Below are 72,089 nucleotides of genomic sequence, written 5' to 3'. Positions count from 1 at the left end.
ATTTTATGCATGCTCTCTCAAATAATTATGCCGTACCTATATGTATCATGACATGAAACATTCCTTTCAAAGAAACGCATATGCATTGGCACGAAATGAAGATGATGAAAATGTTACTTTTTCTAAAGAAAGGAAAGGAAAAGGAATGAAAGCATGGATGTATGAATGTACGTAATGGCCACATGTATGAAAACGGTACCAAATGAATGGGCAGATTGCAATGCCGGGTAAGTAGTACTGGAAGTGCACCCAGTGCTGCCCCTTCATGAAAGGGAGTCCCAACCTGCGGTCGCGGGCGGGAATCCAGGTCCAAAAGACCGCTAACCCCAACACACAGGGCGTAATAGTGTGTACTGGTCCAAGAAAGTGAAACGTAAAGTAAAGTCATTTCTAAGTAATGTTATGCATGAAAGCAAGTAATGTTTATGCATGAAAAGAATAGTTAAGCATGAAAGTACTGTTATGCATGAAAGTTAAGCATGAAAGTACAGTTAAGCATGAAAAGTACAGTTACTCTTAAATTATTACGCATGAAAGCATTGTCAAGAATTAGCAAATGTTTATGTATGCATGTTTTCAAAAGAAAAGATTATGTGATTAATAAGTTAACAGCATGGTGTACTGCTTACTGAGTATTAGACTCACTTTGTGTTTATGTTTTAAACGTCCAGGTATGAATGATGAGGCTGTGGAGCTAGGCACTGCTGAGGAGGGAAGGGCTGATGCTTAGTATTCCCTGTCGGTTCGGTTTAACGATGATGGTTATATTTTATGTTTTATGATGGGTCCCATGTTGGGACGTTTTGTTGGTCGACTTTAAGACAATATGTCTTTGGCATGATGTAGATATTGTGGTAGTATGATGGTAATAGTGTAACTTCTATAGTGGGGTGATGGTAACCCCACATAAGAAGGTTAAACGTATTTTGGATTATGTTGTAGGGACGGAGTCCCCTTTTTATTGGAACTAGTGATGTTTTAAATGAATGAATGGTGGACTCTAAGAGTCCTTTGGGAAATATGTTGAACGGATTGTCTATCAGGTGCTTACTTTTAAATTAGAAACGTAGTGTACATGCAGGACATGTTCACGCCCATCCCTTTACCCTCGTAGAAAATAAAATAAAAAAAAAATACATACTAATATTAATAAGAAGAAAGAACAGGTCACGTGTCTCGACCACGTCCCAGTCATAGGACTTGGGGCGAGGTTGTGACACTATCATTCTCTGTCTTCTTCGGGTTTCTACAGTTATTCTTTATGTGACATGCCTTGCCACAATTCTATTAAGTTGCATACTGCCCAGACCTTGACTTGTTGTTGCCCCTATTCTTGGATTTTGATCTGCCTTTGTTTGAGTTATTGTCTTGTGGTCTCTCCCAAGAATCAACATTCAGTGTTGAACTCGAACCCAAGGTCTCGCTTGAATCCTTCTTGCTCACCTCCTCAGCCAAAATCAAATCAATGATAGTCATTCTCATGGCTTCTCAACTATTTGGTAATGAGGCCAATAGTATCAATGCATGTATTTCATCATCAAACTCAATTTCAACAGATGACAAATAATTTGTGATAGTATTGAAATCATTTAGACATTGTGCAACTAATGTACCTTCTGTCATATTCAAATTAAATAACTTTTTCATCAAATGTACATTGTTATTCGCTGACAACTTTTTATATATACTTGACAAAACCGCTATGAGATCCGTAGTCATCTTCTCATTGATGACATTGTGTGCAACAGATCTCGACAGGGTTAGCCGAATAACCCTCAGAACCTGTTGATCTAACAGGTTCCAATTAACAACTGTCATGCTATCCGACTTCTTCCCCAACAATGGAAGATGACGCCTTTTCTCATAGATGTAGTCCTCTTTCTGCTTCCTCCAGTAGCCATAATTTGTGCTATCAAACTTCTCGTTCCCAGATACCTACAATTCTTCTCCAACCATCATTTTTCCTCAGACCCAAACCTTGACTCTTAATACCAATTGTTGTGAAAAACATTGACAATAATTAAAGTAAACGTGAAAAGAACAATCAAACAATCACACGACACAAGATTTACGTGGTTCAGCAACTTGCCTACGTCCACGGGAGCTGCAGATGATTTTTATTATTTGAGGAATCACAATACAATAGTGGGCGGCTACTGTGCATACACTGCACGACCATAGTGATAGAAAAGAAACATTTAAATAGGGTACATGACAGAAACCTTAAAATCTCAATAAAAGCAATGTTCGCTCGAGAGACGTGTCGAGTGCGCATCAAGTGAACCTATTTCCCGTCAATTGCTCGAGCCATGTGTCGAGCAGCTCACGAGTGAACTCTCTGACTTGAACTTCGCTCAAGCTGTATGTCGAGAGAGTCTCGAGCAAACTCTCATTGACGCCTACGCTCAAGAGGCTGAAGACTCCGCTGGAGCGTTGTGGACCAGACTCCACAGTACTCAACAAGAGGCACTCGGCATGGACGGCACTACACCCAAATGGTGTGCCCATGCTGCAGTGCTTGATGCACTCTCTACTGGCAGCAGCACAACGAAACTCGTGGTGCTCTTTTGTGAGCAGTAGAGCCTCCATCGCCACCACCCAACTGGTTTCCATCGCACCTGAATGGGTTGCGGCATTTCGAAGGTGAGCACATCACCACTGGAGTGCACTATGCACCTACGGGTGAGCACCGCGTCTTGGCAGCGTAACACCTTAATGGCACAGCTTAGCTGCACCCCGACGATACTCCTTGTTCCACCTAGATCGCACTGATGTTGCTGTCTTGAACACCATCGTGCAACACCACGTATGATGCTTCTCATCACGCAACACCCAGTGCGGTGTTTTGTGCAACTGGTGTTCTTATCGACATGGGCATGGGTGCGCGTTGAACCACATAGCAGGTGGGTTGATCCCACGGTGCACCGTGGTGTTGCAGAACTGCTCTCATCAGTCAACGCTGCTCCTTGTGGTAGCGTGAAGCTTTTCCCCATCAACTCCTCAGTGTTGGTCAAGGTTGCTCATTGCGCCATGCCGATGGCGTCTCTGCCTTAAGGCAACTTTTTCCTGCACTACACCATTGTAACACTCTACTATATGAATATTGAATACTTTATGTAATGGATGATGATTATGGAAGAAGATAATTATGGAATTATCACCTCCACAAGATTTGGAATACCAGCTGGTACTCCACAATTAGCCCAAAGCCCATCTGGCTTATATGAAGCCTACTTGCAACATACTTTCCCATTTGCATCATGCCCCTTCTTAGAATGCTTCGAATACGTCATATCTTCTAGGTCTTTCCTTTCTCTGCCGACATCTCTTTCTTCCCCTTTTTTGTTAAAAGATTGTAAGTTAAAACTTTAGACGCTATGTATTTTTTGCTTGATATGTTTATATGAGTGTCTTTATATTATTTTAATGATATAGTTTTATTGGCATATGATATACATTTTGTGATACATAAGTTGTATTAAACGTATTTTATTTTTATCTTAAATTTTACTCACATATTTTTCGAAAAGACAAAAAAAATTCCTTTTATATTTTTTTTGCTTACGTTTGCCTCTAGCTCTATTAATTTTAGATTGTTTTAAATATGTTTGGGTGTTGATTCATTTTCACTTGACAGTGTTGTGATGCAATCTATAGATGTCAAAAAGTTTGATAAGCACTATTGATTATATGTCAAGTTTTGTCTAAAATTAATTGAGATTGATATTTTAGAAAACTTGCATGTTTTCATTGTGAAAACCTCATCAATCATTCTTTTGCAATTTTTTCTATATTGAATATTGTACTAGATTTTTTTTTGTCATAAATAGTGTAGACATGAGTTATTTTTACGTGATCATGTGTTTCTACTGCAAAACTACGAAATAGATTTATGTATTTATTGTTCAGTCATAAAATACTTTCTTAATATTGCATTGTTACTGTTATTATAATGCATTTTGAAGACCGTTAATGCATGAGATTATTGATACTATTTCTACTATGATTATTATTACTATTATTAGCCTTGTCACGAGCATAAGTTGTGACAAGTGATTAATGGAATTAGTGTTATTGTTGTTTGTCTTGTCATGGGCATAAAATTGTGGCAATCAAGAACTGATTAATGGTATTGATGTATTACTGGCCCCGCCTCTTGTGTAAAAGTATTGTAGTTACCATTATTGATATTGTTATTACTTACAATATTAGGATAAATTTTACAGAGCTACATTGATGTTAATTTTTTTGTTTATCGTTGCATTGTTTATAAGCTACTGGCTCATGGTATACCCATTAGTATCAGTTCACGACTTACTAAGTCAATAGACTTATCCATTTATTTTCTATATTTTTCAAATGTCATTGATGATCTTACTGATATTAGGAATAGACGTCAATAGCGCAGAATTGGATTAGAGTAGTACGGAAAATGGCAGATGACATAAATAAATTCGTTAGATTGAAGAGTTATTTGTTAGTTTAGTTTATCTTCTTCGTGAATAATTCTTGAGACAATTGATATTGGAGGATTTTGTATTTAAGTTGTTATTTTTATTAATTTTGATTAAAAGGGTTTAACCCAAGTATAAGATATGACAATTAACATATGAATAGAAAGTTAGAAACATAAAGGTCCCAAGGCATAGGTTTCTCAAGTCGGAGAACTAGGGTTCAATCCCCCATTCCTGAAATAAAAAAAAATGCCATTATACTCCATAAAGTACGAAAGAAGACTTATTCACAAACAAAAGAAAATTCTTCCAACCTGTAACATCTCATTACCTTTCAAATTAATTTAAATTTACCGTTATTTAATCGAATGAATGATGCGGTTCAACTCAAAGCAAGAAACATTTATAAATGAAATTAGGCAAATTATTTTTTACCTTTAAAATATTTAAATTTATGGTTGATTGTTTTGAAAAGTAAAATTTGAAGGATCTTTAAGGAATAGGAAGGTAAAGGGTCTTTCATGTATTGAAGGGTATATTAAATAAAAAATAAATTAAAAAAATCTTTGTGAGCAATTAAAATTCTCTTAATAATTATAATTCAAAGTTGAAAAAATAGTAGACATAAACAAAATAAATGTTTTCAAAATCATATTTTCTATAAATATAAAGATAGAAATTGAGTGGTAAATAAAAAGTTTCAAAAATTAAAAAAATAATAGTAAAAAGTCATGTATTGCTAGCAATAATTAAAAAAAAAACATTTAAAATAATATTAAATGATAGAATAAAATGGAGAAATGATTATGCGATTGATTTTTACTATTCACCATCTTACACACAACACGCTACACTTATTTTTATTTTTTATTTTATGTTTTCTAATTTTTATTTTATTTTATTCCTTATAAACTAATTGAGTTATGTTTTCTAATCATTTATACCTACTCATTAAAACTTTTCCAAACTTACAAATAAAACAAAAATAATAATTCAATTTTTTTAATTTATAAAACAAAAGTTATATTAAAAAATTATATTTTAATAATATTTTTGTTCAACTTTTTCTCTATCATTTCTGAAAATCCCATAAACATTTTAACTCAAACTATTTTTCTGCTATAAACTCAATACTTGATGATTTTGTTTTTTTAAAAGAGCGTAAATTACAATTTTAGAAGCTTTGTATTTTTTTGCTTGATATGTTTATATGAGTGTCTTTATGTTATTTCAATAATATATTATTATTGACACATTATATAATTTTTGTGAAACACAAGTTGTATTAAACGTATTTTATTTTTATTTTAGACTTTATTATTATATTTTTCTAAATAACAAAAAATTCTTGTTATATTTTTAGCTCTATTAATTTTAGATTGTTTTAAATACATTTGAATGTCGATTAATTTTTTCTTGACACTGCTGTGATAAAAAAAAGTCTCAAGACCTAAAGGTACCAAGGTATAGGTTTCTTAAATCGGAGAACTAGAGTTCAATCCCCCTCCTCCCTATGATAAAAAAAAGGTCAATGTAGTTCAGAAATTACGAAAGATGACTTATGTTATAAACAAAACAACTAGATGGAACGTTACAGACAAAAGAAAAGTGCCTCCAACTTGTAAAATTTCATTACCTTCCAAATTAATTTAAATTTACAGTTATTAAACCCAAAAATGAATGATGGGTTCAACTCAAATTAAGAAATTTTTATAAATGAAATTAGACAAATTGTTTTTGACCTTTAAAATATTTAAATTTATGGTTGATTGTTTTGAAAAATAAAATTTGAAGGATCTTTAAGGAATAAGAACCTTAAGGGTTTTTTTTTATGAATTGAAGGATAATTTAAATAAAAAATACTTGTGAGGAATTAAAATTCTCTTAATAATTATGATACAAATAATTGAAAAAATAGTTGACATGAGCTAAATAAATGCTTTGAAAATGTTATTAATTATAAATAAAAAGACAGAAACCGAGTGGTAGATGAAAGGCTTCAAAAATGAAAAAAGAATATTAGTAAGAAGTCATGAATTGCTAACATTAATGAAAAAACCCTTTAAAATAGTATTAAATGATAAAATGAAGTGGAAAATTGATTATGTGATTAAATTTTGTTATTCACCATTCTACATATTATACACTATACTTATTTATTTTTTTTTTTTTATTTCTCTTAAATTAATTGAATTATTCTATTCATAATTTATATATCATAAATTTGATAAGAAAAAAAAACATGCATAGTATTTGATACGGAGATAATGACTAAAATTTTTCTTATACCATTTAATTTAATAGATAGATTGATGGTGAGATTTGATTTAAATAATTAATTTTTTTAATTTAAAAAAAATATAAGAATAATTCTACATACAATTATAATATTCTCAATTTTTACAAAATTTGAAAGAGATTATATTCAAGAAAAATATTATGAGGATTTAAAAAAAATACAGATTAATATACCTTTCTTTACATTGTTTGAGATATATAAATCCAATCAATTATCTACTATAAACAGGACTACTAACTAATGGATTAAAGGAGAAAATAACCAAACTATTTATGAGGAATACCCCCTTTTGAAGTTATCAAGTTCTAATGTATACCTGAGATGCTTTATCAGGATGGCTAACAGTATATACTGGTGTATCAATAATATTTCCAGGAATAATTTTTTTAATCTGTGTGTCAAGATTCTGGGATCTAGTATCAAAATTTTGAAATTTATTTCGAGAGATTGATGTAAATGCAAATCTGGATGTCTTGGTAATACCGTCTGCTCTATCTGTTATCATGCATATGGCCGGTTATACTGCCTATTATCATTTCTATTAATATTATCTATTTATCTATTTCATATCTGGGATATACGCCTTTGGTATCAGAGTCATTGGTGATTATATTGTTGTATTTTATTATCTTTTACCTTTTATATTGCTGTTTAATTTTGAATACTTTATGATGGATTATTATTATACTCATAATACTGGCTTTCGTGATTTGTATGAGTTAAAATGTACAGAATATAATTTAAGACTTGATTTAGAAATCTTAATGGATAACATAAAAGATCTTAAAAGACAACAGCAATTGATGAGACAAAATTATACATTAATGATGACTAAATATCATATATATTAAAGTAGACAAGCAGCAACAGAATATCTAGAAGCTGACTGCACCTTTTTAAGAAACGAAATTAAAAGTATAAGAAATCATTTAAGGATTCTTGCTTATAAAAAAAAAAAAAGTAAGAAATCACTGATACAGATTTTTATAAAGATAACTCATAACTAAAGAAGAAGTATATTGAGAAGTTTGTGTTGATAAGCCATGAAAAACCGATGGTCAGCCCATTTATGCAGAAAGTTTTAAGGGTGGTCCCGGTGGTGTTTCATTAAGTTCTTAATCTACTTATTCCCTTTGGATATAGGAAATCTTTGCTTAAAAACTTGTTTCAATGAATTCTTTATTCAAACCTAAGGAACCCACTAATATTATTCTCACATAACCTAATAACATCAACCAAGAAGATTACAGTATAATAGATATAAAAAGAAACTTACAAGATTGAACAATTTCTAATGTTCCAAATCATCAAATATACAAACAATCTACTTTTTCTAAAATATCATTTCTTACAAGCTACACAATTAAAATAGTAGAAAAAATTATTACTTTAAATAATGATTATGAATCGATACACCTATTAACTAAGGAAGTAATTACTCGTCACAAAGAACAGAAATACTCCTTCATACATATTGGATTAGTACAAGTGGCTATAAAACCGCTTACTAGAAGTAGATTAAACACCTTAGTTTTACTCTGTTTAAGAGATGAAAGGTACTATAATTTTCATGATTCTTTACTTGGAATGGTAGAATCAAGTCTGTTTGAAAGACCTTTATTTTAATTGTTATCCCAATTATTTCCTTTCATTATTTGGTACCAATATCTTACATTCTTTAATATTAAATATTAAAACAAATGGTTATCATATGATGAAAGGATCACATCCTTTAACAGTAGTTTATAGGATCCACTATAAATTAATGAAAACAACATTAGAACTACAAGCTCTTATTACCAGTCCAAAATGTTATACATTACTATTACAATCTAGTACACAAAACTCTAGTATACAAATTCCTAAACAAATCAATTGGAACCAAATTACACTTCCAAATAAATGACAATTAGATAATATTATCTCATTACCTAAGATAGAAAATAATTTTAAAGATGATCTTGAATATGTAGATCAAAAAGCAGACGGAACACTTCAAATAGCTTTTCAACCATTTAGAAGATCATTTTCACATTATTCTTCTCCAACATCCTCTAGTTATCAGACACTGATTTACTGGCCAATTAAAAGGCTGGTGGGATCACTATCTTTCATACGAACAAATGTCATAAATATTAAATGCTTATAAATATGATGAAAACATGCAAATGATTAAAACTAAAAATGATTTACCCATAGAAGATGTTGTAAACACATTAATATATGCATTAACTAAACACTTTGTTGGTGATTCTGTTCAATTCAAAGAAAGAACTAGTGATTTATTGATTAATTTAAAAAGCCTCCAATTATCTTATTTCCGTTGGTATAAATATGTATTTCTAACTAAAGTTATGATAAAAAATAATTGCCAACAGCCATACTGGAAGGAAAAGTTCATAGCCGGACTTCCATATTACTTCGCCCAAAAGGTACGAGAATCATTATTAAGATCAGATGGTACTATTGATTTTCATAATCTCACATATGGTAATATAATAAGTAAAATTAATAGGATTGCATTAACTATTTGCAATGATTTAAGGTTAAAAAGGTAAATAGAGAAAGAAAAGAAATTTGCTATAAAAAAAAATTAGGTATTTTTTGTGAACAATTTGGCTATACTCAATTATTAGCCACTTCAAGAAGACATAAAAAATAAAAAAAAGTTTACAAAAATTATTCTAATAAAAGACGAAAATAAAAAAAACCCTATAAAAAGATAAAAGAGAAACAAACATATAATAAGTCACTAAAAAGTCCTAAAACGACTAATAAAAAAAAACAGATTGTTTGTTATAAATGCGGAAAAGTTGGACATTATAAATCAAATTGTAAAGTCAAACAACATATTAATGAATTAGATATATCTGAAGCATTAAAAGACAGATTATTAGATATTTTTATAATACATTCAAGTGAAGAGGAAGATAGTTCTTCAGAAGAAGAAGAAATCTATCAATTAAAATAATCAAGTTTTTCAAAACAATCTTCTGATAATGAATTAGAAGATGATGAAGTACAGATTTGTAATTGTCTAAATAAAAATAATTGTATCTATAATAAGACTATTAATGTACTTTCAAGGCAATAAGACATTATATTAGAATTAATAGACAAAATTGTAACCCTCAAGAAAGAAAAGATGACTTAGAAAAGTTAAAAGATAATTTTAGTAATCAAAATTCTTTAGTAACGACATCCTCAACACCTTATAATTTTTCAGAAATAATAGGAAGATTTAAAACCGACAAACAGAAAATTACGATACAAGATATACAACAAAAAATCAATGAGATAAAACAGGAGATGAAAAATTTAAAAATATCAAATCCTAAATTAGAAGTTTCAAATGAACAATTATTATAAGAAATTATACTATTAAAAATAGAGAAGAAAGGAAATAATTTTCATAATAAAGAACATGATAAAAAATAAGGAGAATGTTTAACTTTGGTTATAAAGGATGAAACATATAGTTTCATTAATATCATTGAAAAGATAAATTTTCAAAAATAGTATGCTGAAGTAACAATTTCAATTAACCAAGAATTTTCTTTTACGACAATTGCCCTCCTAGATATATGGGCAGATTTAAATTATATACAAGAAGGAATAATACCCTCTAAATATTTTGAAGAGACAAAAAAAACATTATCCCAAGCTAATGGAACAAAATTAAATATAAATTATAAATTATCCAATGCACACATCTGGAATAATGAAATTTGTTTTAAAACAACATTTATTTTAGTAAAAAATATTAATACTAAAGTAATATTAGGAAATCCTTTTCTTGCTTTACTTTATTCTTTATCTGTAACAGAAGAATGAATTTTTACTAAAATACTTGGACAAGAAATCCAATTTAAATTCTTATTTCCTCTAATATCAAAAGAAATTAACTCTTTAAAAGAAATCTCATTAACCAAAGAAATTAATTTTTTAACAAAAAATAGAATTAGAACAAAAGAAAATCAGATAAAATTTTTAAAACGAGAATTAAAATATAAAAGAATCCAAGAAAAACTAAAAGACCTGTTATTAACACAAAAAATTGAAAATTTTAAAACTATAATTGAAAATGAAGTATACTCTAACATACCTAATGGTTTCTGGAACAAAAAACAACATATAGTTGAATTACCCCATGAAAAAGATTTTTCTAAGAAAAATATTTCAACTAAGGCTAGACCTATCTAAATGAATAATGAATTATTAGAATACTGTAAAAAAGAAATTGAAGATTTAAGATCAAAATGATTAATAAGAAAAAGTAAATCACCATGGAGTTGTGCTACTTTTTATGTCAAAAAAAGGCAGAATTAGAAATAGGAGTTCCTCGCCTAGTCATCAATTATAAATATCTAAATAAAGTATTATAATGGATTAGATATCCAATTCCTAATATAAAAGATTTATTATCTCGACTTTATAATGCTACAGTATTTTCAAAATTTGATATGAAAAGTGGATTTTTACAAATTCAAATTGCTGATAAAGATCGATATAAAACAACATTTACAGTTCCTGTTGGACATTTTGAATGGAACGTTATGCCATTTGGATTAAAAAATAACCCTAGTGAATTCTAAAATATTATGAAGGAGATATTTATCCATTTTACTCACTTTTTGATAGTTTATATAGATGATGTATTAATATTTTCTTCATTCATTAAACAACATTGGAAACATTTAAATACTTTCGTTCAAATCATCAAACAAAATGGATTAGTAGTTTCATCACCTAAAATAAAATTATTTCAAGATAAAATTAGATTCATTGGATATGAGATTTATCAATGAACTATTACACCAAATAGCAGAGCTATAGAATTTGCTGATAAAATTTTCAGATGAAATAAAATATAAGAACCAATTACAGAGATTTTTAGGAAATCTCAATTATGTTGCAGATTTCTATCAATCTCTCAGGCCATTATGTAAGCCATTATTTAAAAGATTAAAAAAGAACCAACCTCCTTGGACAAATAAATATACTAATATTATAAAACAAATTAAGGTTCATGTTAAGAAAGTACCATGCTTAGGAATTTCATCTCCACATACCTTTAAAATCGTTGAAACAGATGCCTCTGATCTTAGATATGGAGGAATTATGAAACGAAAATTATCAACTGATTTAAAACAAATTGTTCGATTCCATTCAGGATGTTGGAATCCTACCCAAAAGAATTATAGTACTATTAAAAAAGAAATTCTAGCTATTGTATTATGTATTTCTAAATTTTAAGATGATTTGTTGAATCAAAAGCTTTTACTTGGAATAGATTGTAAATCAGCCAATGAAGTTTTGATTAAAAATGTTAAAAACCTGGTTGCTAAGCAAATATTTACCAGATGGCGAGCTATATTAAGTATTTTTTATTTTGATATTGAACATATTAAGGGAGAATCTAATTATCTTCCTGATTTTCTATCCCGATAGTTCTTATAGGGAAAATCATGTCATCTTCAAAGTCCACAGTAAAGTTCAAATCCTCATACGCACGGCCACCCTCTCCTCCTTATCCTTCACCTTGTCCCTCTGCAACTCCAAGACCATATACGGTATTGGCGTCATTACCGCAAAACATTAAACCCTCTTATAATTCATTTTCACCATTAGTTTCTCCAAAATTACCTATATATTCCAAAGTTGTTTCTCCATATTCCTCTTCTCCTTTCCAAATTATTAATCCCCATTATTATCTCAACCTTCTTCATCTCATATTATCATCAAATCTCACTAGCACCCAGTCTTTCCTATTGAATCTGAAATTTAACACCTATCTGACCCTCAGAAATTACTTGATGCCTTCCTTTTACCAGACTGGCATTATGTTCCACAAATTATTAAGAAAACTCAGCATTTTTATGAATTCATATTAATAGATACCGACTCAATTATTATCTCTGAAATTTCTTGCTCTCTACAAACTCAACCTTCTCCACCTGCATCTCCAATTATTACTATTCATAAAGTCACCATTAAACATGTTCTCACTTTGGAGCAATGAGGAAAAAATCTCTATTTAACAAGAAAGTTCTCTCATCCTTATGATCCTCCTTATTATTATTACTATGATTACCAACAAGTATGGACAAAAATGTTTCCAAAATAAAATAAAAATCTGTGTAATTCATGGTTCATTCATTTTGACAAATTATAAGAAATCATCACACTCCCGAAATGTTTCTCACTATGATGGGAATATTACGGACCTGAACCTCTTCTCTTTCCTCTTCCCCTTCAAGAAGGTATCCGAAATTTCATTTCACAAAATGACAATCCACCAGCATTAAACCATTGTTCACCACTTCTGCTATTCTTTCTCAAAACAAAATTAAATTGGATTATGAAATGAGAATATGTTATCAAGCCTCATCCCTGTGATTAAGACGTATATCTCAGGTATGAAATAGATAAATAGATAATATTAATAGAAATGATAATATGCTGTATAACCGGCCATATGCATGATAACAAATGAAGCAGGCGGTATTACCGACCATATGCATAAGGAAGTAAATAATATAAGAAAGATATATGAAATAAACTTCTTCATTAAAAATATAATACTTACAAAGAGACTAATTCTCAAACGAGTTGAAGGTTGAAAATATTAGGAAAAGAAGATTGGGAGATGAAGTGAGAAGGACAGACTGGACGGACTAGAATAGAGGGGTTTGAGCGAGAGAGGAAGAGATTTCAGATTAGGAATTCTGAATGCCTTTCTTTCCTCATGAACTCCTTTATATAGACACTTAAACAATAAGTCTAATAATACATGAACAGTACCAGCCGACACTAAAAACAAGAACAGTATCAGTCGGCGTTAAAAATAAACATAGTACAGGACACGTAAACTTGTATGTACAAAAACATTTGTTGTTTTGCTGGACAATAATTGTGGCGCCCCCGACCCCCATGTAAGGAAAATACGGGAATCGAGACGCCGGGATGATGACAAACGGTCACACATCCCAACGAAGTGCCAGTGTGTGTACATGCAACGGTGTACAAAAACAACGCAGCGGATTAGTCAACTAAGTACCAGAATTTAAATACAAGTAAACATCAGTAAAGTTTTAAAAACAATTATACAGTTATCCAAAATAAAGTTAACACATGTCCCAAAATATACAAAAAAGAGTAAAATAAATAACAAGCTAGTGATCCCAGATCACCCCTCGGGCGGAGCCGTCTCCTCAGGCTCACCCTCCTCCTCCTCATCTGCATCAAAATCTGCGTTACCACAGAATGGTACCGCAGGTAAATATAACCCAAAATAATCCTCAAGAAATAAAAATGCATTAATGCCACCAACATGCATGCATATGAAGAAATATGCATTTTCCCCGAAAATGATTAATTTTCCAACACACGCCAAAAATCCCATTTGGCCCAAAAATAATCCGTAAAACATTTTCCCAGAAAATGAATTACACAAAATCCAACACACGCTATTTTCCCAGAAAATAGCCAATTAATCCGTCAATACCCTATGCACCATGGCCTCCCCTAGGGACCATCCGCACGTCCTGGCTTCGTAGCGATGCCCAGTTCCGCGCCCAGCGCGTACATGGCCGAGCACCACTACGCAACGAGCGATGCCCAGTTCCGCGCCCAGCGCGTACATGGCCAGACATCCTCTAGTCCCCGCCAGCAGAAGGACCACGGAGTCGGCACGAATCTCTCGTCCGATCCCATTGTCGCCCAGCGACAATCCAGGGGACGTTACTCAGTTTATTCCGCTCCCGAGTAACCAGAGGAGCTCCACCGAGATAATGCCCCATCTCGGCTTGGGGTCGTGATACGCACGCACCCAAATTCCATTCTCACATGAAAACCCAGTTTTCATAAACACATGAACATGAATGCAATACACGAAAACCCAGTTTTCCTTTACAAACATGAACATGCATGAAATGCACACGAACCAACCAATCCAAAATCCATCAATAACCAATAACCAATAACCAATCCAATCCAATCCAATCAAACCAACAACTCCAATCACAAATCCATCCGACCCCCGTACTCCTCGGACTCAGTCCGGCATGCCAAAAAAATACAGTGAAATGCGTTAGTGCAAAAATACATAAAATTCATGAGAATACTTTGGAGAAATACTTACAGCGCTATATGATAATTTCCGGAGGATCACGAAGCTGAAAAAGGCGACGTCTGAGCAACACCACAGTGTAAAATACACTGTGGCCGTGGGTCACAAATACCCACTTTTCAACGGAGACAAACGAAGACCCCAAAATGATAGGGTAGGGCCTAGAGAGGTCGGTGAAGCCAATGGTGGTGGTGGTTTGCCGTGGATGACGGCGCAAAGGGTGGTTTAAGGCCAAAAATGTACAAATCGGAGATGGACTTGGTGGGGCTTCACCGGAGACGGATCGGAGCCGGGGTTGGGTCCAAAGGGTTGCCAAGAGGTCGGGGATGAAGTGGTAGGAAGATGGTGGCCGGAGGTGGAGCGACGGCGGCGCTGGAGCGAAAGTGGTGCCGCGGCTTGTGGGCTTCGTGGGGGCTAACGGTGGCACGAACGGCGGTGATATTGGTGGGGTAGGACGGCCGGCAGCTGAGGAATGCAAGGGACCGGGCGGTGTCGACCACCACCGACGGACGGCGGCGGGCTGGGGTGGAGGCCGAAGTCGCACGGGGAGAGAGAGAGAGTCCGTGCGCGGGAGAAGAAATAAGCCGAAGGAAAATAAGGGAAAAAGAGAAAAAGGAAAAGAAAATGAGAGGAAAGAAAAAGAGGAAAAAGAAATGAGGTCCAATCCTCATAACTTGGGTCACGAAAATGATCCAACGGAAATGATTTTAAAACCACAAATTAAATAAAATAATTTAAACGTAATGGTAAAGTCAAATTGAAATAATTAAATCTCACAGTAATTAATTTAAATATTAAAAGCAATTTAAATACATAACAATAAATAAATATTAAGAAAGCACATAAAAATAATTTTCACCAAATTAAAAATCATAAAAATAACCCAATTAAAATCCAGTAATTTTAAAATAAGAGAATAATTTTTTGAATAACATAAAAATAATCCTTCAATAAAAATACACTAAAATACGGGGTGTTACAATAATAATCTTCTGGAGAGATAATATTCCTGACAACTTCCGTCTGTCATGCTGACTAATCAAAAAGTAATAATTTTTTAGAGTCACATATTCTGAGGATCATAATTTGCTAATTGAAGTTTAAACGGGTCTTGAGAATCCATCAGATGTACTGGATGATAAGATGAGTAATCTTGAGAGGGAGAGGCGACTTGGTTACTTTGGGAGGCCTATTGAGAAGGAGAGGCCTGATGAGCTGGTGATAATGCAGGTTGCTGTAGTGGAGATAATCTGGCTTGGTGTTGTGCTTCTTCTTCATCGTCACTGTCTAATATTTGTGACATTGCTTCAGCTAATTTTTTCAAATCTTTCTTGTTGGTAATGGATGCTAATTGTGTTTGAAATCTGCTTCATTGGATTAGGACTTCTGGAGTTTTGGTAACTTTTGAAAAATTTTTAATACATGATTATAATTATATTTTTCTCACCATTTGACAGAAACTTGGCGGGCTAGAAACATGATGGTTTTGAGAGAGGGATGATGTTTGATAACATATTCTCATTTCATAATCCAATTTAATTTTATTTTAAGAAATAAGAGTAGAAGTGGTGAACAATGGTTTAATGCTGGTGGATTGTCATTTTGTGAAATGAAATTTTGGAGACTTTCTTGAAGGGGAAGAGGAAGGAGAAGAGGTTCAGGTCCGTAATATTCCCACCATAGTGAGAACCATTTTGGGAGTATGGTGATTTCTTGTAATTTGTCAAAATGAAGGAACCATGAATGACGCTGATTTTTATTTTGTTTTAGAAACATTTTTGTCCATGCTTGCTGATAATCATAGTAATCATAATAAGGAGAATCATAAGGATGAAAGAACTTTCTTGTTAAATAGGGATTTTTTCTCCATTGCTCCAAAGTGAGAACCTGTTTAATGGTGACTTTATGAAAAACAATAATTGGGGATGCAGGTGGAGAATGTTAAGTTTGTAGATAACAAGAAATTTCAGAAATAATAATTGAGTCAGTATCTATTAATATGAATTCATAAAAATGCTGAGTTTTCTTAATATTTTATGGAACATAATGCCAGTTTGGTAAAAGGAAGGCATCAAGTAATTTCTGAGGGTCAGACAGGTGTTGAATTTCAGATTCAATAGAAAAGACTGGGTGCCAGTGAGATTTGATGATAATAGGAAATGAAGAAGGTTGAGATAATAATGGGAGATTAATAATTTGGGAAGGAGAAAAGGAAGAGAGAGAAACAACTTTGGAATATGTCGGTAATTTTGAAGAAGCTAATGGTGAAAATAAATTATAAGAGGGTCTAATATTTTGCGGTAATGACCCCAATACCGTATATGGTCTTGGAGTTGCAGAGGGACAAGGTGAAGGATAAGGAGAAGAGGGTGGCCGTGCGTATGAGGATTTGAACTTTACTGTAGACTTTGAAGATGACATGATTTTTCTTATAAGAATTATCGGGATAGAAAATCAGGAAGATAATTAGATTATCCCTTAATATGTTTAATATCAAAATAAAAAATACTTAATATAGCTTGTCATCTGACAAATATTTGCTTAGCAGCCACATTTTTAACATCTTTAATCAAAATTTCTTTGACTGATTTACAATCTATTCTAAGTAAAAACTTTTGATTCAACAAATCATCTTGAAATTTAGAAATACATAATACAATAGCTAGAATTTTTTTTAATAGTACTATAATTCTTTTGGGCAGGATTCCAACATCCTGAATGGAATCGAACAATTTATTCCAAATCAATTGATAATTTTTGTTTCATAATTCCTCCATATCCAATATCAGAGGCATCTGTTTCAACGATTTTAAAGGTATGTGAAGATGAAATTCCTAAGCATGGTAATTTCTTAACATGAACCTTAATTTGTTTTATAATATTAGTATGCTTATTTGTCCAAGGATGTGTGTTCTTTTTTAATCTTTTAAATAATGGTTTACATAATGGCCTGAAAGATTGATAGAAGTCTGCAATATAATTGATTCTTATCTTTTATTTCGTCTGAAAATTTTATCAGCAAATTCTATAGCTCTGCTAATTGGTGTAATAGTTATTTGATAAATCTCATGTCCAAGAAATCTAATTTTATCTTGAAATAATTTTATTTTAGGTGATGAAACTACTAATCCATTTTGTTTGATGATTTGAACGAAAGTATTTAAATGTTTCCAATGTTGTTCAATGGATGAAGAAAATATTAATACATCATCTATATAAACTATCGAAAAGTGAGTAAAATGGGTAAATATATCGTTCATAATATTTTGAAATTCACTAGGGGCATTTTTTAATTCAAATGTCATAACGTTCCATTCAAAATGTCCAAAAGGGACTGTAAATGCTGTTTTATATTGGTCTTTTTCAATAATTTGAATTAGCCAAAATCCATTTTTCATATCAAATTTTGAAAATACTGTAGCATTATAAAGTCGAGATAATAAATCTTTTATATTGGGAATTGGATATCTAATCCATTGTAATACTTTATTTAGATGTTTATAATTGATGACTAGGCGAGAAATTCCGATTTCTAATTCTGCATGTTTTTTAACATAAAAAACAGCATAACTCCATGGTGATTTACTTTTTTTTATTAATCATTTTGATCTTAAATCCTCAATTTCTTTTTTACAGTATTCTAATAATTCATTATTCATTTAGATAGGTCTAGTATTGGTTGGAATATTTTTCTCAAAAAAATCTTTTTCATATGATAATTCAATTTTGGTTATAAAGGATGAAACAAATAGTTTCAAAAAGATAAATTTTTAAAAATGGTATGCTGAGGTAACAATTTCAATTAACCAAGAATTTTCTTTTACGACAATTGCCCTTTTAGATATAGGAGCAGATTTAGATTGTATACAAGAAGGAATAATATGCTCTAAATATTTGAAAAGACAAAACAAACATTATCCCAAGCTAATGGAACAAAATTAAATATAAATTATAAATTATCCAATGCACACATCTGTAATAATGAAATTTGTTTTAAAACAAAATTTATTTTAGTAAAAAATATTAATACTAAAGTAATATTAGGAAATCCTTTTCTTGCTTTACTTTATCCTTTCTTTATAACAGAAGATTGAATTTTTACTAAAATATTTGGATAAAAAATCCAATTTAAATTCTTATTTCCTCCAATATCAAAAGAAATTAACTCTTTATAAGAAATCTCATTAACCAACGAAATTAATTTTTTAACAAAAAATAGAATTAGAACAAAAGAAAATTAGATAAATTTTTTAAAACAAGAATTAAAAAATAAAAGAATCCAAGAACAACTAAAAGACCCGTTATTAACTCAAAAAATTAAAAATTTTAAAACTATAATTGAAAATGAAGTATGCTCTAACCTACCTAATGCTTTCTGGAACAGAAATATATAATTATTTTGAAAAAGAGTAAAATTTATTATGAAAAATTAATTTTTTTATATAAATCTTATATTTTATTTATTTTTTTATAAATAATTATACGATAATTATAGAGTTAACGGTTATAAATATATTTTTTCAAAACATAAAGAATGGTTTATCAAACGCTGGACGAATAGAATATTTGATAAAGATTACGTAACGAGTAAATGAGGAGAATCTTTGTAAAGACAATTTGGAATCTTGGCTCGTGCTAAACCCTCGTCCGCAGGACCCAGTCACTCTCGTCCCTCTCTCTCCTCCTCATAATTTCCATTTTCCTTCGGATTCAGCCTTAGAAAAACGCTAGCCTCCACAGGGCCACTCTCGTCTCTCTCTGTCTCTCTGTCTCCCTGACCCAGACCCAGACCCAGTAACCACCCCCGCAGGCCGCAGTCGACACGGTAAGCCTCTCTCTCTTCTCCCTTTGTCTTCTCTCTCTTTGTGTAAAATGTGAATCTGTGTAATGTTGTGATGATATGGTTGTGTAAAATCTGTGTAATGTTGTGATGATATGGTTGTGTAAAATCTGTGTAATTTTGTGGTGATGACTTTGTGTAAAATCTGTGTAATTTTGTGATGATGAGTTTGTATAAAATATGTGTAACTAAAATAGGATGGATGTTGCAGACTTGCAGTTGATGAGTTTGAGTTAATATTGGGGCTGTTTTTGTTGGGATGTTTTGAAGGAATAAACTATGATTATACTTGTTTGGATGGATGTTGCAGTTGATGAGTTTGTGTAAACTCTGTGTAACTAAAATAGAATGAGTTTGGGGCTGTTTTTTTGTTGTTGCAAGGAATGATTGGATAAAACTGTGATTATACTGGGGCTGTTTTAATTTGAGTTAATATTGTGGCTGTTTTTGTTGGGATGTTTTGAATGAATAAACTGTGATTATACTTGTTTTTGGAGCTGTTTTTGTTTGTTTGTTGTGGTTTGGGGCTGTTTATATATTAATATGATGCTAAAGGTTTTTTGATAAGTTAATATGATGCTAAAGTTGGGACCATTTTAGTGAACATATGGGCTGTTTTATTTTCTTTCTGTAATTGATGGTGTGTTTGGGCAGTTAATCTGTGTACCACAAAGTTGAACATTTTTATAAGTACAAAGTTGAAGTTTTATCACCTTTAGGAATTCAGGCTTGACTAAATGACCTCTTTTTGATAAACTAATTTAGTGCATATACGACATAAGTTGTCATGTTATTCCCTGAAAGTCCTATTGATGTCTGTTTTGTGGCTTGCAATCTTGAAAATCATGAAAAGAAAGATTGGATAACTTATATCACGTTCCTTGGTTGAATTAAGAGGACCATCAACAATGCTTCATTGGATTTTTGGAGTTTGTAAGATCATTGAATTGTTAGTGGTTGGAGTTTGTTAGTCTCTTTGAACTGTTATACTGTTCTTGGAGTTCGGGAACTCCTAAATTTCATGGTATTAATGTTATTTTCTGTGAAATTCATGGAGGATAGTGGATATTTACTGCATAGCAAAATTCATAGTTAGCTCTGTTGTCATTATCATTTTCTGGTTGGCATAGAAAAATATTTTCTAACTAAAATCTTTTCATATTTTTTTTAAGCACAACTTAGAAGTTGGAATGGCAGTGTGGCACTTGGAACATTTAATTTGTTGTAATATGTTTGTTGTTGGGAACATTTAATTTGGTTGGCACTTAGAAAATGTTGGGTTTCTCCCTTTTTTTTTTCCAAATTAGAACTTAAAAAATGTTTGTTGTAATTGTTGTAAGAACTTATTATTATGATTGATGTGGATGATGGGTGTCGATGATTTTGGATGTGGTGGATGGATGATGGGTGTGGATGTTTATTGTAGACTTGAAGTGATTAGTTGGATGTGGATGATGGATGATGCATTGATGGGAGTGGATGTTTATTGCAGTGATTAGTCATTTTTAATTTTTTGAAGCATGTTAGTAACTTAGTATGTTACTTGTTTTTATTTAGTTTTATTTTTTGTTATGTTTTTAGTAAAAAGTAAATTATTTACTTTAGATTGTGATTTTTGATAATTTAAAAGCTCACACAAAAAATTATTTTTTAAAAGGTGTGCCAAATATGAAGTTGAAAACAATAAAAAAAAAAGTAAAAAAAAAAAAGCCCAAATCCTACTTCGCTCTGACAAGTTGGAGTCAGAGCCGGAGCCGGAGTGGAGGATGAACATGTCGGAGTCGGAGTTGGAGGTCGTTTCGACCTCCGTCAAAGTCGGAGTCAGAGGATGGCCATATCGACTCCGACTTGGTTGGTGCTCAGCCTTATGGGGAACCACTAGGGAATTGGCTGATCAACCGATATATTATTAACAAAAAAAGTAAACGGACGAATGAAACAAGAAGTATAGAATCCTTTCATTCCATTTAAATACCTCTCTCTCTCTCTCTTTCTCTCTCTGTGTGGCTTCAGAGTCCTCTGCCTTCTCATTCTCTCAAGTAAGTAGTTACATTTTTTTTAATTGGTATAATAAAAATTCTGATTCTGATGCTGTTGATAAAGGAAGGAAGAAGAAAAAGTCAAAAGTCTTGAATCTCATATTTGTAGGACATTCGATTGTGATTTTCCTCTGTTTTCTTGGCAACCAAACAAACTGTTATGGACTGTTGCGTGTTCTGTAGGTTGATCTGTTGTCAATTCTTATTTTTTAGGTATATTTGTTGCTCTTTTTGAGTTCAATTTGGGTTTGATAATTTCATTTCTCAGCCGTCAAGGTTTTTCTGCCATATCTTCCTGGTGTGACCTTCTGAAATTGCCTAATATCTCATTTATTTATTTGCTATTTGATGTTAGTTCATCTATGTTAGTTACGTCGGCTACTCCTAACATGTCCGATGCCGAATCCGTGGAATGGCCGGCTAACCGTGTCAGGGACACTTTTATCAAGTTCTTCGTAGAGAAGAACCACGTAAACTGGCAGTCCAGCCCCGTTGTGCCGGTCAACGATCCAACTCTACTATTTGCTAATGCTGGTATGGTTCTCGTTTACCTTCTGCCTCGGTTTTGGTTCTCTAGAAAGCTTGGAATTGGTTTCGTTTTAGATATACTGTTGAGGAAGCCAATAAAGACATAAGTGATGGATGCAAATTTCTTTTACACACCCACTTTGTTTAGATAAGCACTCATCGGGAATGAGAGTTTTGTTTTGGGATTTTATCTTCATTTCTTTATGGACTCTGGCTTTCATAGTTATGTGATTGAGTATTGAGACTCAGACAAATTTTGATACAAAAAACAGGTATGAATCAGTTCAAGCCCATCTTTTTGGGTACGGCTGACCCTAACACTTCCTTAAGCAAACTGACTCGTGCTTGCAACACCCAAAAGTGCATTCGAGCCGGTGGAAAGCACAATGATCTTGATGATGTAGGGAAAGACACGTACCATCACACCTTCTTTGAGATGCTTGGTAACTGGTCATTTGGAGACTATTTTAAGAAAGAAGCCATTGAATGGGCTTGGGAACTTCTTACAGAGGCAAGTTATTTTTAAAGATTCATATTAGATGTTTGATTGTTGGGTTGAATGAAAATGCTTTGTAATCATACTCATTGTAATTTCATATTAAAGACTAGGTCAACTTGTTTGTATCAATAGATTAGCGAATGGGAAATTTTGTTGATGCACCCATTGCATTGCTCCCACATTCTTGTATAAATTTTTTTTTGCATTTGGCTTTTCGATGGAGATTGCTAATGAAATTTTCCTGTATGCCCTGATTTAGAGTGAAATTGTCTTTCATATGATATTCTTGCATTTTATATCTAAAATGTGTCACATCTAATAATCTTTCCTTGTTACAGGTTTATAAACTACCTAAAGATCGTTTCTATGCCACATATTTTGGTGGTGATGAGAAACTGGGTCTTGCTCCTGACAATGAAGCTAGAGACGTATGGCTTAGATTCTTACCACCAGCACGTGTGCTGCCTTTTGGATGCAAAGTATGACTTTCCACGATATTTCTCTTTCATGTTTTAGGGACAAGGGTCTACACAGCCCTATGAGTTGGCTCAAGTGGTAAAGGCCTTGGGCTTGGGGGTATGCTTCCCAAGTCTAAGGTTCAAATCCCCTTGAGTGCAAACAAGCCAAGAGTGTTCCCTGAACTTTTGTTTCTCTCTCCTAAAATTTTTTCTCTCCGTACACATGCGAAAAAACACGATGGTGCTTCGTCGTCATTGGAGTAGCGCTATTGGTGTCTAAGCTTTTTGGTTTCCTAGTTAGTGATTAGTGTTACTCTGCTTTAACGTTTGGTTTGGTTGTGATGGAGTCGTGTCGTAACGTTATTATTGATTATAAGACCTTCGAGTTTAAGAAGGAAGATGATAGATGGTGGAGAATAATGGAGAGTTGCTGTCGGATCGTCAAATATATCTCCATCGACCAAGATACTTTGGCATGGCTGGCTGCTAAGGTAAAGTAATGTATTGCTTCTGGGGGTCCCTTTGAGTTTCTTAGAACTCGCAGGAGGGGAAGTCAGGTACTAGTTTTGCAGAGAAGACATAACACTCATGGCAGGTTCTTTTCCTTGTCGGAGTTTGGGCTTGGAGGAGGCGCGGTCTGATAGTAGTTCCGATAGGGAGGACGGGGGACAAATGGAGGAACTTTGGAGAGACCTTGAAGGAGCTGTTAGCTCCAACCTCTGTTTCGGGTGAGAAAAACAGAGGCAGTGGAAGCTCGCACCCACCATCGGTGACGGTGCTTAAGCTTTTCGCACGGTCGTACCGAGAGGCGCTCGAGGTGCCTCGAGCAGCAAAAACAACAGAGAGGGCATGCTCGACAGGTACAAGAGGGTCTTTCTCTTTAGTGAGGGCTCAAAGGTGTAAGGAGAATGGCAGGGCAACGGTCGGGCTGAAACGGTGTTGAGATGGAATTGCTTCTCCAGACGTTGGCTGAGATGGAACTTCAAGTGGGTGTTCTGTCTGAAAATATCAGTTGGTTGAAACGGTGCGTTAAAGGTAAGGCTGTTGGGGACGTGGGCTCGGGCTTGGGCCAATTTCCTACGGGGCCTCTCATATCGGGCTTTCTACTAGATTTGGGCTGTACAAGGGCTCAAGCCTAGCACGGTTATGGAAGAAGAAATATCGGGTCTTGCCTGATAAACCGGTGCAGTGGAGTTGCCCCCTCATCATGTCCCCGATAAGTGATCGGCCGGACCCAGCTCCACCACAGAGAGGGTTGCCGGCTCCCGGCGACCACCTTGGTGGGTTCGCAACGTTAGTTTCTCGGAGGGAGTGTGAGAATTTTGAGGAAGGAGAAATTAGAGAGGACGGTAATGGAAAGGGAGGTTCCGAAGGGGAGTCCAGCATACCCATCTCGGCGGTTTTGGGTGGGGAGACCAGTTTACCTATCCCAAGGATGGGGGAAATGCCTTTGAGGGGGACACAACCCTGTTTTGGTGACGCAGGCGAGAGTAGCAGTGTTGAGTTGTCTTCGGATGAGCTGCGGGGAGGGGTTTTTCTGGGCTTACGGCGGCAGGGGAAGTGGGGCCTATTCCTAATGAGTTGATTGTGGTCAGTGGGCCAACAGAGGTGGGGTCCGTAATAGAGGTGTCAAATGAATTTTCAGGGGGCGTACAGATGGTAGTCAGTAAAGATAGGGGTGATCCGAATGAGTTGGGTAGTCCTACCCCGCTCTGTATAGTTCACTCTAAACCAGTCCCTATCCCTGCGGATTGGTTGCTGAAAAAGGTGGAGGAGCTTTAGGGATTCCTGGGGATTTCTTGTGCGGGATGCGAAGAGCAGTTCAGGGCTCTTCTGGTGGCCATTGAATCTGGTTGTTCAACGGCAGAAAAGTTGGCCGCCAAACAAGATAGAGAGTTGAGAAGATTAATATGCACTATCAATTTTGATAATACAGAGGGGAGTGTGGGTAGGGAAAGACAGAAGGGGAGGGGGAGCAGTTTTTCTTATGAAGCCTAAAATCATATCGTGGAATGTTAGGGGGATTAACGATGCAAATAAGCGTCTTTGCATTCGTTCTCTTCTTCGCAGTTGGAAAGTTGATATTGTTTGTATCCAAGAGACTAAGGTGAGCCATGTTGATAGGAATATTATCCGGAGTCTATGGGGTTGCTTGTTTGTGGGATGGAGTTTCTTAGCCTCTTTGGGTGCATCCGGAGGGGTTTTGTTAATGTGAGATAAGAGAGTGGTGAATCTAGTAGAGGATTGCATTGGGAACCATTCAATGACCATCTCTTTTAAGAATGTTGTGGATGGTTGGAGGTGGGCTCTTGTGGGGGTGTATGGACCTAATATGGATATTTGGGAATTACCTTGGGTTGTGTGCGGGGATTTTAACGTGGTACGCTTTCCTTGTGAGAGGGCGGGGATTTCTTCTTTGACACGGGCTATGGAAGACTTTTCAAAGCTGATTTTCAATCTCAATTCGATTGATCTTCCTCTAGTGGGGGGGGGGGGTTCTTACACCTGGTCTAACATTAGAGGGGGGTTAAGATTAGACAGATTTATGGTCTCTTCTTCATGGGAGTCACATTTTCCGGATCTAATTCAGAAGCGTTCGCCAAGGGTATGTTCTGACCATTTCTCCATTTTGCTAGATTGTGGTGGTTTCTATGGGGGAGGGAGATATTTCAAATTTGAAAATATGTGGCTCCAAACGGTTGGTTTTGGGGAGAAGGTAAGTAATTGGTGGGCCTCATACTCTTTTCATGGTACTCCCAGCTTTATTGTGGCTTCTAAACTTAAAGCCCTCAAGTTGGATCTGAAGAAGTGGAATATTGAGATTTTTAGACACACTGATGAACAAAAGAGTATTCTGTGGAATGAGTTGAGCTCTTTAGAAGAGGGGGAGGTAAACGAGGAGTCTTTGTTGAGAAAAATTGAGGTGGTGTGCGAAATAGAAAGGGTTTTGTTGTTAGAAGAAATCTCTTGCGGCAAAAATCTAGGATGACGTGGTTGAAGAAGGGCGACAAATGTACTAAGTTCTTTCATAAAATGGCAAATTCTCACAGGCGCAATAATGTGATTGAGGTGATTCATTCTGGTACCATAGTGCATCAATCTCTAGCAGACATTTAGGCCCATATAGAGAATTATTATGAAGAGCTTTTTAAAGTGACGGAGGTGTGGCACCCTAAATTGGATGGATTACATTTTGAACAGTTGGATGGTAGTACAGCGAGTTTGTTAGAGAGACCGTTTGAGGTGTCAGAAGTGCTGTAGGTAGTGAGAGGGATGTGCAAAGATAAAGCTCCGGGTCTGGATGGTTTCTCTATGTCTTTCTTTCAAGAAAGTTGGGACATAGTGAAAGAGGATGTGATGAGGGTCTTACATGAATTTCATTCTTGCCAAAAGTTTGAAAAGTCCCTTAATGCTACTTTTATTGCACTCATTCTGAAGCTAGCAGGTGCTATTAAATTGAAAGATTTCCTCCCCATCAGTCTGGTAGGTGGGATTTATAAAATTATTTCAAAGGTGTTAGCTAATCGAATGAGTTTGGTGATGGATAAAATCATTTCCAAGCCCAAAATGCCTTTGTACGTGGCTGGCAAATTTTAGACTCAGTTTTGGTAGGGAATGAGTGTCTGGATATCCGGCTGGGGGCAAATATTCCAGGAGTCCTTTGCAAGTTGAATATGGAAAAGGCTTACAATCATGTGTGCTGGGATTTTTTGATATATATGTTGAGGAGGTGTGGTTGGGTGAAACATTGTGTATCATCCGCTCGGTTTTCTATTTTAGTTAATGGGCAACCTTGTGGTTTCTTCTCGAGCTCGAGGGGATTGAGACAAGGGGACCCGTTATCTCCCTTTCTCTTTGTTGTAGTGATGGAGGCCTTGAGTCGTATGGTGGAGGCGGCGGTAAAGGGAGGTTTTATTGCTGGTTTTTCATTGGGCAACTCTACCTCCGTTGCTTTTTCCATTTCTCATTTGTTTTATGCAAATGACACTTTAATCCTCTGTGATGCTGATAGTGGACATTTGCAAGCTTTAAGGGCTGTTCTTTTGTGTTTTGAAGTTGTCTCGGGCCTTAAGGTGAATTTGGAAAAGTCGGAATTGGTCCCGGTGGCGGTGGTGGACAATATCAATCATCTAGCAAGTTTGTTGGGGTGCAAAGTGGCCTCTCTTCCTATGAAATACCTTGGCCTGCCTTTGGGGGCCTCTTTCAAAGCAAAATACATATGGGATGGCATTGTAGAGAAGGTAGAAAAAAGATTGGCGGGTTGGAAACGGCTCTACTTATCAAAAGGGGGGGGACTTACCCTCATCAAAAGTACCCTCTCCAATCTTCCTACTTATTTTCTATCCTTGTTCCTTTTACCGGTGGGTGTGTGGCCAATTGGATTGAGAAATTGTTTAGGGCTTTCTTGTGGGGTGGTATTGGGGAAGAACATAAATTTCATCTTGTGAGTTGGCAGAAGACGTGTTGCTCGAAGGAGTCAGGAGGCTTGGGGGGTGCGTAGCCTGTCCTTTTTTAACAAAGTCCTCTTGGGGAAGTGGTTGTGGAGATTTCAACTGGAAGAGGATTCACTGAGGAGATTTGTTATTGTTCGAAAGTATGGTTGTGATTGGGGGGGTTGGTGTTCTAAGGAGGGTAGGGGTACCTTTGGTGTAAGCCTTTGGAAATTTATCAGAAAGGGGTGGGAGGAGTTCGTAAAACACACTAGTTTTGAGATGGGTGTGGGGACTAGAATCAGTTTTTGGTTTGATGTATGGTGTGGCGAGAGTGCTCTATTTACTATTTTTCCAAGTGTTTTCAGATTGGCTGAAAATCAGCAGGCCGTTGTCTCAGATGTAATGTGCCATGCCAATGGGAGTGTTCTGTGGAATTTGATCTTATCCAAAAACGCGCAAGACTGGGAAGTGGATGAAATAGCAGGTTTTTACATTCTTTTATATTCCAAGAAGTTAGGAGGAAACGGGAGGGATAGAATGTTGTGGAAACATTCAGGGCACAAAAAATTTTCTGTTAAGTCCTTCTATAAAGAGTTGGCAGCTCATTAGCCCATTCGGTTCCCTTGGAAAGGTATTTGGAGAGTTCTCGTACCCCCAAAAGTCTCTTTTTTCACTTGGACTGCTGCTTGGGGAAAGATTTTGACGGCTGGCAATTTAAGGAAACGTGGAATGATTGTGATGGAGTGGTTTTACATGTGTAAAAGTAATGGTGAATCAATTGAGCACCTTTTCTTGCATTGTGAGGTGGCGAGGGAGCTATGGGCGGGTATTTTCAGTCGAGCCGGGCTGTCTTGGGTCATGCCTAAGAGTGTGATGGAACTTTTAGCATGTTGGAATAGGCATCATCATTGCTTCCAACTCGCAGCGACATGGAGGATGGTTCCTTTGTGTCTATTGTGGTGTATATGGACGGAACGAAACTAGAGATGCTTCAACAACAAGGAGCGAAATGTGGGGGAATTATGGAATTTTTTTGTGTTTTCTTTAGTTCAATGGTTGGCTGCTATTGTACTAAAGGGAGGGAACGTTCACGAGTTCTTGTTTTCTTTTCAGCTTTCTAGAATGTGATTAGGAGTCTCTTTTGTATACTTCCTGTGTATATGGGCGTTGCCTAGTTTCATTCAATCAATAAAATTTCTTACTTGTTAAAAAAAAAAAATCTCTAGGGGCCATTGGACTGAGAGATTTTTCTCTTGAATTACCCGAGATGCACTTGTGAGAAACTCCTTGCCGAGGGCCATGCATCCCCGAGGTTAGTTGGGACACTGTTCCGGAACACCCGGTGCCAATAAAAAAAAGGGTTTACACTTTTCTGATAGGTAATCAAGAAATTTTATTCATAGAAGTAGGCAAAGCATAAGTACACAATGAGTATACATGAGAATCACCTAATTAGAGAAGGGCTTACACTTTTACATTCTGTCACAAATATTCTTGGAATTTGATCTCTTATGTAATAGTTTAGAACATATTCCATTGCTTCTGAATTTACATGTTTTAAACGCCGAAAGGTGAAAAAATATAGAAATACATTTGAGGGGCTACTTATGCGTTTAACCATGAAATTGTCTCTATGTTATTACATGCATTCGTAACTTTGTAACCACATATGTGCTTGTTTTTCAAACAACTTACGAGTGCGCTAACTCTTGCAATTAAGATCTTATTTTTCTGTTTACATTAAAAAAAAATTAATTTAGTTTAAACATCCAACAATATGCCATATACATTCCTTTCTCACTTAGGTGCAAAGGTTCCATCTAGTTGATAATTTTTCTTGTGCATTTGTTTTCTTTTTCATTATATTTTTCTAATTAGGTTTAGTGTTTTTGTGTCTCTAAATAGGACAATTTTTGGGAGATGGGTGATACTGGTCCTTGTGGACCTTGCACTGAAATTCACTATGATAGGATCGGTAATCGGGACGCTGCATCATTAGTTAACAATGACGATCCTACGTGCATTGAGATTTGGAACCTTGTCTTTATCCAGGTATGTAACACTGCCTTTGTAACAAAGCTAGGAATGTTACTTCACTACTCAATAACATCAAGAAAAAAGAGTTTTGTAAATATTTTAAACCTCAAACAGTGTCAATTACTTTTAAGGTCCGTTTGGATAGTGAGTTGAGATGAATGTAAAAAGTTGAATAAAATATTATTAGAATATTATTTTTTAATATTATTATTGTTTTGGGATTTAAAAAAGTTGAATTGTTTATTATATTTTGTATGAGAATTTGAGAAAGTTGTAATGAAGTGAGATGAGTTGAGATCGTTTCTCAATCCAAACGGGGCCTAAATCTCAATGTAATTATGGATAAACCATAATGTTGTAAAACAAACATAAATAAAGTCCTTTTAACATATGTGATAAACAATGATTTCAATCTTTAATATGTCAAAGGGCTCCTTAATTGACTTTGGCTTGTAGACTTGTCCCTATCATAACTGAAGATATTTTAAAATATGAAAAATGAATCAAATATTCATTAAGTAGCACGTGGACAATAAAAAGGTAATTGGACTTCTTTGAAAACATTGTTATAATATATCTAGTCTTTTTTATTAACATGGACACAAACAAAAAAAATCCTAGTTTCATATTTTTTCCTTCTCATTCAACTCTCCCACATTCCATGACACCATCTTCAGGTTCATTAAGATTTGTTTGAACCCTCCCCTTACCTTTTCCTCTGGTTGATTATCTTTCCTTTGCATCATAAATAACTAAATATATTGGCCTCTTCAACTCACGATCTCCTCTTTTAATTTTCTTTAAACTGAAATCTGGAGCAGTAGCTAATCTTTTTGAAGTTTGGGCCTAGATGTGGCTTGGGTGGGTGTAACTCTTATACTTTCAATTGACCAATTTGAAGATAATGGTTGGGGCATATCTTGAGCTTCAAAGCCTTCAATCAACCCTATACGTTGTCTACCGGCTTTGATTGCTAGAAAAATCTATAATTTGATCCTCAAAACCATCACTTGACAAACTGTTAGGGACCTCGGTCAAGTCCCTAAACACTATGTTCTCCACGCCAATATGGTTGTTGTGATGACCGATCCTCCGTTCCTCTCTTGCTTGATTCTCGAACAATGGTGGTCAAGATGACCACTTGGATGGGATATGGTCAAGTGTTTAGGCTAGAATGGATGAATGTGATGGTGGAAAAGGTTGGTAAAGTTTATGGTAGCAATGAGAAAAGTGGTGCACGGCAATGGGGTAGAATGAGGGTTGGCGCCACTTTGGGATTAGGTTTAGGGTTTGAGAATATGGAGGTGGCGGCTAGGGTTTGTGTTTAGGGTTTAGGAATTAGGGCAAGGCTTGGGCGGCTAGGGTTGGCCGAACAAGCTTGGGGAATGATTGGTGGGATGTTCCTAAATTCAAGGAACTCAAATGGATTGATTTGGCCAAATGGGGTAAGTGTTTGGGTCAACTAGGGATTCCTAAATTATAGGAATCCTAGTTTGGAAAGTGGAGTGGGCGGCTAGGGTTTTTCCCAATTAGGGAAGTGGTGGTCGAATGGTATTTGCTCACTATGGACAAGAGGGTTCGGCCACTAGGGTTGGAAGAGTCCAACAATTTATGGAAAGTAGACTAACACTAGGTTAGTCGACTTTTATGAGTGAAATGGATTGAAGAGCCGAAAATATGGATGAACACCAAGAACAATATGAAGATCACTCAAGAACACAAGTAAGAACACTTATGCCTTGAATAATAAAAAGAACTAATAAGATAATTCAACACTTGATTCACGAGTTGCACAAGAATTGAATAAACCTCATATATTGATAAACACAACTTGGATTCATGAATTGAACCAAGTTGCAAGAACAAGATAAATGAACTACACTTATTCAAAGAATTGTAAAGTGTAATCCTCTCATTGGGATCAACGAATATCACCCAAAAAGCCCAAGTGCTATGGCACCGATTTGTGATCTCTCAAACAAAAGTCTCTCCTCTTAGGAATTTGCCAAAAGATGTGAATGAAATGACTAAGGGTTCTATTTATAAGTTACAACTTGGAAACCCCCAATAGGTCCCTTGAAAGTAAATAATTAATAATTAATTAAAATAAAAATAATAAGATAAAGTCATGGACTAAACCATAGTGTGACATGCATGGGCCCATGGTGGACTAAGTGGTTGCATGTTGGTTGGTCCATGGCTAAGTGGTTCGGCATGGCCCAAGCTGGTGGCTTGGGCGTTGGCTGCATGGCATGGGCTGGAGCCGTGCGCTGGATGGCATGCCTGGTGGGCATGCCACTGACCTGCTCCGCAAGGCACGGGCTGGAGCCGTGCGCTGGATGGCATGCCATGTGGCGTGCCACTAGCCTCGCTGGTGTGCGGCAGACTGGGCATGGGCGTGCTGGCGTGCGGCAAGAGGGCCATGGGCACGCGGGCGTGCGGCAAGGTAAGTCTGGGCGTGCGCGCGCGCGCATGGGCGCCCGCATGGTCTTGCGGCACAAGGTTGCGCGCAGGGCCATGCGGCCCACTGATGTGCGCACGGGCCTGCGCACTGGGAAGCGCCTGGGCGTGCGGCCCGTTGGGGCGCATAATGCCCCGTGCATGGGCGCGCGGTGTTGTGCTGCGCGCATGGGCGTGCGTCCTGCTGATGCGCGTGATGCCGCGCGGTGCTATGTTGTGCGCATGCTAGCCTCGCTAGCCCGCATGCTGGGCTCCCCGTGGGTGCCATCGTGCGGGCCATCGTGCGGGCCAAGGCATGCATGCATGCTGGGCGCCTCGTGCTTGTCACCCCACGAGCCAAGGCATGGTTGTGGGCTAGCCAAGGTGCATGTCCCCACCATGACTAGGGCATGTGCGGCACCTCTAGAGGCAACTCGACGTGGGGGTCTAACACAAACCCACCCCTTGACAATAATTCTTACCCTTTTGATTACCCAGTTTGAAGAGAATGATTGAGGCATATCCAGTGTTTCAATCATAGCAAGTAGATGCACAATTAAAGGCTCAGAATTGTTGAACTTTTTGTCATAGACTCTTGACTTTTCAAAGCGCTCAACTTTGTCTTGGCCTCTTTAGAATTCTCACTTAATATCTTTGTACCCTTCCCTTACTAAAACCACCAACCTTAACATCCCCCTGATAGTTCTCAATTGATTTAGTTCCAGACTCTTTATGCTACCTGGATGCCCACCCTCTCAAAGAATGCATGTCATCTGGGATCATTGCCCTTTCCATATTTGTGCCCCTTATCCTGAAAAAGGGATTCTCAGATGGAGGACTTGTTGGTATCTGAGAAGAAAGAATAACGGGTGGAGAAAATTTGGAAGGTACCTTATTTTTTGATTGACTACCATTGTTCTGAGTTGCTGACATCATCAAGCCAGATAGCTGGACCACTCGACTATCGTCCTTGACAAAATGCAAATTAATAGGACTTAGAATCGCTTCAATTCTTTCTTGCAATTAAGTTGATGCATCAATACCATTGTGAATAAATTGATGCACAAGACAGACAAACCATTATGACCAAACTATGCTAATCTGGTTTTGTTCCTTGAATTTACTACTCCTCTTTCTCCCTTCGTAATGGAATATATCCTAACTCGACTTGGGGAAAATTTTTGCCATTATGTTGGCCCTATTTGCCATCCATGCGTTAAGTGTTTTACTTCAAATTTCCTTCCTAATCATTCACCTAATAAAATAAGGGTTTCACTAATTATTTGGAATCTTTAATAATTTTCTTACACAAAAATGTCTCTCTCCAACTAAGTCTTACGGTTCGAGTTTCACACTAATGTCCTAGTGTTGACCCCTCAACATAGCATTTTCTTTTGATTGACTTTTGGAAACCATAGTCTTAGTTTGTCTAGGAAAGCACGGTTTGGCCTTTGACTTTTCTAAAAGCTTTTATTTCTTCCAAGATATCCTATTTCTTATCACAATTGAGGCTTGGTAAGTCATTACGAAAAGGCTTGATAACTCATTCATGAAGATTAAACTTTGAGCAATGTATAAATCCCAACTTAGTCATGTGCACCTTGAAGCCTGGTTCTAACCCTAAAGTTTCAATCCTTGAATCGATCCTATATTTTATGAAAATTCCATTATCTAACATCTTTTAGACTATATTTATGCTTAAAAACCTCATTTTTACTTCAAACCATAAGGCCATATTTGCTCATCACCATTTTTCTAATTTTTTGAAAAAATAATTTCCAACTTCAAGCCAAAAATCTTTCAATATAAAAAAAAAAACTTTCTACTTCAATTTTTCATCCAAACATTTGCCTAGATTTCAGTGACTAATAAAAAAATACAAAAACCAATACATTTAGAAAAACAAAAATAACTAACCTAAAAAAATGTATTCAAACAAATTTTCAACTCTACTCACCCAATTTCACAAACCCCAACATAAATCATATCTAAAAAAGTTTTATTCAAAATTTCCTATCTACTTTCCCGACTAGTAAAACTCATCTAAAAAAAATTTCAAAAAAATTTTCAAAATTTGCCTTAACTAAACACACCCTAAACTTTCCAAAACAAGAAAGTTCCCATTTAGGAACTTGTAAGAAATGAAAACCATAAATATACCAAGTATAGTTATATAGAGTTAGGGTGTTAAAAGGTATGAGTTCTCCACTATATCGCGTGGATCCCATTTAGCATCTCTGAAATGAGATGTCTGAATCTTCTTCAAAATATGCCTTACTGTAGTTATGATGTTATTTTTTCTCTTTTTGGTTTATTGTGGTGCCTGGCGATTAATTTGATTTTTTCTTACTTGTTTTGGTTATTTCTTACAGTTCAATAGGGAAAGCGATGGTTCCCTAAAGTCTCTACCTTCTAAGCATGTTGATACTGGCATGGGTTTTGAAAGATTGACGTCTATACTTCAAAGAAAGATGAGCAACTATGATACCGATGTGTTTCTGCCCATATTTGATGCAATCCAAAATGTAAGATGGTGATGCTGACGGTTATATAGTATATATTATAATATTGTTTTAAGGTTATATAGTATATATATTTTGTTGAGCTTTAAGGTTAGAAATATAAACGGAGGTGCAGTGTTCGAATTGACATGTTTCCAGGGTATGGCTATGATGGAATGTAATTTTGCATTGGACCGTTGCTACGTTTTCTGGTTCAATGCTTCCTTTTGCTATAATTTCATTTTTAATTGATTATTTTTTAATATCTATTTCTAATATTTTATTGAATATTTTTTCTTTGTATTAGCTATTTTCCATTTTGGCATTTTTTAACCATAGCATCTATTAGTTATCAACAAGGGTTTAGACCTGCATGATTTTCTTGTTTCCTTTTCTTCATCCTAGTTAGGTGTTTCCTCTTGTAATACCATCTTGTGTACTTGGGCTATGCCTATTCTATTAATGCAATCGTTTACTTATATAAAAAAAAAGTTATCAACAAGGAGTTTCTTGTCTCACTTTCTAGCTCCTTATTATGTAACTTGGTGTATTAGATCATTATGAATTATAATCGGATTACTGGAAATCCATATTGTTTTTAGTGTGAATTGTTGACAATCCATTTATTTGTAGGCAACTGGGGCTCGATCATACTCTGGAAAAGTTGGACCAGATGATCTAGACAGAGTTGATATGGCATACAGAGTTGTTGCAGATCACATTAGAACTCTTTCATTGGCCATTGCTGATGGGTCTTGTCCAGGTAGAGTATTTTTTTTGATAAGTGAAAAAAATAAAAATAAAAATGAGTATTATAAAATGAGATTTTTTTTCCACCCAATTTTTCTACCCTGGTCTTTTATTCATCTAGTTGAGGTATTTGGTCATGATTTTTGGTTTAAATAGAGACCTTTGATGTGCTATTTTTGTAAACTTTAGAAAATGAATGGGAAAAAATAAATGTTTTTACTTTGTAAGAATCGTCTTCTGAATTGAAGTCTTTGATTTGGTCATGAAGTTTGCTAGCTTGTATACCATTTAAAGATAAACCAATGGCAATTCTACCAAACATAGTTGATATTTTTCTTTTCCTTCTCATTCCAAAACAATTGCCTGTGCAAATGAGAAAACATTATTCTCAAAAAAGGAGACTTCCCTATGCATCCTCTCCTTGTTACTGAAAGTCTGAAATTTTGATCCTGAAAGCTCCTAATTCTGAGCATTTTTTCCTCACCATTAGAAAAAAAATATGTAAAGATTTTTGTAAGAGACTTCACTCAGCCCCTTACGTTGGAACACTAGAACGTTTTGATAAGTAATGTAACTTTTATTGATGATCACAAAGAAATAAAGGCATTGTAAAGATACAAAGGAGTAAACACCAGATACCCCTAACGATAGAAAGAAAAGAAAAGAAAAATCCTGGAAGCTAAGGCTAAAGAAACATGCATGGGCTGCCCCCCCAAACGTAAAGGGGACTGAAAAAGAAAGCCTTGAACTCTTCTGTGCTCCTTGTGCAATTTTCAAAACTTCATTCGTTTCTTTTCCTCCATATGCGCCGCATCAAACAGGATTATTTTCCAAAGGTCACATTTTGATGATTATCAAACCACCATTTCCAAATAGATCAACCACCCATTTAGGGATCGCCCAAATTAGTCCAAAAGGACTAAGGGCTCATTTGGACACTTAGAATATCTCAGAATATTTGTGAATGGTAGTGAAATAGTTTGATTTAAAATATTTTATTAGGTTTTGGGATAAGAGAGAAAAAGTTGAATAAAAATATTATAAAGTTAAAAAATTCAAACAATTTTTTAATATTATTTTTGTTTTGAAGTTTAAAAAAGTTATCATGTTTTTTGTGTTTTGTTTGGAAGTTTGGGAAAATTGTATTGAGTTTTGTGTTTGGATAATGATTAGTTAATAATTAGATGAAAAAATTGAAGATTTGAAATTTAAAATTGTTGTGTTTGAGTGATGTTTGGGAAGAAAATATCTGAGAGAATCTGACAATACTTGAGAATATCTTGTTACACAAACAAGGCCTAAAAATAGCTTGTCATAATGAGCTAGCCACTTACTAAAAATAATTAGCTAGCCACGTCACAGTGAAGTAAAAAATGATCCATGGACTCCCCATTTCACGTACACATAAAACACCACTCTATGTCTATAACATGTCTCTTTTGCAGGTTATCCAATTTAAGGATCTTCTCTAATCTATTCTTGCACTCAAAGAAAGCCACTTTCATGGTTCTTCCAAATGATCATCCATGGAATACTAATGCTACCATGGGGGTATTAATGCCTAAAAGATTCAGCTTTGAAAAACCCTCTTAGATATGCTCCAACACATCTTGTTTTTGCCATCCTGTCTCAATATGAAAGAATAAAGTTATGCATAAAAAGAGGTAAAGCGATTGACTTCCTAGTCCTTCATAATGCAGATAAACTCCACTGCCCATTGAGGAGGACCATTTGAAGGCTATAAATTGTCTATGACTAATGTTTCCTTGGCCTTACTGATGTTGAAAAGCTCCTTTGAGGGGATGATCTCTACACCATACATTATAGGAGGGCTTATCTTGGATCTATCGCTCACCATGCATATGATGTATCCGTAGAACTCCCCCAACCCCTTTGGATGTTCTCCCATTGTCTAATCCCATAAGTCTTATTCATCTCATCGGAGCACCACCCACCCCATGTTCTACCTAAGTTTATATTTATCACTGCTCGCTATAGGCTTTCTGTTTCTATGGCATGGTGGCAAAGCCTTTTCTTCGAAGTGACCTTGTAAAATTAATCAGTTTTCTAATATCCCAGGCACAACTCTATTTGTAAAATGTAATTATACGAGTCGAGTTTGAGCAAGTAGTAAGTGGTTAAGCCTTGTTTCGTTTAATTTTGTTCAAAAATAAGTTAAGTTTGAACTTACTACCCAGTTACATTTTATGTTTACAAACAACTCATTTGAGTAAGTTCAAACTTGGTCATGAGTTACTTAAATTGAGCAAAATATATTATTTATTGTATCTTATAACTTCGTCTACAAATTTTGATGAACAAACTTTGAGTTTTTATAAATATCTTTATATAGTTGACGTATATGTATGTAAATATATATCAATGTAATATTTATAAGGACTCAAGTAATACACATAGTATGAAGAACATGATTTCCTTTTATCTTTTTAAATGATTAAGGAATATTCATTATAAAGTTAAAAGATGATGCTTGAAAAAATAGTAACAATGAAATTATTTGAGTGTATACAATCTTAAGTCTAGCTGAGTTTTGTACGACTTGTATTGTTTAATAGTTGATCATAATTTTGTGTTCACGAACAACTCATTTATTAAACTAATTGAGCCAAACTCAGGTTTGACTAAGCTGGTCTCCAGCAACTTGTCCAGTAGTTATATATATTTTTAAAGTGCTAACTACCATACTTCTTGTCTATTATCGCTCTCCATAGGCTCTCTTTCATTGGCACAATGCCAAAGTCACTTCTCCATAAAGGCTCTATTGAATGTAGTCATCTTCTGTACCTAGTTCACCTTAAGTAATCGTGAACACGCACCTTTGTCCAATTCACTGGATGGAATTTCACCACTTCCACTTACCATCCCATAAGAAATCCCTATATAACTTCTGAATGTTGATAACATTGCCTGCTAGGAGAAATAAAGACAAATTAGGCAGGCAAGTTTGAGAGTTTGCTCTTGATCATGGTTACACTGCCTCCCTTTGACAAAAACAACCTCTTCCGTCCAACTAACCAATGTTCCATCTTCTATGGAATACCTCCAAATTGTTGTTGAAGCTATTAAAAAGGAAAAGGCGATAGTTGTTGAAGATAATGTAAAAGCACATTGTACTTAGCCAACCTTCATCGATTTTCGTAATTTTTGTTGGATTCTTTTTTTTTTTTTTAATGAAATTTTCTTTACCAAGTCTAATGGCACATTCTTAAAAAATTGTTTATAATTTTTTTTCCCTTTATTCTTTTTACTCTCTTGTCTCTCACGTCAAGTTAAAATTTTGTAGTTGCAACTTCAAATGATAATTGATATTTGGAATCAGTGCACCCCTGGATTAGTCGGGACACTCTCCCCAGGCACCTGGTGCCATTAAAAGAAATTGATATGTGGAACCATCATAGGGGCATCTAACTTCTTTTTGAGTGCTTGGACGATTTTCTTGTGCTTTTAATTTATTTATGGAATATTAATCTCTATTATATTCTTTTTTTTTGATAAGTAAAATAAGTATATATTCATCCAGCCAAATGTCAATTACAAACAAATGTTCTAATGCCCTCATCCTAATTAGGTGGGAGCATTAGAAACTAAAAACTCATGAAAATCTGTGCCATTAAAGACCACAGCATTAGCCCAAGTACATAGGGTCCTAAAAAATAACAATTTTAGCTCCGCTAATGATCTCTCTTTGTCTTCAAAAATCCTCTCATTGCGCTCCTGCCATAAGCACCACAAAATACAGTTTGGAATCATCTTCCAAACCTCTTTAATCTGTCTCGCACCTCCAATTGTGGTCCAACAGGCCAAAGCATCCACCACAGTTTCTGGCATAGCCCACGCTAAATCTACTTTGTTAAACACCGCATCCCAAATAGTCCTGGCTACTTCGCAGTGTAAAAGTAAATGATCCACCGATTCACCCCCTTTTTTACACATACAACACCAGTTAGCTATAATTATGTTTCTTTTCCTTAGATTATCCGTAGTAAGTACCTTCCCCAGAGCCGCTGTCCAAACAAAGAAAGAAGCTTTGAGAGGAGCCTTATTGCGCCAAAGCTTTCTCCATGGAAATTGTCTGTCAGGAACTTGTGTAAGTACCTTGTAAAAGGAGCTAACAGTGAAGATCCCTTTCCTTGTTGGACTCCACCACAAATCATCTGTATGCTGGGTATTTGGGCGACAAGAGTATAAAAGACTATAAAAGTCTACAAAACTACCCATCTCCCAGTCATGTGCTGCTCGCAAGAAATTGATATTCCATTGGATGTTTCTACCTTCAACTTCCATTACCTCCGCCACCATGGCATCTTTAGCATTTGCAATCATAAAAAGTGTAGGAAACCTGTCTTGTAGAGCATTATCGGAACACCAAACATCCTTCCAAAATCTGATCTTTGTACCTGTACCCAATTGCAATCTTGTGTGCCGATGGAAAACCACCCATCCTCTCCTAATGTGTTTCCATAGCCCTTTACCAGCAGCCCCTCGAACATCTCTAGTACACCAACCCCCCTCAAGACTACCATATTTGTTCTCAATCACTATCTTCCATAAGGCATCCGGTTCCTTAATATACCGCCACAACCATTTGCCAAGTAGTGCCCGATTGAACATCCTCAAATTTCTAATACCCAAACCACCATTGGAGATCGGACGGCACACCATTTCCCACTTGACTAAATGGAATTTGAATTCTTCACCTAGACCCCCCCACAAAAAGTCTCTTTGTATCTTCTCAAGACGTCCCGCTACACTAGCCGGTATAGGAAATAAGGATAAGAAGTAAGTGGGTAAATTAGAGAGCGTACTTTTAATAAGCGTAATCCGGCCCCCTTTTGACAGATACATTTTCTTCCAACCTGCCAATCTTCTCTCTACTTTTTCAATCACTGTATCCCAAATAGAAATCGCCCTCGAGGCTGAACCCAAAGGTAATCCCAAATAGTTCATAGGGAGAGACCCTATCTTGCAACCCAGTATGCCAGCCAATACTCTCAAATTTTGAACCTCTCCAATAGGCACCAACTCAGATTTATCATAATTCACTTTTAAACCAGACACTGCTTCAAAACAAAGCAACAATGCCCTCACAGCTCTCAGTTGATCTAATTCAGCTTCACACATAATAAGCGTATCATCTGCAAATAATAAATGTGAGATGGTAGTGGTACCCCTACTTGCCGTTCCAATCTGGAAGCCACACATATAACCATTAGTCACTAAGGCTGAAATCATCTTGCTTAGTGCCTCCATAACAATAACAAAAAGTAAAGGAGACAATGGATCCCCTTGTCTCAAGCCACGAGAGCTCGGGAAGAAACCCTCTGGACTGCCGTTGATTAACACAGAGAATCTTGCTGTGGAGATACACCATCTGATCCATGACCTCCATTTTTCTCCAAATCCACACCTACCCAGTAGATATAGAAGAAAATCCCAATTAACATGATCATATGCCTTCTCCATGTCTAGCTTGCACATCAACCCTGGGCTACCCGCTTTCACACGGCTGTCCAGACATTCATTAGCAATTAGAACCGCATCCAGTATTTGTCTACCCTTCACAAAAGCATTTTGGGGCTTAGTAACGATCTGTCCCAATACCCCACTTAGACGGTTAGCAAGTACTTTAGCAATGATCTTGTACGTGCCACTCACTAGACTAATAGGCCGAAAGTCAGAAATCTCAGAGGCCCCTACCTTTTTAGGGATTAGAGCAAGAAACGTGGTGTTGAGGCTTTTCTCAAATTTGCCTACCGAGAAGAGCTCTTGAAACACCTTCATGAGATCCCCCTTTATCACCTCCCAACATTCTTGGTAAAAACCCATGGAGAAACCGTCCGGACCGGGGGCCTTATCTTTTGCCATTTTCTTTACTACATCATAGACCTCTTCCTCTTCAAAAGCCCTTTCCATCCTTGTGACTTCCTCCAATTCTATAGTGCCAAAAACCAGCCCATTCAAAGTCGGCCTCCATCCCACTTGTTCAGTAAGAAGCTCACCAAAAAAATTTACCACATGGTCTTTTATAGCCTCTTTTTCTCTACTACATTATATTCTCTTTTAGTGAAAGTGTGATTTCGTTACTTTTGGATGTGTATTTAAGAAAACATTCAATCTGTTGCAGGCAGTCATCTTGATTATTCTGGTTGTAATTGATGACAATTTTACTTCATATGTAGGCAATGAGGGTCGTGAATATGTTCTGAGGCGTATTCTTCGTCGGGCTGTTCGTTACGGAAGTGAGGTATTAAAAGCTCAAGAAGGATTTTTCAATGGGTAGGGAGATGTGTTTTAATTGTTGTTATGTTTTTCATTTATGCATGTTACCTTCTGGTACATCCATCCCCCTGTTTCTTCCTATGAAACTAATTAAACTGCTATTGGGTAATTCAATGGTTATGTTGAATTTAGGCTTGTAAAGGTTGTGGTTGAAGTTATGGGTGAGGTTTTTCCCGAGCTAAAACAAAATGAAGCACGCATTAGGGACATAATTACAGAAGAGGAAGCAAGTTTTGGAAAGACTTTGCTCAAGGTAAGTATATAATATTGGAATTGTTGGCCCACGGTATCCCAATGATCTGTTATCTTTTCTTATAATATGCCCTATTTAACGCTTTCCTATGAAATTTACTTTTTGATAAGACTTATCATTTTGGGGAACTTAGTTGTAATGAATGTACTCTTTATCTATTCATTGATAATCATTCTGGTTGCCATTTGGAGGTTTCTTAAAGATGGATTGCTGAACAGATATGCATGAATTGTTTTTATCTATATCTAAAGAAATGTTTTTAATTGTATGTTCAGATCCGTACCCATGTATAGGAGTACAATAAGCTCAGCCTATAGAATGAGTTTAAGATTGTTTGATATACTAACATGAAATATTATCTGTTCAGTTTTTCGTTGTAATTGGATAATTTCTATTACAATGACATTATCCAAGGAATGTTCTTCGGATGACCTTAAGAGATTCTTCTTTAAAGCGTTGCTTTTGTTGGTTGCAGCATGTTTGGTGAACAAGAAGGTTTCTCATAGAAAATAAATTTGGGATTTTATGGATATTATGTTTTTTTTTTTTTTTTTGTAATCCAAGCATTTCCAGAGGCTGAAGACCCTGAAAAGTGCCTTTTCCTTTCAATTGGACCATAGGCGAACATCAAAAAATACTCTCCTTTGTACTGATAAAAAAGAAAAATTCTCCCCTTTGTAGCCCCTCTGAAGTGAGCAATTGGGCTACAGGCAAAAGTTTGGAAAGCACGGTACAAGACACCTGATATCCTATTTAAAGTTTAAACCAAGAAGATAGACCAAATATGGGACAAAATGAACACCAGAAAATAAGATTAGCAACTGGAAATGTTTTTCCTTTTCTATACTACTGCCTTAGAAAATATTAATTCTGTTGAATTTGATTTCTGATGTGCACTTTCAGTTGTCAACTCTGTCTCTCAATAAATTTCAAAGACGATGAAATCAAGTAAATTTTCAAACTTGATTTTTGAGTTTTTTTTTTTTTTTGTGGAAATCATTCAAAACTTATTTGTTGTTTTGCTTTTGTCATTGTCCATAGTATTGAAATGGGTGCTTTACTGGTCTGATGCCCTTTTAGCTTTTATGTCCCTGCTTTATAGAGAAATTTACATCGTTCCGTCTAATGTGCCATGTCTTTGGTGACAAACTTTGCTCATTATTTGCGTGTCTAGGGCATTGAGAAATTTAAGAAGGCTGCTCAGGATGTTCAAGGGAAGATATTAAGTGGGCAGGCAAGTATTACTGTGATCTCTCTCTCTCTCTCTCTCTCTCTCTCTCATGACTATGCTCTGCGTTTTTGTTGCAATTCCCCATTGATTGACATTATAGTTGTTCTTCTAATTTGAATGCCCGGTAAATTGGCTCTACCATCCTCTCTCAAATTGTGTTGTTGTGGCTCTTATGGTATATGTAGAAGTTTAGCAATAGAATCAATGACCTTGTTTGGAAGGTGCTCTTTCTTGAAGCTCTCCTCTTCCTTCCTGGTTGTTTTCTTTCTTTTGTGCAGCTCGTGCATTCACTCCAATGTTCAGTATAATGTACTCTAGAGCATTTCAAACATAGGGAAATATCCCAAGTTTTTTGTGTATCTGTTCTTTTCATTAAATTATGGTGTTGGCATTTATCGTTTACACATCAATACATTATTGAATTTCCTGAAATTGGATTATTCTGTAGTACTCAGTGAACGTTGACTTTTCAAACAGTCTTCTGTTTTATAACTGTCAATGTAGCCACATCTCTTTCCCATATAAGTGTTAACTAAGAAATATGTGGGTCTTTATAATTTTGATAGCAATTATAACTTCGCTAATTAAAGACGTGCCTCTAAGAAGAAACTTGTTAGAATTGATTCCCAATCTTGATAATTGGGTTGAGAATGTTGCTTGTTTGGCCGATATCTTTGGGTGCAATATTTCTACCTCACCCATGACTTATCTTGGTCCTCCCTTGGGAGCTTCTTTCAAAGACACAGCTAATTGGATGGTATTATAGAGAAAATGGAGCGTCGTTTGGTTGGTTGGAAAAAATTCTGTATTTCTAAAGGTGGGAGAAGCACATTGATCTAGGGTACAATATCCAACTTGCCTACCATGTGTTCCATTTCCTACTTGCGGGGGTTAACTGATTGGAGAAGCTACTATGAGAGTTCTTTTGGGGGACATATGGGGGGTGTGGCCTAGTCCCCAACTTGTGAAGTGGACCAAGGTATGCTTGCCAATTGAGGAAGGTGGGTTAGGGGTTAAAAATTTAATTCTCTTTAACTGTGCTCTATTGGAGAAGTGACTATGGCGTTATACATATGAAAGAGGGAGCCTTTAGAGGATGCTAGTGGACATGAAGTATAGATAGCTTTGGTGGTGGGTGGGGTTACATTAGAAGGGGTTGTGGTTACTTCTCCTACTTTACTAGGTTTGTTATGGGTGACGGTCCAAGATGTGGTGTTGGCATGATTGTTAGTGTGGTGGTCAATCCTTGAATGGTGCCTTCTTGGATTTATCTAGAATTGCTCACTCTAGGGATGTTTAGGTGGTGGATTACTATCGACTCTCAAAGGATTATCTCAATGGCTATGTCAATTTTGTATGCGAGGCCAATGATTGGGAGGTGAATCTCTTCAAAGTTTTTTGATCGGTTGCATTTGAGTTGGGTGAGACATAATGGTGAGGATACAATGGTTTGGGGCCCATTCAGTAAAGGTGTGTTCAATGCTAAGTCATTTACAATGCTTTTTGTGTTCATTTTTGGTCCCCTTTCTCTTAGAAGTTTTATTGAGGAATAAGGCCTCCATGATGAATTTCTTCAGTTGGACAACTACTTTAGGGAAGATTCTTGCGCTGGATAGTGTGAGGAAGAGGGGCATTATAGTAACTAAGTTGTGTTGCATGTGTAAGAATGGGAAGCAATGTATCCCCTTTGTTGCATTGTGAGGCTGCTATATGGGATAGATTGAGTTGTGTTCTTGAGTGGTGGATTTACTAGCATGCAGTTTAGTAACTGTCAAACATTATATTTTGGAGGATGAACCCATGTGCTTACTTTGCTGTATTTAGAGTGAAAGAAATGGGCATGGATTTGAAGATCACATAAAGTCGGTCGGCTTCATTTGGATCTTTGAATGAACTCAGCTCATCTCGGTTGGGTTATGTTTTAGACCTATTCCAACATCCAAACATACAACTCCTATATTACTAAACATCACTTAATTCAAAATATCTTTACACATGGGACACACAACCTTTTTCAACTCAACACCTCTTTACCACGTGGGATCCACAACCTTTTTCAACTTCTCATAAATATATCTAAACTCATCTTAACATCCAAACATATCTAAACTCCTCTTAGCCGGGCCCCACAAAACTCACTCAACAATCTCAACTCACTACTATTCATAAAGAACTCAACTCATCTCAACTCAACTCACATCCAAACAGAGCCTTAAAGCTCAAGTCATCCTTCTTGAATACCTTTTTTTTGTTTTTGTTTTTGGTGCACAGAAAATGTAAATTAGGATTCCTGAATACCTTCTTTCATCAGATAGTGGTGCAAAGTAGTGTCTCTTCTTCTGTGTATACTTTTCTAGTTTCTTAGCACTTCTCCCTTTTCTCAATTAGGTATAATCTGTTGTTTATTTCTTGTATACTGGGCTAACACCATCTTTTTGTCCATATCATATTTATCTTATAATAGATTACCGATAAAAAAAAAATCTTATAATAGAAAGTCTTGATACGCGTATGGTTTTATCTTTACAGAATTCTGGAGCTTTGAATTGCTTGACCACTGATGTTGAGAGGGATTCATTAGAGCATTAGCATTGAAAATTTAACGTAATTAAGTCAAATTGAAAAAAAATGAAAAAGATCTTGGGTACCTGAAATGTTTTCTAAATATAATGACTTGCATCTTTTAAGGGTTTTTCTTCTTACTGTGTTATGGGTGTTTGTGACCCAGTTGATCTCTTGCTGCAGGATGCATTTGTTTTGTGGGATACGTATGGCTTCCCGTTGGATTTGACCCAGGTGACAGGTGTTTTTTAATTGTACAATTATGTTTATTCTATGTGTACTGATTTGTTTTCCTTATCAGTTGATGGCTGAAGAAAGGGGCCTACTTGTTGATGTTGAGGGTTTCAATAACTCCATGGACGAGGCAAGAGAAAGATCAAGGAATGCTCAAAATAAGGTTTGAAGAATTCACATTCTTTTCTATTTCTATGCATGTCCTTAACTGTGTACTGAAATTTTTGGATTAATCTTATTTGGAGCTTGTAAAAAAAAGAAAGAACTGATGGTTTTGAAACTGAACATGTTAAAAGGAGTGATAGCTTAATATTCATGTCATACTTTATTCCAATAGTATTTGTTGGCAGCAAGCTGGTGGTGCTATTGTCATGGATGCGGATGCTACTGCAGCATTGCACAAGAAGGGGATTACTGCTACAGATGATAACTCCAAATTTATTTGGTTCAAGGTTTGGGATCAAATATCACCAACATTATGATAGTAAGAATGTTAGAGACTGGAGTTTGAAAATTAGTGTATATAAGAGTTGTAAAGAAAGTTTTGATAACACCGCTCGAAAAGGAAGAAATAATTTCCTGATAACTATGCTAAGAGTCTAGTGTTCTTGGATTTAGTTTATCATAATTAGCTATGTTATCAATGTTCTTCCAGATGTTGTACTTCATTAAGTTCTTTTCCTGGACCTTTTTTTGATCGTTGACTTTCTGCTGTAACTCAAACATGAAAGATTCATTATTTTGGTTTTGAAGCAAAAAGAATTAGTTGGTGGATAAGAAAAATTCCTAATTTTATGTGGACAAATCATTTAGTTTTAGTCTCTCTCGTTGTATAGAGGTTTGAGAAAGCTCAGTCCAGGTCAACACATATCTAATTAAAGGCAGAAAACTCATTTGTATAGAATTTTGAGAAAGCTAAGCCAGGTCAGCACATATCTAACTAAAGAAGAAAAGGGCTATTTACACCTTTTATGTGCTGCATTTGTTTTCCCACAGGCTCATCTGCTTCCACATTCTTATGGTTAGATTCATAGTGGGAAAAAATACTTTTGAGATGAACATAGGTGTCTTTGCGTTGCTAGGTTTTTTACTCTGTAAGATCTTGATTTTAGTTTACGTCAAACTTTTAAAGGGTGGGAATTATTTGCCACCCATGGAGTGAGAGATTTTCTCCAAAGAAATGGTCTTTCTCAGAAGTTTTACTTGATGGATAGTTCCCATCTCTGTGTCTTCTTTTAATAATGTTTGAGTCCATGCAGTTTCTGTTAAACATGACTTTGTTCTCACTGAAGTTTTATCAGTGAGAGATCTCCATTATGTTTCCTACACCAACAGCTAGCTTCTTGGACACTATTTTTTAAATAAGTGATTAAGGAGAGCTGTTTGTCCCTTCGAAGGCTCTCAAAAGTGTGTATCACTGTCGATTTAATCAATAAAACGGAATTCTTTCTCTTGGTGGCTTTACGTCTTTTACCATAGGATCCCCCTTGCATCTGAGTCTATGTAATAAATATCGGGATACTTTTTATATCTTGCTTGAGTTATGAAATCTCTATCAAGCCCGAGATCGATATGGTGTATAAACAATGCAGTATAATTCTTCATACCAGATGTCAAGGAAGTTCAATGATAAATGATTTGATATCGAGTATCAAACGTGTTCTGTGTTCTACTTGTGTGTCTGCAAACAGCAGCAGAATCGCCCACCCATTTAATTGTTTACATGATCACCGGGAAATGAAAAACATTGTTTGTTTTCAGCTATTGTCGTTAATGGAAACAATGTGCATGATTTCTTATCTTTAATGTAGTGCTTTTAGAATGTATTTTGGCATTTTCTTTTGTATACTCCCTGTGTACATAGGCAATGCCTCTTTTTCATTCATATCAATGAAACTTACTTCTTACTTATAAAAAAAAAAACATTGTTTGTATGATCCTCCATTCTCTGGGATCAAATCTTTCATCTTCTAACCTATGGGCAACTTGCATTAATCTGGTTTGGCTCTCTCGACTCTCTCTCTCTCTCTCTTTCGTTGTGTGTGTGGACGCATGTATTTAATTCTAATTTTTCTGGTTGTCAATCCTTCTGTTTCACTGATGGATCGAGGGCTCTAAGTGCTGGTTGTGTATGATGTTTTTTTCCCTTTGTTCTATCAATGAAGACATTGCACTAGCAATTACCCTGAAAAAAAGTGTGTTCAAGGGCATGCTTGTGCTTGACTATTTATACTGGTTAGCTATGCTGATGATAAAAACAGTTTTTTGGTATGCAAGGGATTGAAATCATTGAACTATTACTGGTATATATCATTTGTGCTGTAAGAAGTAATTAAGGGTTCCTAAATCAGCTGGAGGAAGTTCTCGCGTGCATAAATTTTAAATTTACTTCGCCCATATCGTTTCAGATTACCGCATATTGCATTGATGTTATTTTATTTTCTATTTGCTATTTCAGGACCATGAAAGTGTTATAAGAGCAATTTACACTGGTTCCCAGTTCTTGGAAAGTGTTGTTTCTGGCAGTGAAGTTGGTATAGTTCTTGAATCTACAAGTTTCTATGCTGAGCAAGGTGGTCAGGTATTGTGTGCCTTAGGTTATTGGGTACCTATTTTTAGAAAATGCAAGGTTTAATTAAACCTTTTTTAGCTGTGCAACTTGTTGAAAGCTACATGGTGAAATAAAAAGAGATTAGTATGTGTGCATGATTCGCAAGTGGCTTGGATGCTATCTAAGAAAAGCTGCTTTTTGCGGCAGAGATGGCAGGGGAAGAGTGTGAGTAGAATGTAATACATAAGCTTAAAATATAAGGTGTATCTAATTGTACAGTGTTTTTAAATGGATATAAGTACCTAGATCAGTTGATTGAGGGATGAGGGAGGTGAAGGCAAGTCCTCCATCCTAATCCTAACTGGAAGGGCTGGGTAAATATGCTCATGTTAAATATATTATTCTGACCCATGTGGTTTGCCACATAGGATATATGCTTTGAGTTCTGAGTTATTTGGTCTGTTGACAAACTGAAGATGGCACAGAGATGATTAAAATGGAGAAAGTTGATTTAATCACATACATCTAGAAAAAATGAGAAGGAAGGTGAGAATCCTACCTATAAACGTATAAATTTGGAGACAGAATAATTGTGATATTGGAGGTTGTTATATGAAGGGGCATTCATATATATCAAGGAGGAATGGGATATAAGCAGAAACGTCGTATCCTCATCTTGTTTTTAAATGTAATGGGGTTCTGAGACTTGACTATTAATTATGCAATAATCTTGGCCATTTTGCTTCTTTTTCTTAGTTAAGCTTAGGCAATTGATATAGTTCTTGTGGTTCTAGATTTTTGATACTGGATCACTGGATGGTCCCTGTGGCTCATTTCAAGTTAGTAATGTGCAAATTTATGGAGGTTTTGTTCTTCATATTGGTTCTTTTTCTGGAGAGAGTGGCAAATTCTCCTTGGGTGACAAAGTAATTTGTAAGGTAAAATTAGCATCATCTTATAACCATTATTATTTGTTCTTGTCCTCTTTTCTTTTTTAACTCTTTCCAGTTCTCTAATGATTTCTGCAGGTTGACTACGACAGGCGTAAGCTCATTGCCCCTAATCATACCTGTACTCACATGTTGAACTTTGCTCTCAGGGTATGCATGACATTGCTAATGGTCATGAACTTGCAAAGTTATGGTTGTTAATCCTTTTGTGCTTGGACTTTAAATAATTTGTAATATGAGTGCAGGAGGTGCTTGGAAATCATGTTGACCAGAAGGGATCTATTGTTCTTCCTGAAAAATTAAGATTTGACTTTTCACATGGTAAGCTTTATTGGACTTGTAGATTGGGTTATTTTGAGGGCACTGAATCGCTTTAACATGCCACTGAATTTTGATAGGCAAGCCAGTAGATCCTGATCATTTGAGAAGGATTGAGTCAATTGTGAATGATCAAATAAAAGCTGAATTAGACGTGTTTGCCAAGGAGGCAACTCTTTCTGAAGCCAAACGTATAAATGGTTTGCGAGCTGTTTTTGGTGAAGTATGCTGCTTCAGTTTGTCATCATTGTCTTCTCAACTCGGCCATTGTATGCCTTGAATGCTAAACTCTTGCATAATTTTGTCTTTATGCTGTAGGTGTATCCTGATCCAGTTAGAGTTGTGGCAATCGGACGAAAGGTTGAGGACCTTCTGTCTGAACCAGAGAACAATGAATGGCTATCGATTTCTGCAGAACTCTGTGGAGGTCAAATTATGTAAATTATATGCGCCTTTTTTTATGTCCTTTCTCTGAATGTTGTATTGAATGTCTCATGGATACATACATCTAGGGACGCATATATCAAATACACGGGAAGCTAAGGTATTTGCCCTTTTATCTGAGGAGGGAATTGCCAAGGGAGTACGGAGGATTACTGCTGTCACAACTGTAACTGCTTCTAACGCAATAGAGTTAGCAAACTTACTTGAGAAGGAAGTATGCGATGCATCAACAATAGAAGCGAGCATGCTGGAAAAGGTTGGTTTTTTTTTTTTCCTGGTTTGGTGCTGACAGGTATAGGTGCTCTGTCTTCTTGGCTCACTTTTAGGCTTTACGGTGCACAGCATCTTGTCTCAGCAGCATCTTATTATTTTTAATCCTGACGTCTCAGTTCCTCTTTTATCATATAAGTGCCACTTCATCATGAGCATGTGTTTGATGCACATTTCTGAGACATCTCATTATCAGTTTAATAATGCAAATATTTTTCAATCTTATATGAAACCAATATATAATAGTTGCCAGCCATGTTTCCACGTTTGTCAAGAAAAACATGCAAGAAAAAACTGCAAGTTAGACCAGACATATGACCTTTATATCGGGAAACTAGGTGATGATATAATGGTTTTGTTATAATTAGTGTTGTGTTAGGATTTTGTGTTGCCATCTCATTTTATTTGGTGAGTATAAATTTCATTAAAAAGTGCAGGTGCAACCTAAATACACAGGAAGTGAAAAAAAAAAGGAGAGAGAGATACAAGAAAGTAACATAACCTAAGCTCATCAAAGTTTATATACTCTGTCCAAAGGAAGAGGGTATTGAAAAGGAGAGTTTTGAGCTGCTGCTTGTTCTCGATGCTTAAAATTTGTCATTTCTAACCCATAGGGGTTGTGGCTCAAGTGGTAAAGGCCTTTGTCTTGGTGGTATGCTTCCTCCAGGTCTAAGGTGTTTAGACCGTTTGAACCCTTTCCAAGCACCAAAGAAATCCACTATCCCTCTAGGCATTCCCCAAGTCAAGCACACCCGTTTGAAGAAGGCAGTGCACTAGCAATCTCATTATGGAGTAAAAGATGATCAAAAGATTCTAGACTCATCTTATACAAGTGACACCAATCACTCTTCTTGTGGTTTCTTTAGATTATAGATTGTGAGAAATTACCTAGAAAGGCTGTTCAAGGAAAAAATGAAGCTCTCGAATGGACCTTAGTCTGGCAAATGCTCATCTAAGGAAAGGGGTTGTTATCATTAGGAATACGGACAGTCAACCCTCTCTTGGATGGGGCCTTAAATGAATGCGATAAAGGCCTTTCCCTTCTCTTGATCTTGGGGAATACAACAGACTAATGAATGCGATAAAGGCATTTACTTCCCAGTCATGAGCTGCTTTGATAAAGCTTACATTCCACTGGTGCTTTGACTAACACTTGGGACGTCGAATACGATTTAGGACAATGCTTTTGTGGAACTTCATTCTTTTTCACCACATTTCTTATCCCATGGAGTAATGCATATTACGTGTGTGCATACATTCTGCTATCCGCTTGACACAATCTGATTTTCCTCTTTGCAGACAGTGGCTTCTTTGAAAAGTCGTGTGGACTCGGCACCTATTCCAGCAGCCAGAAAAGCAGATATCAGGGCAAAGATTTCCGTACTTCAGGTATTGCAGTGTGCTTACATGTTAATGGTTCATAAGTTTATCTCCATTGTGCCTGGTTCTGTGTTTTTAACTGCTCCTGATCTGCTTATATCAATGGTTCCCCCCACCCTATGTTCTGAAATGTTGTGTACTTATAGAATCAAGTGAGAAAGCTGCAAAAGAAGATTGCTGAAGAGAATGTACAGAAAGCTGTCAAGGTCACAACCGAGGCAGCTGAAGTTGCTGCTTCCGATGGGAAGGCGTTCTGTATATCCCGTGTTGACGTTGGATTGGATGCAGCTGCAGTACGCGAAGCAGTTCTGAAAGTCTTGGAACAGGTCATTACTGTTCACTTTGCTGATATGTTTTGGGTCTGTCAGGCTGTTCTATGACTTGGGTAGCAGATATTATTTATTTTTCATTCAGACGGGGGATGCATAAATTTATCACTTTGAATTCGGAAATTCAGGAATAGTAGTCTTATTTATAGTGAGAAGGCATTTCACATCTTTCAAGAAACTGTTTATTCTAGTTTCTCATGGTGATGGATCCTTTTCTTGGTGGTCTAGTTCAAGATGATGGATTTTTGTTTTAGATGTCATACGCTAGGAATTATACCCTTTAAAGTATGTCTCACAGATTCTTATACATTATTGTTAAGTCGAGCATAAAATATTGAGATTGTTGTGATGGATGGACAGGGGATATCTGCTATGGTTTTCAGTACGGATGGAACCACCAATAAGGCAGTGGTGTGTGCTGGGGTGCCAGAGAAAGGAGATAAGGGTTTGGAGGTGTCAGAATGGTTGACTGAAGCTTTAGGGCCTCTAAAAGGACGATGCGGTAAAGGGAAAGGTGGTCTTGCATCGGGCCAGGTTAGTAATTTTCACATGGCTGCCTTCAAATGTTAAATTCAATTGGAATAACTTGTTATTTATTTATTTTTTGTCACAATGGAACCTTGCATGAATCCCTAGAACGATATAGTCATAAGCTTATGAGGGGCGAGGTTTTGAAGCTTGGGTCTGAGCCATCGCTCGAAAGACCAGTTCGATTCAGATTGATTTAGCTGATTCAATTTGAACAAGTTGAAAGTTGAAAAGATTTTAACGCATTTTTTAAATAGTTCACGGAACCAGTTGGATCGGCCAATTCAGACCGATTCTAACTGATTTTAGTTCAATTTGAACCGATTCTAACCAATTTATTCTTGTACGAAAATATGATAACATTAAACATATATTAATTTTTTCTCCTTGTGTTTGGTCACTAGATATCTTTTTTTTTTTTTTTAATAATTAATAAGAAAATTTTATTCCAAGTAAATAGGCATAGCCTAGGTATACAGGATGTATACAAATGTGTACACCAAAATACAAGCTAGAATAGAACACAACTAAAACAACACATTACAAATATTCCCATTACGAATTAGATTCTTCTCCCAAAAACTTAAAAGTACAAAAGAAAACTCCCTAAGTTCCCCCATAGAACGTTCACTGTCTTCAAAGCACCTGCCTTTCCTCTCCAACCAAAGGCACCAAATCAAGCACAAGCTGATCATCCTCCACGCTACTTCACTGTTTCTACTCCTCCCAAGACCCTGCCAGCAAGCAAAGAAGTCCACCACATGCATAGGCAACACCCAAGCAATACCCACCCTAGCAAAAATCCCATCCCACAGCATGTCGCCACCTCACAATGAAGGAGAAGATGGTCAACAGATTCTCCATCGTTCTTACACATATAACACCAATCAACTTCCAATAAAACCTCTACTTATAAAAAAAAAACTTCCAATAAAACCTCTATTCCAAAAATTATCCGTGGTTAATATTTTCCCAAGAGACAGCAACCAACAGAAAAATGCAACTTTACTAGGTACCTTAGCTCTCCAAATGCATTTCCAGGGATAATCAATCGAGCCTTGCTAGGTACAAGCGGTTTGGTGCACCAAATTGTGTACCGACGCTGACATGACTTTTTTTATTGAAAAGAAAAATAAAAAATTTTGAGAGAATAAAAAGTCTTCTATCTCATGAAAATCATTTTCATCTTCAATTCATACCGTTTCATTAAATTGGACTTCTTACATGTCAGTATTGGTGCGCGATTTGGTACACAAACTCGCTTGCAAGAAGACTTTTCCTAATCTTTAACACCATGACTGGTTAACATCTTGTAAAAAGAACTCACAGAGAATCTGGAATTTTCTGCTGGCACCCACATCAGACAATCCCTCCCTGTTCTGATCAAACTTCATATCATATAATCTTCCAAAGAAATAAAAAATTTCACTTACTTCCCAATCCTGCGCATCTCTAGTGAATTCCTCGGTCCAATGAAACATATTATTAGAAAAATAATAAGAATCAGCCACTGCAGCCCCTTTATTTCTAGCAATCCTAAAAGGATTAGGATACAAATATTTAAGAGCTGAATCCCCACACCAAGTATCATGCCAAAAATAAATCTGTCCCATCCCCCACTTTAAATTTAATATTTTTGACATAATCCCCCATCCCATCCGAATGGTTTTCCACAAACCCACCCCCATACACCCCTCTTACTTCATACGTACACCAACTCCCTCCTCCCATATTTAACATCCACAATATGTCTCCATAAAGCATTCCTCTCATTAATATACCTCCAAAGCCATTACCAAGAAGAGCTTTGTTGAAAAGCTTTAAATTCCACACTCCCAAACCTCCACTAGCAACCGAAAGACAAACTTTATTCCAACTCACTAAATGAAACTTTCTTTCCTCCCCATTACCATCCCACAAGAAATTCCGGAAAATCCTCTCTAATCCTGTAGCCACCCCCGAAGTCAAAGGAAAAAGAGAAATGAAATATGTAGGAAGATTAGAGAATGCACTCTTAATCAATGTAAATGAGAAACAGTAATGCTGTCCCGAGACTCATCACCCACCATAAATCCTGACAAAAATCTCCTTTCCACAGCCGCTTCAATCATACAACTCAAAGCATCCATAACTAATACAAAAAGGAAAGGAGATAAATAGAAAAATTGAAAGATAAACATGAAATTCTTTACTTTATTTAGTTGAATAAAAAATTAAAATAGGGGAGGAACGAGTATCTTGTATTTCATGTGTGATTGTGCACTCTCAGGATTAGTTGGGATGCTGTTCCTAGACACTTGGTGGCAATAAAAAAAAAAATAGTTGGAGATACAATATTTTGGAATAAAATATGTGTTTTGGCTATGAACACTATCTAGCCAAAGATAGAAAAATGTTTGGATTTACTATAGCTCATAGTCTTACTTGAAGGACTTTAGCTAGTCCAATGCAGCCGATTTAATAAAAAACTAGCCATATTTTTTGCTTCACTAGCATTTGGTTAGTCCAATGCCAGTGCTCAAATACTTTTCAATTTCAAATTTTCAAAATTTTCATTTAATCATTATCTAATCATTATACTTTTCCAAACTTCTAAATAAACACAAAAAACAATTCAACATCTTCAAATTCCAAAACAAAAATAATATTAAAAAATAGTATTTTAACAATATTATAATTTTATAATATTTTCATCCAACTTTTTTTTTTCTCATTTTTCAAAATCCTATAAAACATCTAAACTCAAACTATTTCACTACAATTCTTAGATTTCTCATTTCTTCCCAGTCTCCAAACGAGACCTTAATCTTTATTGAGATAAGTTCCATCTCTTAGTTACCTAACAAGAGGAAAGGAATAAAGAAAAAAAGAAAAAAAATGAGGAGAAGCTAAAAAGAAAGAATCGATCAAATGGAAAAAGCCCACAAAATGTCTGCTAAAGTGAGGAAAAACCATCTATCTGATAGTCTGTAGTCTTTGTATTTAGCTTTTTTTTTTTCCTTTTATCTTTTTCTAATTCTTTTTATGTACTTGTTAATTCCAGGGAACAGATGCATCACGTGTAGATGAGGCAATCAATTTGGCAACAACATTTGCATCAATGAAGTTGAAATGACATATCATGCAAAGTCTATTTCCCATGGAGCAAAGAATGGCCTCATTCCAGCTAAATGAAATTTTTAGCACTCAGAACTAAATGATTCTTGAAGCCACAATTAAGGTTGATATGTCGCTTTGCTTAAAAGATCAATTTTACTCCTCAAAGAAAATGCAATTTATCAAGTGTTATAATTCGCTTTTGCCACCATTCATCTTTAGAAATACCCAATTGATCCCAATCTTCAAGTGCTGTCAAATATGGTACCACGAAAGAAGTGACTGTCTCCAATATCTTAAATTCCTTATTCTTTTTTATTTTTTATTTTATTTTAATATCATTGTTAGCTTAGTAGTTATTTATTATTATTACTGTCACTGATGGAGGGGAATGTTTTCCAGCCTGGGGTCTGATCATTGTGTTGGATGGCAGTGGAGATCAGGAGTGAATTCCCTCAATAATAACCTTATTTTTTTATGATATATAAATTTATATATATATATATATTTTAATACGACATCCTCATAATATGTTCGCATTATTATTGTTCATCCCACTTATTGGGTTTCTCTCCATGCTTAAATGAAAAATTCTGAAATTTCGAATTGGCGTATGCATCACTTCAAAATGATTCAATTGAAATCTCAAATTTTCTCATTCTAAAAAATAAATCGGAAGGAAAATATTTCTCCGCAAGATAATATATATCATCAATATTTAATTATTTATAAGCATCGTTTGGATTCAAAGTTGTGCTAAGTGCTAAGCTGTGCTAAGTGTTAAAAGTTCTGTCACTCCTTCACCAAACCTACTATTAATCTCCCGTTATTGAAAATCTAAATTAGGATTAAATATGTCAAAATGATGATGTGCACTATTGTAATGTTACATCGTTGATGATGACTATGACCTTCTACACAATGAGCGCTAAAAATTGGAATGTCAATATCAAATTGGTTGGAGAAAGAGAACATTTTCAAGCAAATTGTCCCAATATCTCAACTTTTGGGTAAGTGCTTTTCTAATAGAAACCAAATTATGCTATTTAAGATATCTTGAGACTTTTGTAGCAAAATTTGACAAAAAAATATCAATAATACCCATGATTTCCTAAATCAAATATAAAATAAATATAAATTGGAAGGAACTAATTATTTTATAAGCAGTATTCACATCTTCCCGTTAAGAGTAAGTGGATACTTCTTTTATTAACCCTTCAAACATTGATCAAGTGACTCTAAACATTCATAATAGACTGTAAATAGAATAAAAATGAAAACTCCAACAAGAATCACCAACTCATTCGATAGTATCAATTTGGTTAGCTCATTTTCTACTTTTAAGTTAATCAATAACTAGCATATGTGCAATTTGTGTTGCTTGAGCAACATGTAGTATCGTGATGTTTACATGAAACACCAACCACATAGATAATGAAATTCAAATTTGAGAAAAAAATCTTGAACAAAAATTAGTTCTCTAGATACAACAACTAATGCAAACTGTAATCGGTGAACAAAACACTTAACATAGAATGTGCATATGAGCAAAATTTAAGAAAAAATGCTTGCAATCATTTCCATAAACCTTGCATATTGCGACCATCATATGTTTGTCCATTAATATTTTGAATATCAAGACGATGAGGATAAAAAAGTTTAGATATTTCATTATTTGGATCAATGCCGATGTAGTATCTTTAACGTGTACAATTTAAAAAAAGGTTCTTGTATAAAACAATTATTAGCAACAAATTTTAAGCCATTTTTTTCCTTAAACTCATCTCATGCCTCATTAACAATAATACAAAATTTAGAATTCCTAACATCTTCACGAATTTTATTTCGCACTTTCTTTGCAAACACTTCCAAAATATATTTTTGAATTTTGGGTGAAGTATACTTTAAATATTTAGGAGCATTTTCTAAAATAATTTTTGCAACCTTATTATTATACGAAGCCAATAGTTTATGCATCCTAAAAGTACCACTATTTTTTGAATGAAGGACTAATCATAACTTCTAAAAGCACATCTTTGGAATGCAAGTCATTGAACAACATCAATAAATGTTTTTACCCGGAGTCAATTGTTGAGAACTTGTTCAGAACTTTGTGCATTCATTACTTTGCCAATATGCTATGTTAGTTTTAATAAATGTTCACAAAATTTCCCAGCATTATTATGATAAGAGAAATTACCTACCCCTCCCCAATATAATTCAAAAATCCACAATGTTTTCCATCATTAACGTTCTTCCAACTTCTAAATCCCGTAGTAGGCTTACACCACAACTTCCGTTCTACACATTATGACAAATCCCATATAACACTCCAAACAAATCTCCATTAATTAAGAATGCAACTTCTAGTTTTCCATGCAATTACTCATTTCCATTAGCTAGTGACTCTTTAAACCTTCAGACTTATTCTAAATTTTTACGTCATCTCTCAAAAGAAAGTTATAAATCGTCTAAGCTCTACATTTGAACCAACATGATCAAGTGTAAATTCCTGCCTACCTGAGACATGCACCCCCAACTTCTCCTTTATAAAAGTGCCCCTTACGCACTTTGCCAACCAATTCACAAATTTGAATTTGGCACCGGGCATGTTGGGAGCAGTCGATGTCGTGGCTAGAGAAGAGAATAAAGCGAAAGAGTGAACATTTGTAGCACAAATCCTATAAAGAAGGTACGGTTTGGAAGAGGAAAAATGGAGTGGTGGTGAAGAGAGGAGATGATAAGGGTTACACACAATCCAACTTGCCGTAAATACAAGAACTCAATTAGTTTAGAAGGAATAAAAAAAAAAGAAAATAAAAATAAAAATAAAAATAAGTGTGGTGTGTTGTGTGCAAGATAAAGAGTAGCAAAACTCAATTGCATAATCATTTATCCATTTAATTCTATTATTATTATTATTTTTTTGAAACCAAAAGAACCTCGTATATTCATTCATCAAACTGTAAACCTAAACAATTTATATCCTTACATACTTGTAAAAATAAAAGCAGGACATTCATCTATCCAAATCTTATCAAACTCTAAATTTAAAGCATTTTTTGCAAGCAAGTGAGCTACTTCATTTCCTTTTCTTCCTATAAACTGCACTGTCCAAGCACTGCGCCCTTCCAGTATTGTTTTTATATCCTCTATAATATGGCCTCCGCATGACAAATCCTCCTCCCTGCTATTAACAACTTTGACCACTAATTGAGCATCTCCTTCGAAAGTGACTCTGTTAAATCCCAGATCCAAGCATAATTCCACTGCAAACCATAAGGCAACAGTTTCTGCAACATCAGAATTTATTGTAGGCAATCTCCTGCTACAAGCACATGCCAAAACCTCCCCTTTCTCGTTTCTCATAACCACTCCCAATCCCATAAATTTACTATTGAGAGCAGCATCCCAGTTTACTTTAATACCTCCTTGATCAGGTTTTTTCCATAACACATGACTACCTCTGCTGCTCACACTAGCTTCTAACTGTCTTGGTTCCTCTGCTTGAGTTAAAAGCTTAATTTGAGCTTTTTTGAAATCATCCAACATTGTCTTTGCATTTCTCAATAAAGACTCAGGTCCATTGAAGTTGTTTTCAAAAATAAAAGAGTTCCTTCTTTGCCACAATGATCTCATCACCACTGCTACTATCTCTAGCTCTTCTACCTCAAGCTTTTGCATTGCCTTGTCCCAGAAAACTAAGAAACAATCTTCCTCAACTGTCCATTTTTGAATAGCTCGAACAGATCAAGCCCATACATCTCTGGCTGCAGGGCACTGCCACAGTATGTGCATAGTTGTCTCCATTTCACCCCTGCGTATTGGGCAGGTCGCATTCTCTATTACTTTTCTCCTCCATAAATTCTTCCTTGTTGCTAGCACATCATTCCCCACCTTCCATAAAAAAGACTTAACCACCCCTGGAACTTTTAAACTCCAAATGTTTTTCCATATCAAATCAGATTTCTTTTCCATGGAGCATTCCCCCTTCTGCCTTCTTTTCCTCTCTTGTTCCAAATAATATGCACTCTTAACCGTGAATAAACCTCTCTTGGAAGGCCCCCATATCATCTTGTCTTCTGAGCCTAGCTTGCTCACTGGAAGGCTGCAGTTCACATTCCAGCTGAATCCACTCTAATCTAACAGTTCACATACCCTTGCCTCTTGTTCCAACACTCTAACAGGAGATTGAACTTTGAAGGTAGAAGGGGAGTTGAGCCACTTATGACCCCAAACTTCGATGCTTTTACCATTCCCTACTCTCCATCTCAAACCTTCCTTAAGCAACTTTAAAGACCCCCATATGCTCCTCCAAATAAGAGAAGGGTTAGAGCCCAGCTTTGCTTCCAACAAGTACTTAGCATTAAAATATTTTTCTCTAAATATTGTAGCTGCCAAAGAAAAAGGGTTCTGTAAAAACCTCCATGCCTGCTTGGCTAAAAGAGCAGAATTGAAACTATCCAAGTCCCTAAATCCCAAACCTCCCTTTATCTTTTGTTTCCCCATTCTTTCCCAACTTTGCCACTGAATTTTCTTCTCTCCATCTGCACTTCCCCACCAGAATTTTGAAAACATCATATTAATCTCATTACACAAAGACTTTGGGATCTTAAAAACACTCATGGTGTATGTAGGTATAGCTTGTAGGACTGCTTTTAACAAAATCTCTTTTCCTGCAGTAGATAGGAATCTGTTTTTCCAGCAACTCATCTTTTGCCAAATCCTGTCCTTAATGCCCTTGAAGGTATTATGCTTTGATCTTCCCACCACAGATGAAAGTCCAAGGTATTTGTCATAGCTACCACATACTACAGAACCCCCATCTCTCAGGATCATCTCTCTACAAACTGTCTTAGTGTTGGAGCTAAAGAAAATCGAGGTTTTATCTTTATTCAAAAACTGACCTGATGCTCTTTCATACACCTTCAGTACCTCCATAAGATTCACCCATTCCTCACAATTGGCCCTCCCAAACAGGACACAATCATCTGCAAACAGCAGATGATTTATCCTAGTACCTCCTCTAGCCAAAGTGACTCCATTAGTGAGGCCTCTTTCCTCAGAGGAATTAAGAAGGGCACTTAATCCCTCTGCACATAAAATGAAGAGGTAAGGGGATATAGGGTCCCCTTGCCTCAGGCCCCTTGATGGCTTGAATTTTCTTCCAGGTCTACCATTAACAAGGACTGAATAAGACACAGACGAGACACATCTCATAATCAACCTGCACCAACTATCACAGAAATGATAAAACTGCATTACCATTAACAACTCCACTCGATTCTGTCATAAGCTTTTGACATGTCAAGTTTGATAGCCATTGAACCAACCTTTCCTTTATGTCGAGTCTTCATGGTATGGAGGGCCTCATATGCAACCATAATGTTATCTGAAATCATTCTACCAGGGATAAAAGCATTCTGAGAAGGGGAAATAATTGCTCCCAAAAATTGCTTTAAACGGTTTGCAATAGCTTTTGAGGCTATCTTGTACACCACATTGCACAGACTTATAGGTCTGAACTCATTCATCACAGTGGGGTTTTTTACCTTAGGGATAAGAGCAATGTGTGTATAATTCATTAAATCATCTAGCACCCCTCCATTTAGAAATGATAAAACTGCATTACCAACATTCTCCCCCACCACCTGCCAATGATCCAAATAAAAACAAACCCCTAGGCCATCGGGTCCAGGTGCTTTTAAGGGGGCCATTTGCTTGATGGCTCTTTCAACCTCTGTTCTAGTAAAGGCTAATGATAAAGTTCTGTTCATCTCCTTAGTCACCTTTGGTTTCACAACTTTGATACATTCATACAAATGTTCCTGTGATGGACCAGTCGACCTAAAAAGTTTCTTGAAATACTCTATAAAAGCCTCTTCTATATCTTCTTTATTTGACAGCATCTTTCCATGTTCATCCATGATCTGAGAAATCATATTCTTCCTTCTCCTTTGGCTGGCACAAGCATGGAAATACTTTGTGTTCCTATCTCCTTGCTTATACCAGTTCCTTTTGGCTCTCTGCTTCCACTTTAAGTCCTCTTTATCCAGCAAACTCCCCAACTCCTTTTGAGCCTCTCTAATCTCCATTGCCTTGTGACTACCTTCATCTTTCTGTAGATTCTTTAGAACCTCAATTTTTGCATTTATTTCCAGATTCAGATTCCTTTGCATAACCCTACTCCACCTCTTCAACCCCTCAGTGCAGTTTTTAATTGACCCTTTTAGAATCTCAGCTGGTCCCCTCCCCCTAGATGGGTGTAGCCACCCTTCTTTAACCACCTTCTTACAATCCGTTTCTGAGGCCCACCAAGCTTCATACTTGAAAACTCTATGACTCCAATAAAAGGACTTGTTAAATTGAGAGAAACTCAGCAAAACAGGTCTATGATCCGAGCTTCTTGCCACTAAATTCTCTGCACTAACTTCCTTCTGTGCTTCAATCCATTTCTTGTTTGCCACCACTCTATCCAGCCTTTCCTTTGTGAAAGATTCATCCCCATGTCTATTGCTCCAAGTAAATTTATCCCCTTTCCAGCCAAGATCAGACAAACCACCCTCTTCCAATGCATTCCTGAAATTCTTCATAAGGATTTCCCCCCTAGGTCTGCCCCCTTCCTTCTCATCATTTGTTAATATTTCGTTGAAATCCCCCATGACACACCAGCCTTTGTTTCCATCAGGTTTTATAGACTTTAAAACATTCCAAGCCTCTTGTCTTTTACTGGCCTCTGGATGGCCATAAAAACCAGTGAAAAGCCATTGGTGCCTCCCTTGGTTGTCACAGATCCACACACTAATGTGTCTTTGTGAAAAATTTAAGATATCCACCATACCTTCCTCCTTCCAAAATAAAGCCAGTCCATCCCCTCTTCCATGCAAGTCCACCCCAAAACACCCTTCCATTCTCAATCTTCTCCTTATTCCTTCGAGCCTACTAACTTGTAACTTGGTTTCCATTACAAAAACCACACTTGGCCTCTTTTCCTCTACTATCATGCAGAGGTCTTGAACTGTCCAAGCATTGCCAAGCCCTCGGCAGTTCCAACTCAATGTTTTCATAATGTTTGGCGAGGCTGCTTAACAGCCTCCACCAATCCTTCCTGAACAGCAGACAACTCTCCTACTCTCTGAATCTTATATTTTCTTTGACTTAAACCCATTCCTACCTCCTTGCCCCCCTCACCAGATTCCTTAATCACCAATGTTTGGGATTCCCTCAGCCCTTCAATCATTGCATTTCGGGCTCTTCTTTTCCAAGACTTACCTCTCTTCCTCCCCTCTCTAAGAACCTCCTCCCTTCCCAATTTAACAGATTCTTCTTGAGAGTCAACATTTTTTGAAGAAACCTCTCCCTCCACATTAATATCTTTATTTTTAAGCCTTTCTCCCCTCTCACCTGGACCACCACCCGTCTCTACAGGCTCCTCCATCCCCTCGTTTACATGGCTTGTTACCTGAGCCATAACCACCAAATCTCTCCTCTCCTCCCTTCCCCTTTCATGACTCGAAACTGTCTCTTCCTCCCCCTCCTTACGCCAAGATCCCTCACTTCTAAAACCCCCATTAAACCCTGAACCCCCCATTTTCTTTCCCATTGAGCTCACCCTTTACCACTCCCCAAACTGCTCTTCCCTCTCACCTATCCCCTCCCTCAGCTCTCTATTTCTACATCCACCAGAATCATGAATTAACCGACCACAAGAAAAACACATGAAAGGCAGTTTTTCATACCTGAATGGTACCCACATGCTTTTACCTTGGGTTAAAATGGTTCTACCCCTTGCCAAAGGTCTTGTTAAGTCCATTTCAATCTAAACTCTCAAGAAGCTTCCCCATCCACATCCATCTCCCTGAACATCCACGTCCACGACCTTTCCCACCGTGTTCCCCACCTGCTCTCCTTTCACCTTAGTCATCATAGCTAGGGGCAAGTTATACATATGCACCCAGAACTCCTCGTGATTGAAACTCATCGTTGCTGGAGGAGTAAAACCATCAAACAGTTTGAGCACCAATAAATGATTGTCAAAAAGCCATGGTTTCCCTCCCCACACTTTTTGCTTGTCTGCATGGGTTGCAAAAACTATAACGTATACATTCTTCCCCACCTCTTGGAAGGTTCCTGCTCTGCTGAGTCTCCATATTTTAGCCATCGTGGATTCGAGGATCCTCGAACTGATTTTTCTCTCCATCCACAGCTTCCCCACCATACTCCTTTCTCCTTTGTTTTTCAACTCCTCCGGAATCACATTGTCTAATTCCACATAGAGTTTTTCTTCCTCAGTTAGGCACAGTTTATCCCATTGAGCCTCCAAATTCTCCATTGAATCCACCTTCGTTACCCCCCTCAGCCACCAAAGGGCTGTTCGTAAGGAAAATATTCTTCCGTACCCACTTCTCGCCACCACCGTCTGCCAGATACAAACAGAAACAACTCACTCGCCCCTGATTGTCCTCCCTGCCCCTCCACTACAAAGCCGTTAGAAAAACGTCCATGGGTTCAGTACGACCCACTTCACCTCTCTTTCCACTCAGGAACAGAGAGAGAATAATTCCCATTTAATTCTATTATTCAATATTATTTTAAACTTCTTTTTAATTATTGCTATGATTTCATGACTTTTTACTAATATTTTCATTTACCACTCGGTTTCTATCTTTATAATTATAACTAATATGAATTTGAAAATATTTATTTTTCTCATGTAAACAATTTTTCAATTATTTGTATTATAATTATTAAGAGAATTTTAATTCATCACGAGTATTTTTTTCATTTAATTTTTATTTAAAATACACTTCAATACATGAGAGACCCTTAAGGTTCCTATTCCTTAAACATCCTTCAAATTTTACTTTCCAAAACAATCAACCATAAGTTTAAATATTTTAAAGGTCAAATTTTTTTTTGCCTAATTTCATTTATAAATGTTTCTTGATTTGAGTTGAATGACATCATTCATTCATTCATGGGTTAAATGACTGTAAATATAAATTAATTTGAAAGATAATGGAATTTTATAGGTCGAATGCACTTCTTCTTTTGTTTGTGACATTTCATCTGGCTTTATTGCCTATAACATAAGTCTTTTTTTTCGTAAATTTAAAAGTATAATGACTTTTTTTTTTATTACAGGAGAGGGAGATTGAACCCTAGTTCTCCGACTTAAGAAACCAGGACCATTGACATCTCGTCCAAATGATCTTGGCCGAAGTATATTGACTTGAGATACTCAGATACATATTGTAGTGGTTTCTCTTTATTATAATTATTCTGGATCAATAAAAATTAAAAATAAAAAATAAAAAAAGGAAGAGAGATTTGTATTGATACACCACGCTTATTTTTATTTTTATATTTTTATAATATGTCTTATTGTAATTTGCTGATCATAAATTCATTTTAGATTTGTAAGAGGGATTACACAAAATAAACCGACAAACTAATATGGTATCATGAGATCCTTTATATCTACTTTACAATAAAATTAACTTTACAATCTGACGTATTATATCAAATCATATCATTTTGTGAATTTACTATTGTGTAAGTCCTTTATGTCTAAAATATTACCCTTTTATTTTTTATTTTGTTCATGCCGCATAAAAAAAAAGAAAAAAAAAAAGAATGAATGATGACTAGCAACTTAGATGTAGTTTCTTCAATTTTTTTTTAATGCCACGTCACTTGAGTAAGAGCCTGCAGCAATGAATGCATTTCTATACTATCTATAATAAGTGGGGATAGCGTGAATAGTATTTTTGGTCATCCTCGGTGTATGTGGTCAATTTTTTGTGTGTTTTGTCTTTTTTGTCCTTTTGTTTTGGTGTTTTGTGTCCGTTTAAGTGAGGGTGTTTTGGTCTTTTAGGTTTTTTTCCCTCCCGAGTCTTTTTATTTTCTTTACGTCTTCTCTCTCTGCCTTTTATCTCTGAAAGCAAAGTGCTTTCTCTCTCTCCACATCTTCTCTGCATCTTTGCGTCGTCTTCTCTGCATCTTCTCTCTTCGTCTTCTCTCATCTCTTAGTGTTTTTTGTTCTCTGGATATTTCTTCAGATTTGCTTCGTGCATTTTGTTTTTTTGTTTTTTTTTTTTTTGGTGCCATTAGTTTGGGGATTTTACATGGGTTTGTTGGGTTTTTCCATGAGTTTGTGCACTCTAGGTTTTTTTTTTTTTGGGTGCCGTTGGTTTGGAGATTTTACATTGGTTTCTTGAAATTTTACATGGGTTTGTGCATATTCTAGGTTTTTGGTATTTTTTGCGAATAAATAAACTTCTCACGTGGGGTTGTTGGCTTTTTCTCTTCAGATTTGCATATTGTGGGTTTTTTGTATTTTTTGTGAAAAAATATATTTTTTCGTGGGTTTTAGCTTTTTGGCATTAGGTTTCTATTTTATGTTGTTAAATGTTCATTTTTATGTTCTCAATTTTTTTATTTTTTGGTGAAAAAATAGATTTTTTACATGGGCTTCTTCGTATTATCTCTTTGGATTTCTTCTCTTAGTGTTTTGTGTTCTCTGGATATTTCTTCAGGTTTGTTTCGTGCTGTTTGGTTTTTTCTTTTCTTTTTTTTTGGTGCCGTTAGTTTGGAGATTTTACATGGGTTTGTTGGGTTTTTCCATGGGTTTGTGCACTCTGGGTAGTGATGTTCTGCATTCTAAGTTTGCATGTTGTGAGTTTTTTGTATTTTTTGTGAAAAATATATTTTTTCGTGGGTTTTAGCTTTTTGGTGTTAGTTTTCTTTTTTATGTCGTTAAATGTTCATTTTTTTGTTTTGGATTTGTATGTTCTTGGTTTTTTGTATTTTTTTGAGAAAGAATAGATTTTTTATATGGGCTTCTTCACATTCTCTCTTTGGATTTGTAGATATGTTGTTCCTTTTTTTTTTTTTTATGGGTTTTAGCTTTTCCGCATTTGATCTTTTTTTTTGGGTTTGCATGTAGTGGGTTTTTTGTATTTTTTGTGAAAAAATATATTTTTTCGTGGGTTTTAGCTTTTTGGCGTTAGGTTTCTTTTTTATGTCGTTAAATGTTCGTTTTTATGTTTTGGACTTGTATGTTCTCGGTGTTTTGTATTTTTTGGTGAAAAAATAGATTTTTTTACATGGGCTTCTTAGTATTCTCTCTTTGGATTTATTCTCTTAGGGTACATTTGGATATTTAGAATATTTGAGAAGTGTTGAGAATGTTTGTGAATAGTTATGAATAGATATTGTAGTGAGTTTGTGGATCCAAATGAGAGTATTTTGAGTTGTTTGGATGTGTGAAATATGTTGAGTTATTGACTTTTGGATAGGTAGTTGAAAAATGTGTGAGTCCCATAAATATTATAATGATTTTATTTTTAGTAATAAATATTATAGTGATTTTATTATAGTGATTTTTTAATATTAATAAATATTGTAGTGATTTTATTTTATTTTTATATATAATAATGATAAATATTATAATGATTTTATTTTTAATTTATAAATAATAGTGATAAATATTATAATGATTTTATTTTCATATATAAAATAGTGATAAATATTATAGTAATGTTATTTTTTATTTATATATTATGGTGATTTTATTTTTTATTTATATATTATAGCAATTTTATTTTTTTATTTATATATAATAGTGATTTTATTTTTTATTTATATATAATAGTGATAAATAGTGATTTTATATTTTATATTTATATATTATAGTGATTTTATTTTTTATTTATATATAATAGTGATCAATATTATAGTGATTTTATTTTTTATTTATATATTATAGTGATAAATATTATAGAATGTTTGTGAATAGTTATGAGTAGAGATTGAAATGGGTTTGTGGGTCCTATTGAGAGTATTTTAAGTTGTTTGGCAAGTAGAATATTTCTAATAGTACGAAAATACTTGGAAAGTGCTGAGGTATGTTGGCTACCCAAACGCAGCCTTAGTGTTTTGTGTTCTCTGAGTATTTCTTCAAGTTTGTTTTGTGCAGTTTAGTTTTTTTTTTTTTTTTGTGCCGTTAGTTTGGAGATTTTACGTGGGTTTGTTGGGTTTTTCCACGGGTTTGTGCACTATGGGTAGTGATGTTCTGGGTTATGGGTTTGCATGTTGTGGGTTTTTTGTATTTTTTGCGAAAAATATATTTTTTTGTGGGTTTTAACTTTTTGGCGTTAGGTTTCTTTTTTATGTCATTAAATGTTCATTTTTATGGCCTAGATTTGTATTTTCTCGGTTTTTTGTATTTTTTTTGTGAAAGAATAGATTTTTTACATGGGCTTCTTCGCATTCTCTCTTTGGATTTGTAGATATGTTGTTCCTTTTTTTTTTTATGGGTTTTAGCTTTTCCGCATTGGATCTTTTTTTTTTGGGTTTGCATGTAGTGGGTTTTTTGTATTTTTTGTGAAAAAATATATTTTTTCGTGGGTTTTAGCTTTTTGGCATTAGGTTTCTTTTTTATGTCGTTAAATGTTCATTTTTATGTTCTGGATTTGTATGTTCTAGGTTTTTTGTATTTTTTGGTGAAAAAATAGATTTTTTACATGGGCTTCTTTGTATTCTCTCTTTGGATTTCTTCTCTTAGTGTTTTGTGTTCTTTGGGTATTTCTTCAAGTTTGTTTTGTGCAGATTGGTTTTTTTTTTTTGGTGCCGTTAGTTTGGGGATCTTACATGGGTTTTCCCATGGGTTTGTGCACTCTGGGTTGTGATGTTCTGGGTTATGGGTTTGCATATTGTGGGTTTTTTGTAATTTTTGTGAAAAATATATTTTTCTGTGGGTTTTAGCTTTTTGGCATTAGGTTTCTTTTTTATGTTGTTAAATGTTCTTTTTATGTTCTGGATTTGTATGTTCTAGGGTTTTTGTATTTTTTGGTGAAAAAATAGATTTTTTACACGGGCTTCTTTGTATTCTCTCTTTGGATTTCTTCTCCTAGTGTTTTGTGTTCTCTGGGTATTTCTTCAAGTTTGTTTTGTGCAAATTGGTTTTTTTTTTTTTTTTTTTTGGTGCCGTTAGTTTGGGGATTTTACATGGGTTTTTTGGGTTTTTCCATGGGTTTGTGCACTTTGGGTTGTGATGTTCTGGGTTCGAGGTTTGCATATTGTGGGTTTTTTTTGTATTTTTTGTGAAAAATATATTTTTTCATGGGTTTTAGCTTTTTGGCGTTAGGTTTCTTTTTTATGTCGTTAAATGTTTGTTTTTATGTTCTGGATTTGTATGTTCTTAGTTTTTTGTATTTTTTTTGTGAAAAAATAGTTTTTTTACATGGGCTTCTTCGCATTCTCTCTTTGGATTTGCACATATGTTGTTTATTTTTTTATGGGTTTTAGCTTTTCTGCTTTGGATCCCTTTTTTCATGATGTTAAGTCTAGTTTTAACCTTTTGTACATTTTTTTTTTGTGGTTGATTTTACATGGGTTTGTGCATGTTGTGGGTTTTTGGTATTTTTTGCAAAAAAAATAAACCTTTCTCGTGGGGCTGTTGGCTTTTTCTCTTCAGATTTCCTCAGACATCGTTCCTTTGTATGTTCTGGGTTTGCATGTTGTGAGTTTTTTGTATTTTTTGTGAAAAAATTTTTTTTTTTTCGTGAGTTTTAGCTTTTTGGCATTAGGTTTATTTTTTATGTCGTTAAATATTCTTTTTTATGTTTTGGATTTGTACGGTTTTTTGTAAAAAATTAGACTTTTTACATGGGCTTCTTCGCATTCTCTCTTTGGATTTGTAGATATGTTGTTCCTTTTTTTTTTTTTTTTATGGGTTTTAGCTTTTTCGCATTGGGTCTTTATTTTCATGACGTTAAATCTGGTTTTAACATTTTGTATGGGTCTTTATTTTTATTTTTTTGTGGTTTGACAAGAAAAATTTTTATTCTATTTTATGCTAGCTAGGGGCAAGTTTTGAAACTGCATTTGCATGTTGTGAGTTTTTTGTATTTTTTGTGAAAAAGTATATTTTTTTATGGATTTGAGCTTTTTTGCATTGGGGTTTTTTTCATGCTGTTAAATTTGGATTTAACATTTTGCTTGAGTTTTTTTGTATTATGTGGTTTACTGATCTGGGGTTATCTATAGTTTTTTCTCCTTTATTATTTCAGGATTTTTTTTCCTTTTTTATTTTTATTTTGGAAGAGAAAGAGAAAAATTATTTAAATAAATCAAGGCTTATTGTGAGGGTGAAGTTTGTTCATCTCTTACTTCATTTCATGCTTACAACAAGAAACAACTAATTCAATTTGGTGCTAGCTAGAGGCAAGTTTTGAAAATGTGTTCGATTTTTTTTATTCTATTTTTTCGATTTTGTTATTTTGTATGTTATTTGTGAGTTTGCATGTTGTGAGTTTATGTGTTTAGTTTTTCCTTTCATGCATTTTTTAACTTCTTCATTTTTGGGTTCCGCTTCATTTATTTTTTTATTCAGTTGTTCACACTTTTTTTTTTCTCTTTGAATTTATGCACTTAATTGTTTGGTTCTTTGAAGGAATTTGGGTTGTGTATGTTGTGGGTTTGCATGCTGTGAGTTTATGTGTTTGGTTTTTTCTTTCATGCATTTTTTAACTTCTTTATTTTTGGGTTTTGCTTCATTTATTTTTTTATTCAGTTATTCACACTTTTTTTTTAATGTTATCACATTGGTTTTTGTTTCTCTTTGAATTTATGTACTTGATTGGTTTAGTTCTTTGAAGGAATTTGGGCTGTGATGTCATTGTTTTGGTTTGTTTTGTCAAACTGAAAGACTGAGATCAAAGTTTAAATTTGCTAGAAAAGATATATCAATTTAAGTTTTTGGGTTGCATTTCATTGCTTTAGATTGATGACAAATTCGAAACAAATTTGGACTATTTCAACTGTACTACATATAAATTCGATCTTGAGTTGCTGACTTTTTAATTTTGATTCATTTTGTAGAATAAAATAAAAAATAACATTTATTATTTTGCAACTTCTCAAAAAAGAGAATTTAGATGATGAGGCCTTTCATTAGTTGATGAAGGTTAATTTTTTGTGCCGTGTTTGAGGTCTTGATTAGATTTGGTTTTTGGGATGGCATTTTTTATGTTGCTTTAAGGCCGGCATTTTTTTAATTTTTTTGTTCTCATCCTATGGTCGATGATGCACTTCGTTTTTGTGAAAAGAAGTATATGAATGTTTGTTTGGTTGTGCCATGTTTGTGGACTTGATATTTTTGGGGAAGTTTTGATGAAATATATGATTTTTTGTTTTTATGTTTAAAGGTTCCCGTTTTTTGCCACTTAACGGATATCATTTGTTTGCTTGTGGAATAAATATACGGGTTCTTTTCCTTTGCTATGCCATGAAAGATTATTCTACTTTATTTTATTTCAAGTTTTGAAACTGATATTTTTTAGGTGGTGATGTGGTGATGAATAATAATATATCTTTTTATTTTATTTTTTGCGAGTTTAAGTGGGTGTTTTGATAGTGCAGACTTTTTTTTTTTTTTAAGGCAAGTTTAAGTGAGTGTTTTGATACACCTCACTTGTTGCAGTCTGCTCCGATGAGAGCGTCACGTCTGAGACACAAGGTCTTTTTTTACATTTCATTGCTTTAGATTGATGACAAATTCGAAACAAATTTGGACTGTTTCAACTGTACTACATATAAATTTGATCTTGAGTTGATTTAATTTTGATTCATTTTGTAGAATAAAATAAAAAATAACATTTATTATTTTGCTTCTTCTCAAAAAAGAGAATTTAGATGATGAGGGTTTTCATTAGTTGATGAGGGTTCTTAACAGAATCTTTACTGTGATAGTGTTTAGATAAAAACAAGTTGATGGGGGTTTTCGTTCATTGTCTGATGAAAATCCTCATTCATCATACATTTTAATATCAATTAATTTTGTAGAAGAAAAAGAAATATGCTGATTACTATGGTTGTACTATGAACTTTACTTCTTGTTTAAAATTTAAATCAAACTACATCATGTAAACTTATATCAAACTTCTTTTGCACATATATTACTATGGTTGTTGCATATATTATTTGTTTTCTTTCTTTGTAATTTACTATTCTTTTTTCTTTGACATTTTTTTTTTTTTTGCAATTAGGTTATAACTTTTTTTTACTATATGATTCATAGATTTGTAAGAAAATATAATTTTTTTATAATGCAGTTGTGTTATTTATATTTCTATCTATATATACTTTATATATATATATATAATTAGCATATATATTTTCTCTCCATTGGGCAAACATCCCTTGGACGTTTCATTACTACTAGTAGCACT

At 35.3% G+C, this 72,089-nt stretch overlaps 1 protein-coding gene and 1 long non-coding RNA gene across 3 annotated transcripts in view; both read left to right on the top strand.

Moving 5' to 3' along the window:
• Positions 1-1,021, top strand: part of LOC109006052 — a 2,864-nt gene extending 1,843 nt beyond the window's left edge. Inside the window, exon 4 of the long non-coding RNA XR_001998573.2 lies at positions 672-1,021. This is a non-coding gene — a long non-coding RNA (uncharacterized LOC109006052). The remainder of the gene's footprint in view (positions 1-671) is intronic.
• Positions 1,022-19,512: 18,491 nt separating this feature from the next.
• Positions 19,513-56,176, top strand: LOC109005776 (alanine--tRNA ligase-like). 2 transcript variants are annotated; one of them, XM_035684055.1, is made up of 24 exons: positions 19,513-19,709; positions 22,133-22,297; positions 22,564-22,802; positions 23,129-23,269; positions 29,587-29,733; positions 34,530-34,682; positions 35,292-35,421; positions 41,609-41,705; positions 41,841-41,961; positions 43,136-43,195; positions 45,938-45,988; positions 46,056-46,151; positions 46,339-46,440; positions 48,447-48,569; positions 49,334-49,477; positions 49,568-49,639; positions 49,735-49,810; positions 49,888-50,030; positions 50,126-50,234; positions 50,320-50,507; positions 51,821-51,910; positions 52,048-52,227; positions 52,591-52,764; positions 55,802-56,176. In XM_035684055.1, exons 2-24 carry the CDS (start codon positions 22,153-22,155, stop codon positions 55,871-55,873), a joined length of 2,853 nt encoding a protein of 950 aa, XP_035539948.1. In that variant the 5' UTR covers positions 19,513-19,709; positions 22,133-22,152; the 3' UTR covers positions 55,874-56,176. The 2 variants fall into 2 exon arrangements, with proteins under 2 accessions (XP_035539948.1, XP_035539947.1); XM_035684054.1 differs by having other exon boundaries at positions 22,119-22,297.
• The last annotated feature ends 15,913 nt before the right edge of the window (positions 56,177-72,089 follow it).

The sequence above is a fragment of the Juglans regia genome, chromosome 13, assembly GCF_001411555.2.
Source record: "Juglans regia cultivar Chandler chromosome 13, Walnut 2.0, whole genome shotgun sequence".
NCBI lineage: Eukaryota > Viridiplantae > Streptophyta > Magnoliopsida > Fagales > Juglandaceae > Juglans > Juglans regia.
This window is presented reverse-complemented; position numbering and strand designations above follow the sequence as displayed.

What these genes read in the sequence shown, in the direction of transcription:
- LOC109005776 (XM_035684054.1), top strand. Translation starts at nt 22,126, where the DNA reads ATGTTAGTTACGTCGGCTACTCCTAACATGTCCGATGCCGAATCCGTG. An exon ending in TGCTGCCTTTTGGATGCAAA is followed by an intron (nt 23,270 to 29,586) that starts GTATGACTTTCC and finishes GTCTCTAAATAG; the next exon opens with GACAATTTTTGGGAGATGGG. An exon ending in CAAAGATTTCCGTACTTCAG is followed by an intron (nt 51,911 to 52,047) that starts GTATTGCAGTGT and finishes GTGTACTTATAG; the next exon opens with AATCAAGTGAGAAAGCTGCA.